The sequence below is a fragment of the Notolepis coatsorum genome, assembly GCF_963971535.1.
Source record: "Notolepis coatsorum genome assembly, chromosome: 19".
NCBI lineage: Eukaryota > Metazoa > Chordata > Actinopteri > Aulopiformes > Paralepididae > Notolepis > Notolepis coatsorum.
In genome coordinates this window covers 64,584,112-64,656,200 of record NC_140183.1, presented here as the reverse complement: position 1 = coordinate 64,656,200, position 72,089 = coordinate 64,584,112, and the positions used below count along the sequence as shown (strand labels likewise).

Genomic DNA, 72,089 nt, shown 5'->3' with positions numbered 1-72,089 from the left:
AATTAAAAATCAATATAAAAAAAAAAAAAAAAAAACTCTAGGCCAGACCCCCCATCCCCTCCCCCAGACTAGGACCTCAACAAATTACGTTTTTTTTTCTTCTTTTTTTTTTTACACATTTTGAGAATTTAGTAAACCCAGTTACACCCGTCTAACAGGTGCCCATACTTCTACACCAAACAAATAAATATCTAACGTTACATCTTTTCTCTTCAAAGAGCAACTAATAACATTTACAGTATCATTCATTGCAATATATACCCATCAGAAAGACAAAAGGGAGCTTCAATAATAGCCTACATCGTCAACCTACTATGTAATCTGTTCTAAGTATTGCCTAAACCCAGCCCAGCATTTATCAAAGAGATGTGGTTTTTTCTTAAGATTGAACATTATTTTCTCTGATGCCATGTACGAAGAGATTTCACTAAGCCACATAGACATGGGGGGGGATTCAGCACTTTTCCACAGCATGGCAATACACTTGTTCCCTGCAATCATGGCCAATTTAATGATCCGCACCTTGCCTCTCTTATCTGGAGAAATGTCAGACATGTCTCCTAATAATGCTAATTTAGGTATACATGGGATCTCAAACCCTGTGACCTCTTCGAGAATCTCCCAAATTGAGCCCCAGTAAGGTCTCAGTTTGTTACATTCCCAGAACATGTGGAGCAGGCTACCTGTTTCCATTGAGCACCTAGGGCAAAGGTCAGAGATAGCATCATTCATCCTGTGAAGTCTTTCCGGCGTAAAATAGGTTCTATGGAGAATGTTAAATTGCATAAGTTTATATCGAGTGTTATATGAAAAAGATAGTGCAGACTCACATAGTGATTCCCATTCATCTTCATCAAAGGTACATTCCAGGTCCCGCTCCCATTTGTTCTTGGCGTTTAGGGGTATAATTTCTGTACTGGTCAGAATTCTATCATATGTTAATGATAGGATGCCTCTAGTGTGAATAACTACTTTTAGAATATCATCTATGAGGAGGTGTTTTGGAAGAGTGGAGTTTCCTCCCTGACCTGTACCTATGAAGTGTCTGACCAGTAGGTATTTGAAGAAATTAGTAGTTGGAAGGTGGAAGGCGGCGCGTAACTGTTCAAAGGACATAAGTATGTTATTATCATATAGGTCCCCAAAAGTTTTAATTCCCTGAGTGTACCACTTCTTGGTAACGTGTGCTTTTATTTTGATATTCCTTAATTCCACGTTGAAATTACGCGATACATTATATCCTAAATACAATGGGGTCGTGGTATAAAAAAGTTTGAGAACCTCTCTCTTTCTACAATATGGGACCTTAACCTGTTAATCTGTAGACCGTTTTCGCCTAAAGGTACATGCCTAAGTAAATGGAAGATTGCTCCACTTCTGCAAGGTCAATTTGCATGTTCTTGGTATCTAGGAACATCTAGGGACCTGGGGGTATGTATTTCCAGTGTCAGAAATATTGTGTATGTTACTAGGCTGAGTAAATTGTAATAAAGAAAAGGAGAATATAAATTATGATTTATGATTTTTGCATCTTTGATCAAAAATGTATACGGGTAGGAGAAAATGCTCACTGAGCTCATTCACCACCTTATTGAGATCATGTGTACAAAAAAGCTAAGCAAATGAATAAAGGGAAGATGATTAAACAGAAGGATTTGTAGATACAGTAATTAATGATAATCGATTTTAATTATAAATTCATATTTGACCTTGAACTTGACCTTGACCTTATTATGGCCAAATCATACATCTATTGATAGGGAAAATCTGAATCTGGATTTAGTCATTTCCTTGCGGTTTTTACGATAATTAGCATTTTCCGATAAATTCGTATTTCCGATAAATCATATAAAACATCGGTAAAATGAAAATATACACTTTGACTACTGTTTTTGATAGGGTTATGGTCTTTACTCTTTGCTACAAAAAAATGTATTTAAAAACATTAACCTCTTAACATCCAAGGGCCCACATGTGGACGATTATTTGCCGACCTCTAGTGGCTCGGGTGTGCATTTATTTTAATACAATATATAGATATAATTAAAGCCCTATTTGTTGCCTGTCGATTGCCCTTTCAGGTGACAAGATCCGTTCAGCGGTTCTCGAGTTACATGCCGATATGTGAGGCGTGCCCCAAAGTATGCAAAAGTACACATTACCACCCCCGACTCCCGGGGCTCTAGTTCCGTCAATCATTTGGTGATCTCGAAGATCTTTGGACAGGGTTGTAGCCAATGAGTGTGGCTTTCCAATGATACCCCATGATATGATAATTGGGGATCTAATACAGTCTCTATTGATCGATTTATGATAAAGAAAAGCAGGGGTCCTATAGGGGGACCTTAAGGCTTATTAAAGACCCTATCAGTATTTATTTATTTTACCTTGTGAATGGGGGAGTGTATTGTATATTATTGAAGAGCTATAGCTTGATAAGCTTTTTTTTTTTAACCCATCCTGAAGCAGGATATAAGTATAATTATGTTACTCCAATGTTTACAAAACCTATAAATGTAAACAAACCTTTCACAGCCTCAAGATACAGCAAATACAATCAAAATCTCATGGCAACCCAACTAGAGAACATCACATCCTTTGGATGAGAGGCTAAACCGAGGTCCTGAATCTCGTCGTTAAAGAACCCAGGAGTAGGGGGTTCCCCGACATTCCTGGCCAAATTCCCAATCAGGTCTCTGACATCAAGGCCACCTAATCATCCCTTCCCCTTAATTGGCTGGTATCAATCCCTGTCTCCTGAGCCGTTCAGCCATTGTGCAGTGTGATGTGTGCCTGGTGCCGTAGCCCTATGTTGGGTGCTACCAGTGAAGGAGGCTATTTCCACCCTACGTTGTAAAGCGCTTTGAGTCTGAGAAAAGCGCTATATAAATGTAATGAATTATTATTATTATAAAAACATGTTCCTGTTGTTACTATTATTTATTTCTTTGGTGTTGCTACTGCCCCTTTGTTTATATTTGGACCTCTGATTGGGGCTTTAATCGCTCCATCCACTTACTGACGTACTTAACTCTTTCGCCAACTTCTTGACACAAGGAGTAGTAGGCGAGTGAAAGGGTCAGGGGCCAATCACATCAACAAACAAGGCATCGAGGTCTCCAATCATGCAGCCGGGAACTAGACGTGAGGGGAACCCAACAAATGACCCGGCGAGTCTTATACTTATGAGAAACGTATATACCTCGACCCCCCTCCCCCCTCCCTCTTGATGGAGCGTAATTGAGCTGACCCATATAGAGCGTGTGTCTGGAGGAGTGTGGACCTACAGGTAGTGGCTCCACATGCTGACTGGCCTGTTTAGCTCCTCGGAACACTGAGGGGGGACCTGCCGTGACTCCTCCATATTTAATTGTAATGTTGAATTATTCTGGCTCACTGCCGTGTTGTGCCACCGTGTATTGGGCCGTGGAGTGTGTGTGTGTGTGTGTGTGTGTGTGTGTGTGTGTGTGTGTGTGTGTGTGTGTGTGTGTGTGTGTGTGTGTGTGTGTGTGTGTGTGTGTGTGTGTGTGTGTGTGTGTGTGTGTGTGTGTGGCAGTGGTGCCTGGGTTTGCCACGAACACTGGAAGCCTGCGGGAAAACGGAGCCGTGGCAACAGGATGAATTAATGAACAGGATCCGAACGCTACGTTAAACACAATGAACAAGCTCCCTCTCTTTCTCTCCCTCCTCTCACTCTCTCTCCCTCTATTTCTCTCTCCTCTCTCTCCCACTCTCCCTCCCTCTCTCTTTCTCTCACTCTCCCTCCCTCTCTCTTTCTCTCCCTCTCTCTTTCTCTCCCTCTCTCTCTATCTCCCCCCCTCTCTCTCTCCCTCTCTCTCACACACACAGTTGTACTGTGCAGGCTGCTGGTTTCATATTCCACGGAGATAACCTGAGGATGCAGGTTGACCAACAACCACTTGTAAAACTACAAAAACATGCAGCCAACAGCAAAACAACTTTAGCTGTTTAGCCAAACCACTGTGTCGGTGTGTATCTGCCTGACTGACAGCACCACGTTCTCTAAGCATATAGTTTGTTTTGAATGCCTTTCAAAAACCTCTCCTGTTTCAGTGAGGCTTTACCTCACACTTAATTTACCACAGATCAATCTTTGCTATAAAACGGATCAGGAAATTATTTCATTTAGCAAAAAGGCCCGAATGGAACATGTGTTCATGCCTGTCTCTCTCTCTCTGCTATGATAACTCTCTCAATCTCCCTGACAGTGACTGGGTGAGTGATATTCAGACAACAGTCTGGAGCGCCACCCTCAGGAGGAGGGGGTCACTGCAGTTAAGGAGAGAAGTCTGGAGGCTGGCAAGGTTCAAATCGAGGGAATGTAGAATTTAGAAAGTCTTACATACAGGAATGAACAACAACCAGTTCTGAATAAACACAGAGCGCTCTCTTTAGATTCCGTTATTGAAGCCACTTGCTCTAAATATCTGAACCACCAACACCACGTGATTCATTATTCATACCATTATGAATTGAAAATGGGGGACCCTGATGTAAACAAGACGAAAGTATTTCTCTGGTCTGCATCCCCTTAACAATTGTGTGTATTGAGCTGTACTGTATTGTACCCATTCTGCAATCTGGTAATAACATTGTTGTGTGTGTCAAGAAAAATTATTATCTGGTGCCAGAGACGACACCTGCAGCATCGTTTGTGCAGTATTGCAGCTCTCGTGCCCTCCAGAAGTATACAGAAACACCGTGGATCGGTCTACTTAATTGAAAGGTATCCGGATAGCACCTGAAAAATTTATTGGCAAGTAATTGAGATACGCAAGGAGGTTATAATATAAATATATATAATAATATATTATATATTATTATATATATTACATGTCGTTCTATAGAAACGGGGGGAGGGGCTTCTCTGAAGCCTGTGCAGGTGAGATTCTGCGGCGCGTGCATTGTGCGAGAACACGGTGCTCTGGACAGGAGTCAACAACAGGAGAGGGAGGACGTGTGTTGTGGCCACAGGGCCGTAGCCAGGGTTTAGAAATTAGGGAGGTCCATTTATTTTTTTGGCCCACTATAATCGGTCGGACACCACCCACCAGTACACCATCCTTGCGGTCCCCTTAAATATGCGTACCACTACCTACTGTACTATTCCCCGCCCCAACCCACTACAAAGCTGGGTAGTAAGTGCCATGGACAAGTGAACCAGTGTACTCACTCGCTCTTGGCTGAATCTTGTTTTGGGTGATGTAAAAACATCTGCATCATAGCAGGCTCAGGATTGGGAAAAGTAGTCTATAGCCTGTTCATCCCTGTCTCTCTCCTCCACAACCTGGCTTGACTAGAGAGAGAGATGATTACAATTAACAGGTACATTCAGGTCCAGAATTGTTGGAATTCCCTGACAAAGATGTGCAAAAAGCTGTACAATTTAAACAATACCATACTGGTAATGAGCAAATAGTTATTTATTCAATGAATGCATGGAGCTGTTCCATCTTATTTCATTTGATACTAACTACTCAGTTCATAAAGATTTCAATTATTCAAATATCAATGATGAATATTGCATAAGGTTTACACAGTTAATAGGTCACCTTCTTGTTTTATATTCATGTTCAGAGAGGTGTAATAGTTAGATATTTTTATGTGATTTATATGGCAATCAATTAAATCAATGGTATGTTTGTTTGGGGAGTTTGACTTAACGTGCCTACCACGTGAAGGTGCATGAATGGACAGCACAAAAACAATTTGTGTAGGTGGAGACTAAAGCTACCACATAGTAATACGTTATAAGAGTAAGTAATCCATACCATATATATCCCAATAGTTACCTTATTACCATACTGAAAATAAACTTTGCTGCCTGTTGTGAATGTGTTTTTCCCTGTAGGCTGCTAATACATAAGTAGGCATACATTTTTGCAGTTGAGCAGAAATTAGCAGTTGAGTATGTGCTGTGTTTTTATGTCTTCCATCGAGGACCACCTTGGAAATAAGTGTTTTAATGAATGCTTTTAGGTGATATCCTCAGGAATACAAATTGGTCAAGATCATTTGTTTTTATGATGTGTTTTTAATTTCCAAATAAATCTAATCAAATCAAAAAAGCAGTTTTTGCAGTTGAGCTACAGGTGTTGTATATTATACAGCCTTTTCCTAATGATTTTTTAAATAATATTATGATGATACGATATGGACCTAGTAGTTGGGTCATCTGTGGCACTTCGTTTCTCAATGGATTTGTCATCTAGGTGGGTTAATAAACTAATTTAGCCGGGGTGTATTTTTTTAAAAGGCGGGGAAAATTTGTGAGAGACCGAAATCCAAAATGGCTGCCGTGGAAATTACCTTTTTAATGGTTTGACCTACAATGATGCACAATACATGGTACCAGCCCCCTCTCAGTCATGTACCAGCCCCCTCTCAGTCATGTACCAGCCAGCCCCCTCTCAGTCATGTACCAGCCCCCTCTCAGTCATGTATACCAGCCCCCTCTCAGTCATCTACCAACCCCCTCTCAGTCATCTACCAACCCCCTCTCAGTCATGTACCAGCCCCCTCTCAGTCATGTACCACAGCCCCCTCTCAGTCATGTACCAGCCCCCTCTCAGTCATGTATACCAGCCTCCTCTCAGTCATGTATACCAGCCCCCTCTCAGTCATGTACCAGCCCCCTCTCAGTCATGTACCACAGCCCCCTCTCAGTCATGTACCAGCCCCCTCTCAGTCATGTATACCAGCCCCCTCTCAGTCATGTACCACAGCCCCCTCTCAGTCATGTACCACAGCCCCCTCTCAGTCATGTACCAGCCCCCTCTCAGTCATGTATACCAGCCCCCTCTCAGTCATGTACCACAGCCCCTCTCAGTCATGTACCAGCCCCCTCTCAGTCATGTGCCAGCCTCCTCTCAGTCATGTATACCAGCCCCCTCTCAGTCATGTATACCAGCCCCCTCTCAGTCATGTACCAGCCCTCTCTCAGTCATGTATACCAGCCCCCTCTCAGTCATCTACCAGCCCCCTCTCAGTCATGTACCAGCCCCCTCTCAGTCATGTACCACAGCCACCTCTCAGTCATGTACCACAGCCCCCTCTCAGTCATGTACCAGCCCCCTCTCAGTCATGTTTACATCAGGTTCCCCATTTAAAATTCATCATAACATTTATGACATGTACGACATACAGATAAACACAGTGTTGCGTTGCTGATATCAAAGCTGGTTGCACGCTGTTTTAATGACACCACGTGCACGCGCTCCCGCGCATAAATGTTCCCTCGCATAAGCACAGACTAAATACAGTGCCTAATAGGGAGGTGTAGTCTGACGTCACTGGTTGTTCCACCCCGTATAGGGATTTATCATTGGGAAAATGGATTATTGGCTATTGTAACAATTCTGCCGCATGAACATTGGCAAGCTTTCCATTTTTGCACAAAATGAGTTCCCTTCTACCACTAACATTATTGTTTAAGCATTTTTGGTTGAAATAAAGGTAGTTATAAGGTTTTAAATATGTCGTAAAAAAAGAACTACATTTACCAGTAGGCAGCCTGTTAGGCTGTCGCCTAATCCCCGTCACGGCCAGCTGATACCAAGCTAGCTAGCTAATGTTAACGTTACCCCGCTAAACGTACTAGACGTTAGCATTATGTCTACTGTCGTGAACCATTTTAAATCGGGGCATATAGAGGAGGTTCGGGAACGAGTAAAATGTGCAGGTCCTCTTCTCAGACCTGTGGGGCAAGCACTGCACACGCATCATGCCGACTAGCAAGCTAGCTAGCTACAACTAACGTTAACGTTACAAGCTCAAAAACCTTATAACTGAAGGGTTTATCGCCGGCCACTAGAGGGCAGCGTCTCACTACTATTTGACCGGATATGCCGTGCTCCTATTCAGCATTGCCGAGCGGCCATTTTAGTTTTAACGTTACGTTTCACTCCGCCTCCAGTCAAGACGTTCGTTCAACTCATTCATGTGAGATTGTTTACATTATTATTAGTTAGTGTGTATTTACTTTATATATATATATATATTTATTATATATCTTTATATATATATGCGTTATGTTAGTGACAACATGCATACAACTTTGTCAGCTTATTTCGCTGTATTGTCTGTTTCAGGCAGTGGCAAATCCTCATGGAAGCCAACGGAAGCCAGGCCTCCCTATGGAAATATGAATTAATATCAAATATGAAATATGAAAAAAAAAAAATATATATATATATATATATTTTTATATAGTTTACAATAATAATAAAAAAAATCATCTGTGTTATAATTAAAAAAAAAAAATTTAATGTCTCCCTCTTCTCCTTCTCACTCTCTCTAACACACTGTGCTCACTGGAGCAGAGGAGACTGGAGAGGAGGCAGGGGGGAGGTGTCCTTCTCCAGCCTCCCATGTAAAACCAATACTAGCCAATCCGATTCGAGCTGACTAAAGCCCTGCCCACACCTTAAAACGGGGCTTTGAGCAGAATAATTAGTCTTGAGTCCACATACTGGGATTACTGGAGTGGCATCTAACGTGAATCACGTGACAACGGCTGAACCATAGGTGACGTCATCCCCTTGCAGGATTGATTGATTGAACATTTTATTAACAGCAGGCACGTTCAGACTAATCCTGTATTCTATTATCAAACATTTAGCACTTTATTAGCCACTTAGTTATCGCCGGCGGGACATTTATTGAGGACCAGCAGCACAGCACACCACTGTGGATAGATCTATCTGTCCAGGAGGAGCAAGGAGGACCAGTTTATTGACCAGGTAAGATGCAGTTTCTACAGTAGCTTGCATGCTAAGCTACTAATGTAACGTTATAGCTTGGATGCTAACTGAGTGATTGATTGATTGATTGATTGATTGATTGATTGATTGATTGAAAAGTTTATTAACAGATTGCAGAATGGGTACAGTACAGTACAGCTCAATACATACAATTGTTAAGGGGATGCAGACCAGAGAAAGACTTTCGTCTTGTTTACATCAGGGTCCCCCATTTTCAATTCATCATAACATATATGACATACATGACATACAGATAGACAATACTGCTACATCTATACATTTATGACATATCAGATTTTGCAAATACAGTACTGTTTGTGATACAAAAGTGTCCAGAAAAAGAGTGTATATACATTTGACGTAGAAACTGTACATTGGAGGAGGTTGGGTGGGTGGGGTGGGGTTGGGTGGGTGGGTGGGAGCTGTACATTGGAGGTGGGGGGGGGGGGGGGTACACTGTACATTGGAATACTGACAAAGCCATGACTGAGTTGTCCTTACAGTAGAGGAGTGAAGTGTCATGTTTATTAGTCACATCCCTGTGAAGGAGGAGTGAAGTGTCATGTTGCATGATGCTAGTAGTACAGTAACTAGTATATTGGTGCGTCCTAGGGTTAAATGCTACAGTATGCTAACTATTTGGAAAAATAACTGTTCAAAACTGTTCTCTTGGCTTTGTTTTGTTCATAGTAGTAACGCTGCCGAGCCATACTGTACATGGTGACTGCTTGGTTTGACTGGCAGTGGCCGCCGAGCCATACTGTACATGGTGACTGCTTGGTTTGACTGGCAGTGGCTGCCGAGCCATACTGTACATGGTGACTGCTTGGCTTAAGTAAAAAAAAAAAATATTAATAACGTTTTTTTTTTTTTAATAACTTTTTTTTTTGGCATCCCCTATTATTTTACCCACGCGACGCCACTGGTTTCAGGGTGTCGTCATCCTTGTCAATTACCGTAAATCCTCAAATATAGGACGGGTCTTCTATTTACCTCAGCTGCAAAGAGCACCAAGCCTTTATTAGAGAGAGGCTTATATAAGAGGCAGGCCTTCATTTCTAAAAATGACACTCATGGACATAATCCCTTCATTTTCAGACTTTTATTGCATTATTATTATTATTATTTTTATTTTTTAATACGTACATTTCTGTCTACATTTATTTAGACTAGCATTGGTATTTAAATATTGAGTGCAGTTGAGTAATTGTGGGATTAACGTAATTCACACACTGTCTGTAACTGTCTATACAAGGTTGTGGGGTCCGGGCACGGTTTAGCGTGTGGTACCTTCTCGACTTCCTCCGTCGAATCGAGTTGTTGACATGCAGTAGCTTTAGCTACTAACGCTGTCATAGCATCATGATCTCTAATGTGTCAACTGGACGACGCCAGCCTCTCCTGCCAACGCCATATAGATAGCAAACGTTAACGTTTGCAAACGAAGTCAACGTCATCCAGCTGACACCACATATCTAGCTATTATGACAACGTTAGCAAGCGGCTAGCGCTATAGCTGACCAGAGGGAAATGTTAATGTACGGTAGTCAGTGTAGCGGGAGGCAGCACTTGATTTCCATTGGCAAGAGTTTATCTCATTCTATATCACGGCACGAAAAATAAAAAAAATACTTTTTTTTGCGACCTTATAGAGACCGGCCTGTGTTTGTCTAAATGCATCAAACCCCCTGGCCATTATGAGAGGCCCCTCCTTTATCGGAGGTCCCTCCTCTATTTGAGGATTTACGGTAAATACTAAAACTGACACTGAGGAGCGTGTTTCTTCAATAACTACTACAACTGTTGTGTCCATAAGTTCCCTGGCAGAATACTTTGTTTGTGAGGACAAAAGTATACAAAGAGGAGAGAACCATTTTAAATCGGGGCATTTTAGAGGCGTTTCGGGAATGCCGGCTAGCAAGCTAGCTAGCTACTAACGTCATGTAAAAAACAATAACGTTATAAACAATATGTACAACGAAACAATGATTTACATTAGTATTTACAGTGATTTAATATGCAGTGAAATAACGTTATATGATTTAAAATATAAATACAAATATGGTAACGTGATTGTTGCTTTTAAAAATGGTGGTTGGCTTTAGAGATGAATGGTTATGATCACCAGAGAGATATTAGCCACAGATTCAGGGTCAGTTATTTTCCCATTGTACGAATTGTTAAGCTTATGGAATGTAAGGGAAATCTGATCAGTCTGTGACTACAGGCAGGAGGCTATACGCTGTGGTGACGTCAGTCAGCAGCGCCAAATAGCAGTGTAGTTTCCCAGCAAATGAAAACATAGGCGTTGTTATTTTGCTACCTTTACCATTAATTGCGAATATTTTCATGTTGTGCTAGATTGTGGATGAATACGCACAGAAAGGTACACAATGCCAACGTTAATGCTTTATTTATCTAAAACTAGCCGATTTAGAAATGGTCAATGGGGAAATACATTAAGTGGAACAGAGGGTGGAACAGGAAAAAATTTAAAATACGTAACCACTACACCTCCCTATTGCCTCTACGAATGGAATGTAACACATTTCATTCACAAGTTTTGTGTGAATGTATCTGAGAACGTATTTGAACACACCTGACGACCGGAGCTATTGTTATGCAAAGTAGTACTTAGCGAGTTGGCGCATCGGTCGAGTGCAGCGCATTCCTGTGTGCACGTGCGTGCACATCCGTGCGCGTGCTTCTGCTCACAGAGCCGGTTGCAACCCTGTCCCATGAGCAACGCACCTCTGGATAAACAGTACTGTTACATCCAGACATTTACAGTATGACATACAAGATATACAAATGAGACAGAGTTTCTAAAAGACAGTATATACATTTGAGGGGGAAGAAACTGTACATTGGAGGGGGTTGGTAGGGAGGCGTTGGGCCAGTTTCGAATTGCAGCCTCCCGTAGGTGCTCTTTGAGAGCGGTTTGAAGGTGGGTAGGGATTCACATTATTTTACGGCTGTGGGTAGGGCGTTCCACATTGATGTGGCATAATTGCGAAACGTGTTTAGTCCCTTCTTTGTTGTGGTCATGGTATTCACTGACCATTGGGAAGTATTTCGACATGTACACGGGTACGCGGTGTAGTGTATCTTGTAGACCAGGCCCATTGCAAGTGGCTCAGGAGGTAGAGCCAGGGCCGTTTCTAGCTTAAACAAAATGCAAAAAGTTGTTTGGGGCCCCTATTTTGTGAAACTATGGTGGGGGGATTCCAAACCCTTTAAGGTGGGCATGCATTCAACATTTAAATGCATCAATCTGGTGCACTTTAACACATTCGGCGCCAGACCCGAGATATCCCGGGTTAACTCACCAGCGGTTGGGCGCCAGACCCGAGATATCTCGGGTTTTGGCCGTTATTTTTTTTATTTGATATTTCCATTCATTACAGGCACACAGACTCGGGGTTAACATGGGGAATCATCCTGAGAATGCCAAAGTGCAATACCGGCCGCATCCACCCAGGTGGCAGTATCGAGCACCCTTTGAAACATTATATCTTGGCCTGTGCGTCGATCAAAAGTCTCCGGTCTGACTTTTCTTTGTCGGGCAAGTGGAGCGGTTGTCCGGATCGGATTGAGAATTATACAATGGCATGCAAATTTCTTGATTCTGATTGGCTGAAACAGTGAAGTTGCCGGTTGTTATTGAGTATAACACACTGCACGTGATCCCAGAACCCGCCCACAACGGAATTACTTTGTTTCCGAATCACTCCGCCGTTCATTCTTTTACTGAATGAAACCAAGATGGCGGACAATAACCTTTATGAATGGATGTATTGATTCAGTCATAACGACTCATTCAAAATAGATCAATTTACCTGGAATATGTTAGTTGTTTACACAATGTTGGATTATGTAATTGGTTTGTCATGACTCATTGTAAAACAAAATATAAATCGTGGGGGGGGGGGGGGGGGGGAGTGGCCACTGGCAGTTGCAGAATCCGACTCCTCTCGGGTGAACGCGCATATACTCTATCAGTCTACCCAGCATGTAATAGAACTCAACTCGTTATTATTGGCGCATAGATTGCAGAAATATGGGAACGTTTTGATTATATTTAAAAGGCTTTGACATTGTAAAACTAAATAAGTGGAGTTTCGAAGCTGTAAGCAGAATACAAGTCATAGGAACACCCACGATATAGTGTTCTTCCCCCCCCTTCCTACTGTATAAGAAAGAATTAAAAACGCATTGCAAGGAGAACAGAGGTTATTTGTTTTGCGTGATTTAAAAAACGCTGTATTAAAAAGAACCAATATAAGGATCCATGCAAGCTTTCTACTGTGGGTACATCTTGGCGTCCCGCAACTAGTCCCCAATCACTTATATCACCGGAAATGCTTAGAAAAGGAAAGCCAGGGCGGCTAAATGGCGCAGTGGGCAAGGCGCTCGCCACTAGTGCAGGAGATGCTGGGTTCGAGCCCAGCTCTCGACATTGCTACCACCTTGGCTGGTCGTTCATACTAACACAATTGGCAGTGTTAGGGGTGGGAAAGCTGGTGGGTGGGTCCTGGTCGTTGTAAACAGCGACTCCTACAGTTCGGTCGGGGCGCCTGCTCAGCGAGGAAAGGATCTAAGGGGGGTAGTGTGATCCTTCCACACGTTACACCCTCTCAGTGAGAGTCTGCGCTGCCAGGTGAAAAGAAGCGGTTGATTGGCTACACATGTGTCGGAGGAAGCATGTGATAGCCTCCACTCTCCCAGACCGACCGTAGGGGGTAGGTGCGCAGCGACCAGGAAGGGGATCAGGAATTGGCATAACGACTAACATTGGGATGGGAGAAAAACGGAGGAAAAAGGAGGGGGGAAAAGATCAAAAAAAAAAAGGAAAGCAGACGGTTGTTATTTCGTATATAATACACTCCACGTGACCCCAGAACCTCAATGTAAATAAACCATAATCACCCTACAAAAACAGTACTGTATTTGTAAATCTGGTATGTCATAAATTTATAGATGTAGCAGTACTGTCTATCTGTATGTCATTTATGTCATATATGTTATGATGCATTGAAAATGGGGGACCCTGATGTAAACAAGACGAAAGTGTTTCTCTGGTCTGCATCCCCTTAACAATTGAGCTGTACTGTATTGTACCCATTCTGCAATCTGGTAATAAGATTTTCAATCAAATCAATCAATCATTCCAATAACAACCGCTAACTTCACTGTTAGATGGCATGCTTTGAAGCAACCTATGTATAGATGTAGCACTGTCTATCTGTCATACAATTTTCAATCAATCAATCAATCATTCCAATAACAACCGCTAACTTCACTTTTAGATGGCATGCTTTGAAGAAACCTATGTATAGATGTAGCACTGTCTATCTGTAATACAATTTTCAATCAATCAATCCAATAACTGCTAACTTCACGGTTAGATGGCATGCTTTGAAACACCGCACCTCCCAGCTGCTTCTAGACACGGAGGCAATTTTTTTTACCTACTTTTTCTGCAGATGGTTTTGTGAATAAATCTCTATTATGCTTCAATTAATGTTTGTTTATTGTATAGCAATAAGTTTGGATGAATTCGGCAATTGTATAAAAGACATTACACCACTTGTAGTCGTGTGTTATAAGAATTAGAGCATGCCTAGGGGGGTCCAACTACCCTCGGCTGTGCCTCGGGCCTAACAACCACCCCTAGGCATGCTCTAATTCTTATAACACACTCCTGCGCATGATGTAATGCTTAAGCGTGAAATGCTCCCGATGCATGATGTGTGGCGGATTATGTTGGCGACACGATCAACACCAATACTGGGACTCGTGATCAGATAATTGGAATATTCTTTTTGGGGTACATCCTAGTGAAGGTAAGGGCTATATGGTATCAATCCTGCTGTGATCCAACCATGACTTCACTTCGATCACAACATGTGTGTAACGTTGCTCCACGTGTGCCGTTGGTGACGATCAAAGAATCAAAAAAGTAGCGTGTACAGGTGAGAAACGGCAACGTTTTGAGTGAAATGCACATATTGCTGCATAGCGTCGTTTTCTGGGATTGGACAGGATTACTCTAAAACTATACTCATATTCACCACGGTCAGGGGTGTAAAGTACTTGAGTAATTGTACTTCGTTACAATACTTAAGTACTGTTTTGGGGGATTTGTACTTTACTCAAGTATTATTAGGTTTGTATACTTTGTACTTTTACTCCATTACATTTCAGAGAAAAAAACATACTTTTTACTCCTTACATTTAAAATGCAGACCTACAAAGTACAAATCTCACAGGTCCAACCATTTTAATTAGTATATTTGAATTGTTTATCTGGCCGAACTAACGTTAACGCTATTAATCCTGCGACCGCAGGTAAACAGCCAATCAAATCCCCATCAATGGAAAATGAACCCGCCCATACCCATGCTGATTGGTCCTTGTGCAACACTAGAAAGTGGGGATTAAACACCTGCTATCAGAAGAATAGACAGTCAGATCCGCATTATGCTGTGGTTAATATTGTGATATTATTCAGGGTACTCCAGTATTCTGTCTTTAATATTGTGATATTATTCAGGGTACTCCAGTATTCTGTCTTTAATATTGTGATATTATTCAGGGTACTCCAGTATTCTGCCTTTAATATTGTGATATTATTCAGGATAATCCAGTATGCTGTGGTTAATATTGTGATATTATTCATGCCGTGATGTGAATGCCGTCCATGTTAGTTTACCTTCAATGGAGAAGTGCATTAAATAATTTTAATGCAAAAAAGTGTCCTCTGTTCTTTCATTTCAGCATTGTCTATCGCAGAACACATTCCATTGTGGGCAGAGTGCATGCTTGGTTTCATTCCAGCCTTGCCTAAACACCAGCTGATGATTTCACTAATTGGCTCACCTCTTCAACTAACTCACCTGGTGCAATGTATAGTTTAAATGAAAACTTGGCCCACGATGGAATGAGTTTGGTCTATCCCTTTCAAAAAGAAAATGTACTTACGTACATTTAAAAGTAGGACTTTTTTACTTTTACTCAAGTGTGTTTTTAGCCAGATACTTTGACTTTTACTTGAGTCAGATTTTGAGACAGTACCCATACTTTCACTTAAGTATAATTTCTGGGTAGTTTTTACACCCCTGACCACTGTATAAAAGGGTAATGTATGGATGAAAAAAAAAAATCTTTTAACACATTGAACGATAGTTGATGTCAAATGGGCCATAGTATTGTATCCATAGCTATAATATAGAATATAGTTATAGCCCTGCAAACACAGCCACTTATTCCCATCTCTTAGAGCTTGGCGTGGTAAGTACAAATGATGCTCAACTGCGTGGCGTCCATTGAGTCAAAAGGAAAAAAATACATCTTTGTTTTGCACAAATTCAAATCAAACATCTCAAGTTGACCCCAGCAATGACAGAAACACTGCATTATAACATCTCCCAAATGCACATAAGACAGATACTGCATTTGACTTTTAAAATGGAACTATTTAAGATAGTTAAAGTTTGAAAATGCAACACAATTTGTGTCAGTAAACTACTTATGTTTAGTTTTTTTTTTATAAAGAAACACCCACTTGCAGTCATAAGCATAAATAATTTAAGCTGATTTGTTACATCCCTACAGGATATATATACACATCCCTACAAGATAGTGTATTGAGTGAATAAATAAAAAAAGTATAATATATATATTTTTGTTTTGGGATTTTAGGGGGCCCCCTGGTGGCTCCGGGGGCCATATGCAACTGCATAGTCCGCATATGGCAAGAAACAGGCCTGGGTAGAGTGGCCGTCTCTAAGGTTCCTGGTTCGATTCCCACTCCTCCCGGGCAGCATGTCAAAGTGTCCTTGAGCAAGACACTTAACCCCTAACTGCTCCCGATGAGTAGGTTGGCACCTTGCATGGTTGCCTCCGCCGTTGGTGTGAGTGAATAGGAGGAACAATTGTAATGCGCTCTGGATAAAAGCGATATATAAATGCAGTTCATTTACCATTTATATAAAACAAGCACATACTCGCATCTTATTTGAAATCTTTTTATTGTACAATATGACAATTAAATTGTGTACAAATGTTAACAAAAAAAAGAAAAAAAAATAATCCACATGTTCTAATCCAGGCGTTAAAGAGATATTAACTGGGGCCTGAAAATGACGATGTCCGTGACTGGTGCACTGAACCAGCACACAGCGGCTGAGGGAGGGACACAGAGACACGATTGCTGCCGTTTGTGGGAAAAGAAGCGATATCCGAGATGGGCCCAGGACGGCTTCTTCCATCCTAACTGATCGTTAAATACACGGGATGGATTTAAAAACACAACACAGTGGATGCATGTCAGTGCAGAGAGAAAGGTACTGACATCGGCGCATACAAACCCAGCTCGTACGTACGAGAGAGAAATGGCGGTGGGATCTGTACTTGTGCGTGTCGTAGTGTCGTGGAGGAGGGCGGGGACTCGGGAGGGAGAAGAGGGTGACGTTTGTTTTGGTCCAAGTCCGATGTGTTAAGAGGCCAAGCGGCTGGGGGGGGGGGGGGGGGGGGGCGTGGTGGTGGGCGGGGGGGTGGTCATAATTTAGGAGCGGGTGTACTTTCCCCAGATGTGAAGCATGAAGACGGAGGCAATGAAGAGTAGACTCATAACCAGCACCGGAACTGGACCGCTGTTAAAACACAAGAGACATGGGACGTGGATTAACACCCAGGTTATGAAATACACTGAACAAGATGTGGATTAACACCCAGGTTAAGGAATACACACTCAACAAGATGTGGATTAACACCCAGGTTATGAAATACACTCAAGAGGTAGCACTGAGATTTGTAAATAGGACATACTACGAAATGGGAAATAGAGCAAGCCACCTGTTAGCATTTCAGATACGTAAAATACAATCCAATAGAGTAGTACACAAGATAAAATGCCCAATCAGAGACCAGATGCTAACCCAACCTAAAGATATCACAGAGGAGTTTGCTAAATACTATGAGAAGCTATATAAAAAGGAAGATGAACCAGACAAGGAAGAGAAGATCGAATGATTTTTTTAGCTCAATCAACCTGCCTAGATTAACAGTAGACGAAGCAGATATGACATTTCCAATTAGAGAAGAAATAAGAGTATACTCAAACTTAAAAATAACAAATCCCCAGGAGTAGACGGCTTCCTAGGAGAGTACTTAAGATATTTGTAAATGAGCTAACCCCAGTGCTATGCAGGGTCTACAACTATGCTCTGGACAAAGGGGACCCACCGAGTGGGATGCAGTGATAAATGTAATCCATAAAGACAACAAAGACCCAACCCAATGTATGTCATATCGTCCAATCAGCCTTCTCTGTGTGGATTTAAAAAAGGTACAGACCTCAATTATAGCAAATAGAATACAAAAACACATTAGTAAACTTATAAAACCAGACCAAACAGGTTTCATTAACAGCAGGCAGGGAACTGATACTTAGAAGAGCCTTGAACCTACAGTCAATCACAGCCAGAGGGGACACCCAGTCAATGCTTCTCAGCTTAGATTAGTGTTGTCAAAAATATCGATTTTTCGATACATATCGATTCTGAATATTTAAACAGTTTCAATACTCATTTCCCACAATATCGATATTTAATTATTCATAAAGAAAATTGTATAAGGAAGGTGCATTGTTTATTTCAATACCTGTAATAGTACAGTAGTCCACACACACATGTGCATTCAGTTAAGTTGTAATACATGACTGTAATACAAACAGCTCAGTTTGTCAGGTACATGCAACACAGATTACAGTGTTTACTTAATTTCTAAGATTATATCATTTACTTATTTTTAAATGTGTGATCTAAAGATAAACAAAGGGTATATTTATCTTCTCTTATAGTACCAGAGAAAAGCTGAGGAGAATCAACCAGCAACAAAAGCAAAATTTATAAAAACATATTTATCTTTATTTTTATTAATTTTTTACATTTGAAGATTGAACCCCTTTTCCCCGTGGTATCGAAAATGGTATTGAATATAGATACTTTTCAAGGTATCGTATCAAAGTTCGAAATTCCAGTATCGTGACAACACTAGCTTAGATGCAGAAAAGGCATTTGATAGGGTCGATTGGACCTTCTTAAATCAGACACTCGGACATATGGGCTTTAATGATCAGTTTTCTGAATGGATCAAAAGTTTTACAAAAACCCCAGATCTAGGGTAAATAGAGTTATTCTCTCTGGGGCGCGGTACTCGCCAGGGCGACGCCCTTTCGCCCTCCTTGTTCGCGCTCAGCATTGAACCACTAGCTGAACTAATAAGGACTAATCCCTTTAATACGAGAAATTCATGATGAAGGAAATTATCAACACAAATTATCACTATTCGCAGACGATATTATTATTTTTGGAAAACCCTGCTACCTCGGTCCCTCACTTCTACATAGCCTAAGTGAATACAGTAAAGTGTCAGGATATACGATTAATATAAACAAATCCGAAGCCATGATGATAGTCGGGGAATGGCCATCCCAATTAGATGATTTGGTCTCTTTAAAAAAAATCCAAACAGGGATTCAGATATCTTAGTGTTGTTCTTACACCCAAGACTACACAACTATTCTCCTCAAACCACGACAAACTAAAGAAATTAAAAAAGATCTAGATAGATGGGATTTACTACCCCTGTCCTTTTTTGGCAGGATAGTCAGTGAGGATGAATATCCTACCAAGACTATTCTTCCTATTTCAATCCATCCCTATACGAGTAACACAATCCACATTTAAGATGTTGGAAAAACTGATATCAAAATGTATCTGGCAAAAAAAGAGGGCAAGAATACAACTAAAAATATTGACGTCAACAAAAGAGAGGTGGCCTGGGCTTACCCAACCTGAGACTGTATTACTGGGCTGCTCAGCTTCGAGCAGTGGTGGCCTGGATGGTAAAGGATATGGAAACCGGTTGGGTCTCCATTGAGCAAAACTCCATTCCAGGAATATCAATATCTACCCTCCCATTTATGAGTAAAAAAAAAAATCATAGGGAAAAATTGTAATAACTAATATATGGATCAAGCATATACTGAAAATCTGGAACGCAGTTAAAAAACACAAAAGGTACCGCAGCTTTGTCAAGGGCTATGCCCATAGTAGGAAACAGAGTTTCTCCCATCCATGTGGGACAACACATACAAAAGGTGGGCCGATAAGGGATTAATTACAATTGACAGACTATTTGATGGGAATACATTTAAATCTTTCTCACAACTACAAAACAGATTTTATCTACCATCAAGTGACTTATACAGATATTTACAAATTAGAAACTATGTCACTAAACACACAGACTGGGATACTATTAAGAAAGAACCAACCAATATAGAATTCCATTTTATACGACTGTGTGAACGCCCGATATTGACAAGAAAACAAATATCCCTTATGTACCTAAATCTAAGGCTAGACATGTCTGATGACACTAGGGCTGACCTTCAAATTCTTTTTTGGAATTCGAAGCTTCAGGGCAGAGATTCGATTTTAATTCAAAGCTTTTTTTTTTATTAATATTATTTTTAAATTATTATTATTTTTTTTTAAATGTTGTGGGACTTGTACAGCACTTCGTTCAACTTTGTCAGTGCTGTAAAGTTCAAACCTTTTTAAATCTTAGACAAACGAAACACTGCTTTCATGAAATATTGTAAGCAGTCATTTGAGGCTTTATAAAAGCAGCACAATGAACACAAATCTGTCAGTGCAGAGTCCGACCTCATCTTAAATAACAAACAGCATTGCTTGTTGTAATTAACAAAGAGACGCATACCGGTAGTTGATTTTACAAAAATAAAATAAATTTTTTTTATATTCAAATTTTATTTTCATATTCGAACCCCATGCCCATCGAACGAAGCGTCGAAGTATTTAAGACAGCCCTAGATGACACTCTACATATTAAAGAAAAATGGAAACTAGAAATGAATACAATAGTGGAGGATGAGGATTGGGAGGCCATGTGTTCTAACTGTCACAGGGGGATTGGAAGCCAGTTATGGAAAGAATTTGATTGGAAGGTCAAAATGAGATTCTTCAGAACTCCATTGACAGCATGCGTCTTAAAAAATGACTCTACCAACAAATGCTGGAGGGAATGTGGTATGGTTGGGGATCATACGCACATATTCTGGGACTGCCCAAAAATAGACGTTTTGGAAGGATATAAAAGAAGAAATAGAGAAAATATTGGAAACAGATCCCCATGGACCCAATGTTGTTTCTGTTAGAAATACAGAGTGAACGAGTGTTGGACACGGATCAGTACTATATACTACACATCTTATTGATGATTGGAAAAAAAATTATTACTATTAACTGGATGAAATCTGAGCCCCCTACGACTGCTCAATGGAAACAGAAAGTTAAACATGTACATGGGCTCAAGACTTAACGTCCCGTCGTCCCGGGAATATCAAATATTTATTTGTGACAAACACAAATCATCTCCGGGACGCAGTGGGGACGAAGAGGATTTATTTGGAAAATGTCAACTGCGCCAACTGTCAGTGCGCATATCACTGCACTCGCAAACAGATAACGTTAAACACAGCAGAAGATGGAACACAGACAGGCCGACCAACGGGGAATTGCATCCAACCCTAGTACCAGGGTTTCCGTTAGAAAATATTGGTGCCGGTCTCCGTGTCCTGCAAGATTTCAATCTGCCGGTCAAATGGGAGAAATTCCAGTCAGTTTATTGAGCTTAAAAACAATTGATAGGCAGGCTATATAAAGAATTTATATAAGATTTATAATATTTTAACTTAAAACTAGGCTACTTTTGCGTATAGTCATTATATTCCAAATAAAATAAGTCCAGAGACTCAGTGCTGCTGCTGACTTTAAGGCGAGACACCCCAGGTGAATAGTCAAATATACTTTGTTGATTTTGAGATCGTTATATTTTGCTTCCTAAACATGTCTTCTATGAAACTAGTGACAATAAAACATCAATAACACACATTTAGTTGTTTATTTTACTTCATTTTGCCTTATTGCATCCATAAATGTGCACATATTTAATGGGGAAGTGCCTCATTTGCATATATAAACATAAATTTCAGAAAACTTGCAATATATTTGTTCTTAGTTTATATGTACATAACAAATTGGGAAAGTTTCATAGTGATATCTATTCAAATATTTTTTGCCTATTAGGGGGTACTACACTGTACTACACTGTTTGTAGCCTGTGTGTAGTTCTGTTCAGTTAAATAACATCATTATTATTATTATTATTCAGTTATCAGGCATGTGTTTAGGTTGTCTATTACTAATGGTTTGATTAGGTATTGTGTTTGTAAATATCGGTTTAAAAAAAAAAGTATGGCATTTTACAATACAGAACTTTGAAGGCGTTTTCCCAAAAATGAGTTTTAAGAGTTTTTCCTCATACTCTGAGCCAGAAATCTCCACTTCAGTAGCACTCACATACACCAAACCTTCCAGTTCTATTCATATCTATGTTCTGAAGGTATTTACAGAAGGGTTTGTTGATATCGCATTCATACCCTGATTTATATCACATTTTATTCCTAAAAACATGGAGTATTTTCTGATTTATGGAGTGATAAAAAGAGATATCCAAAATCCCCTCTGTAATAACCTTTGGCTCTAATATGTCAACAAAATGAAACTATAATTTTGAAAATGGCTTTATCCAATGTTCAGATTTATGTCCTGGAATTATATGCAAATTAGTGCATATTTAAGTAGATCATGCCTCATTTGCATATTTAAACATACAATTTCAGAAAATTGTAAGTCTTGTCTTAATATAAGTAATCAACTGGGGAAGTGTCATTGTGATATCTATTAGTTAATTTTTTTACCCTATTCACCTGCAGTGTCTCCCCTTAAATCAAATGGGTGTCTGTGGGCAGTCGGCCCGACATTAATAAACAGCAGTGTGTTATAATCACATTTTTATGTGCTAACGAATTCCGTTATATTGGACATTTGTATTAATTATATCAAGCGAATAACAGAAATTTGGCAGAGAGAGACGGCAACATTATCGTGAAATATAAACAAGTTGCGTGATGACTATTATATCTCCGCCTCCCAGTCCCAACGAAGCACATACCAATAGTATGCAACTGCAGAGCCGCAGAGCCAGCGGCGCTCTCAGTTCCGGTCTGGGGACCGCTCAGCAGCGCCACCCACCCAACAGCTGAATTGCCAATGGCTGAATTGGAGTATTGCACTGTGCGCGCACAACTGTCAGCTCTGCGGTTCTGCAGTTGCATGCGTCTCGCAAATCTAGCTCCCGCTGCCAAACCAAATGAATCTCGACATCGCTTCACCAATAGTCGTTATCAGAACACTACACACATATCATAATAGAACACACATCGTTGTCATTATTAGACCTGCTTGGTGAAGCAACAATGAAACAAATGTAACTATTTTAATACAATTCAAATTGTGCTTAGAGGGAATTATTTTCACCGGACATTATGACGGAGAGATTTAAATATGTCGGACTTCAACAGATTTTGCCGGTCATAAACCGGTAATTACGGGACAACGGAAACCCTGCCTAGTACAACCCTCGAGTCTAAGGTAAGGACACATTTAAATCACAGAGGAGTATGTTAGTCTATTGGAACTGTATACAGTAGTTAGCGTTTTAGCCATATAGCTGCTTGCTAGCTAACGTTAGCCCTGTGTGCGTGTGCTCAAAGCTAGCGTTTTAGCCATATAGCTGCTTGCTAGCTAACGTTAGCCCTGTGTGTGTGTGCTCAAAGCTAGGGTTTTAGCCATATAGCAGCTTGCTAGCTAACGTTAGCCCCGTGTGTGTGTGTGTGCTTAAAGCTAGCATTTTAGCCATATAGCTGCTTGCTAGCTAACGTTAGCCCTGTGTGTGTGCTCAAAGCAGCCCGCCCCATATAGGTGTATCTGTTATATTGACAAGGCTTGACAACCGAGGTTCAAAGTTAACTTCACATTTATTGGCTGTTGGTTTACATGTCGGACTCTAGCTCATATCTATGCTCTAGCTTACAACCGTGTGTCTTGACTTCCTGCCTGGTGTGACATCATCACACAACTATGGAATCCACTAGGCTCAAATTCTATGATGCCACCGAAAATGTTTAGTTTGGAATAAATATGGCTGAATGAACACACTTGTATTCCTTACAGTATCCATGACATTGGACACTTTGACTCCCTTAGATATGTCAGATGATTTCTGTACTTTTCACTACGGTACATGATTTATTACTTCTTAAACTATCCCATCAGTCCTTAAAATAATAGAGTTGCAAATATCCATAATAATCTACAAGACATTATTAACTTAACACTAACAATATATACCGGTATACAGTATATATATTTTTTATCATAATGATTCTTGTGAAATAAGTTGCCTTTTGACTAAATAAATTTATTTTCTCTCTCTACAGAAACGTTACCTGTTGATATAATGTGCCTATTGTTCAAATAAATAATTATTTCAAATAAATCTTTTTATTTCCTAATCATTTGAATGGTGTCTTTATGGCAATAATAACTATAGACGGAAAAACCAAAGTAAAGATACGACATTTAGATTTTTGGGACGGTTTACATTCACTTTGGGACGGTAACAATTGTATTTTGGGACGGTGGTGAAAAAAAGTTAGGGGCATTTCTCACTCGCCTTTTCGGGGTCGAATCAGCGCCCCCGGGGACGGGAGAGTGTTCTCACTCAGACGGACACACCCCTTTTGGGTGCGAAGAGGCGCTGATTCGTACTACCCCCCGCTGAACCTGGGACGCTTGAAATAGGTGGTTCTGGGTGCACGCCAGTGACACACACAACGTCGTTACTTGCTTGAATTGTGGGCAGATAAAAACACACAGCAACAACTGGACAATACCCACTAAAATTATATTCATATCTTCTATATATCTTCAAAATATATCAGATATAAAGCCCCTGGCTTGCACATAGCAGTCACGGAAGGGGGTAAAGACTTCCCTGGCTCGCATTAAGCCTGGTAACCTTTTTTGCCATAGCTATACGTCTACTATACTTTCTTGTTCGAATGCATTTCTTTCTATTAGACCAGTGGTGCCCAACCAGTCGGCCGTGGTCGACCAGTAGATCAATGACATGCAATATAATTGCCACGAGCGATCGGATGTTAGCTGCTGAACAGGCTAAGCTAACTAGCGTTAGCCATTAGCTTAGCGTTTAGCTGCTAGCCACAATGCTATACTGTTATACTGGCATATTCCATTCACGTTAGCATGTAAGCTAACAAACTCGCCGCAGATGAGACTAAACTCCGCTTTTGGTGTTCAATTGTGTTGATGTTAGTTTTGTTTCATCAACAAATGAGGCAGAACACAGTGAATGTATCCGTTTTGTTTATTGCACGTTCTTTGCTGAAAAATAAGTGCTACAGTGGCTATACTAGACTCCGCCGCCGCGTTAACACTCTTCCTGTTTACATTTTCGAGCGTGACATCATCGCCTACGGCAAGCGTACACGCTCAAAACGCAAACCGTAAACAGAACCCGGAGCGAACAAAGACTGAAGTGTGTACACAAACTAGAGGGGGGCGAGGGAGGGGGGGAAGTTCACACCCGACCCGGAATGAGGACGGTACGGACCCGGTGAGAAAGGCCCCTTAGTCTGGAGCCCGTCGATGGAACACATGACAGCCCAGCTACAGCTGAAGATGACTCTCTTTGAGAGGAGATGGAGGTCAATTACTAGCCATCTTGGGTAGGCTTGGGACACACTGCTTTGAGACAGGATGGAGGGAAATGTACATGTGTGTATTATGGGTATGTATATATAGAGAGGGAAATGTGTAGGTATATTTGTGTAGGCGGGAATGTTTTGGAGGAGGGACCCAATCTCAAGGTTAGTTATTTGTAAATGTTTACTTTATTTTATCTGTACCATCATTTGTACTGTACAGTCATTGCATTGCTGTTCGGCAATAAAGTCAAAAAGGTGGATTAACACCCAGGTTATGAAATACACACTGAACAAGGTGTTTTTAAGTGTTTTTTTCCCCTCTCATTGTGCTGACTCTACTTGCCGTCACGTGCACTTGTTTCATGTTGGATCGTGTGCGTGTGCTTTTTTTCATGTTAGTAAAACATGTTTAGTTTTTAGCTGTCCACACCACTGCCATTATTGTATTATTGTATTTTACTGCCATTATTTATTATTCATACTTACTATGCATCACTGCTGCTAAAAGTGTTGCACTAAGTTCTCGTTTACCTCTATTTACATTCACTCATGCATTCTTTTTTTAGCTACCGTCTACATTGTTTATAGTCCTGTATACTGTCCATATGTTTATAGTGTACTATGTTACTTTATGTTTATATTAGATCTTGTTTGTATATACACTGACTGTGGGAAGGGGGAAATGCAATTTAATTTCTCTGTATATCTTGCACATTACGAGGTGACAATAAAGCTGACTTTGACTTTTGACAACAAAAGTAACTCACCAAAACAACACACAAGACCAGGGATTCACACTGGCACTGCAGTGATGAGAGCAGGAACAGTAATGGCACAATAATAAAGTACAGAATACAATTATCTTCCACCTGCACTGATTTGTGCGGGGGGGGGGGTGTGTGGTTGCCGGTTACATGAACGGCTACTCGCATCTTATTTATTGTTATCATTAGTTTTCAATCTAAACCCTTTGGGATTGCGTTCCCATTTTCAAACTTTGATCAAGCGCTATTCTCTCGTGCTGAGCAGCGGAGATACTGTAACAGCAGCGAGTGGAACTGATCTGATCCGTAGCGCGTGCGTATCCCTTGCCTGGGTTCGTTGCGCCAGGCTTGTGGAACGGATCCTCCGCGCGCAACAGCGTTGAGACTTGTTGTCATGTCGCCTGGATGCCCATGATGCGGTGTCACTCGCGGTCAGATACTAGTAACGTTACGCGACGCATAGAGGTTCTTCACACAATCCTTTTTGTAGCCCAAACTTTGTAACCCAAATATATATATATTTATATATATAAGTGAGTACTAAATGAAAATGTGGTAACTGCCTCAAAAAAGCTAATTTATTTTGTCCAAAACTCAAGAATCGGTCCTCGCAAATATAGTAATCCAAGTGTAACTAAACACACATGCACATCACCCCATCAATGTCTAAACCCCAGCTGGTGCTACAGTACAAGTCTGGGTGGGAGAGGTTGATTTTATTGATGAGCTTTGGATACAAGGAGGGGCTCTCATCGCTGAAGGAGGGGCGGAGTGGGGTGTGCATCGCAAAGCAGCAACATTGCCATGCCAACCATCTCCTCTGTTGCCCCCCCCCCTCCTTCCCCCTGTCAGAAGGCTATAATTGAGTTGACCTTTCAGAGCGGATCCTTTAATGAAGCTTTTTGAGACCGGCGTCTATAACGCGCAGGAACAAACACGCACTCAATATACAGCGCTGCACCGAACCACTGCTCTGCCTCCCTCAACTGCAGGAGGAACACACAACTCAATAACCACTACAGCATCATCGATCAGCCATGACCATGCGTCGCTCACAACACAAGAGCGTTTCTCCACTACTGGAGGTCGTTTTTGTAGCGGAATGAAAGTTATATATATATATATATATATATATATATATATTAGAGCTGGGCATAGATTACATTTTTTAATCTAGATTAATCTACCTGCAATCCTGGAATTGATCTAGATTAATCTAGATTAAAATGGCTAAAAAAAAACTAAAAATCTGCCAAAGGCATTCAAAATATGTGTGTTCTACCCAAATAATGACCAGAGGAGGAGATTTATCCTCTCTTCATCTGAGGAGTCACTAGCTGTTCATCTCCTTGTTCAACAGCATGAACATGTCTCTTCTTTTTGTAATTTCCAGTGTTTCTTTTAAAACCGGATTTATCGTAATTTTCTGTGCCCTTCCTTTGATGCCATTAACATTGTTACACTGATATTGACAGCTCTCTCTCCAGTGTCAAATCACTCTGTCAGTAGTTTCTTCTGTGCACCTTCATTTCTTAATCCACACACAAACCCGGTCTCTCAATGTGTCTTTTAGTGAATCTCTAAATTCACAATGCTGCTCACTGGTTGCTCACACACAGACTGCTGCAGAAGCAGGTTCCTCAACAAATTCAGTGCAAGCTCAGTGTAACAGTTCCACGAATGAAGAGAACACTGAACAGTTACTACAGTCTCAGGTCCACATCCAAGAGGACACTGAACAGCTACTACAGTCTCAGGTCCACCTCCAAGAGAACACTGAACAGCTACTACAGTCTCAGGTCCACATCCAAGAGAACACTGAACAGCTACTACAGTCTCAAGTCCACATCCAAGAGAACACTGAGCAGCTACTACAGTCTCAGGTCCACATCCAAGAGAACACTGAACAGCTACTGCACACAATTGTTAAGGGGATGCATATCAGAGAAAGACGTTTGTCTTGTTTACATCAGGGTCTCCCATTTTCATTTCATATTGCTCCACATTGTCATCAAATGGTCCAATATTTCCAATAACCCAAGCCATTTCTGTTGTAAACACTCACGATAGTCCAGTCGATCCTTCCTTTAGTGTGTAAAGTGGATTTCCTCCTCATCTTTTTTTATTTTTTTTATTTCTGTATTGCAGGAATTTTTTTTGAACATTTACAGTTATCAATATAGTACATTTTCCATATTTCTTTCTTTTTTTCCTCTCATTTCCCCTTCCCCTCCCTCATTCCCACCCCATCCCCCCCACACCGAGGTTATTGAAAAACACATCTGCAAAATACTCAAACACACAGCATAGATGCTGCTGGGAAAGAAAAACAAAAATAATATCAATCAGACCCATCTGTATTATGCACAAACATTTAGATAAGAAGAAGTAAAGAAGGAACTAAAAACACAGAAAGAAAACTCTAGCACGGCTGTGGCTGTGGAAGAAAGTCATCAATGAGATTATTTCACTCTTTCCCTCACCCCCGTCTATAGTATTATAGTAATTCTTGGGTAGTTTGACCTTCTGCAGGTGCGTCTCCCGTTCCCCTTTCCCTCCCCCAGTTACCCACCCAGCCCCCGGGGGTCTGATTCACACCCATACATACCAGGACAGGGAAGGGGGGGGATTAGAAAATAGGAATAAAAAATAAGGAAGTGCAGTTAGAGGTGTAAAGCTCTATCCTTTTCTAAGTCTCTTCATTGATAGTCAGGGTATCGATGTGTTGCAGAAATGGTTGCCAGGTCACATGGAATGTTTCAAGGGAGCCCTTTAGGGAGAATCTGATTCGCTCAAGCTTAACGCAATGTAGTATCTCATGTATCCATCTGTTGTGAGTAGGTGGGGAAGGGTGTATCCATTTAAAGAGAATAAGTCTCCTAGCGAGGAGGGTAGTGAACGCCACAACTCGTTTTGCAGCCCTAGATGCGATCGTAGGGGTATTCGGGATACCGAAAAAGGCAGTGAGTGGATCAGGGTCTAACGTCACGCCCAAGACCCTACTTAGTGTATCAAATATTGCAGTCCAAAACTCTGAGTTTGGGGCACGTCCAAAACATGTGCATATAATCGGCTGGAGATTGTTTACATCTATTACACGCATCCGTTCTATCCGGGTATATCTTTGCTAACCTCGCATTGGTGTAGTGAACCCTATGCAGGATCCTACACTGCAGCAAACTGTGTCTTGCACATATAGGTCTAATATATGATCCCATTGTTCATCTGTAATGATAATTCCCAGATCTTCGTCCCATTTGGCTTTTAGGGAGTCTAAGCAAGTTGGGTTCATCCAAAATATTTTATCATATAAAATTGAGACGAGCCCTTTCCGCCCGGTACCGAGCGATAGGAGAGGGTCAGTCCTAGAGTCTGGAGGACAGCCAGGGAATTGGTTCTGAACAAAATGCCTGATCTGAAAAAAACGGAAAAAGGTGAGAATTTGGGAGACCAATTTTTTTTGATAGTTCTGCAAACGACGAGAACACACCTCCGGATTAGAGGTCATTAATGGTTAGCAAACCTTTGTTCGCCCAGCTTCTGAATACAGGATCAGAACAGGACGGTAAGAATAGGTGATTACGAGAGATTGGAGCTAGCCCCGACGGAGCGTGTAGGCCAAATTGTTTCCTAAACTGATTCCAGATTTTCAAAGTATCCGTCACAATTTGGTTCCGAGCCACCCGTTTAATAGGGATCGAAATGGGTAGTTGGGATGTTGCCACAGACCAGAGTGAGTACTTTGAAGAGGAGACTTCCATCCGAGCCCATTGGGGTTAGTCTTCTTCCTCCCTCCTGGTCCTCCAGTAAAGGAGTTTGTTTATATTGCATGCCCAATAGTAATAGCGAAGATTGGGCAAAACCCCCTTCCGATTTGGGAAGTTGCATGATCGTCCTCTTAATACGTGCTCTTTTGTTACCCCACAGGAATGAACCTATAAGTTGATCAATTGAAGTGAAAAAGGCTTTATTAATAAATATTGGTATATGCTGAAAAGCGTATAGAAATCGGGGTAAGACCACCATCTTTATCAGGTTAACCCTTCCCAGAAGCGAGAGGGGGAGAGAGGACCATCTCGTCAGATCTAGCTTAAAGCGATCCAGCAGAGGACGAACATTTTTTGCGAAGAGCTCTGTCGGTGATTTGGTCATAAAAATCCCTAGATATGTGAATCCTTCCGTGGCCCTTTTAAAGGGGAAAGCGATTGAGGAAGCCGTTCCGCAGATGCATTAACAGGTAAATATTCACTTTTCTGGAGATTAAGTTTGTATCCAGAGAGCTGCCTATGTTGTTCTAAAATATCCAGGATAACAGGGATGGACGATGGCGGATTGGAGACATAAAGTAGGAGATCGTCAGCATACAATGAGAGTTTATGAACCAGGCCGGGATTTCCTCCTCTTGTAGATGTTTCCAAGAGCAACGTGAGCTAACATGCTAACTCGCTAAGCTAACGTTAATAATGTAAACAAAGCTCTCAACGGACTTCTTTCTTGCATTGCGCAGATTCAGACATCCTCATCGCCGAATTGTGTTATATCCTGAGGACTTCTTAACCTCACCTGTATAACAATGATTACCGGACCACTAAAGTTACTTTAGTTTAACACATTATTCTGACTACAGCTCCGGTACATACGTGCAATCACTTCCGAGCACCACAGCTGTGAACTACGGCAAGTATTTAAGGACAATACAGACCCAACGTTGAGAAAAAGATTAACGGCGTCAATTATATTATCGCGCGATACTAGTCTCGCGTTAACGCAGCACGTTAACGCCGTTAACGGCCCAGCTCTAATATATATATATTAAACTAAATAAGACTCGTGCACATCTAGTTGGACCCCGACTGGAGGTGCAGGTCAGCGCAAGAGAGATATATAAAACTAAAAGAAGAATACCTTCAGCAGAAGCAAAACGCGTTGTGCAATAAAAAAAGCAAAACCCAGTCCTGAGGAGTGTGCGGTCCCTTCTTTCTTTTGAAGGTATTCTTCTTTTAGTTTTATATATATATATATATATATTAGGGCTGGGCGATATATCGAGTATACTGACAGCAGAGGTCCAAAGATAACTTTACTTTTATTGGCAATTCGTTTCTTTACATCGCTTCCAGGTTCCAACTGTGTTGACAAAATGCAATCCTGGTGTGGTTAGCTACGGCACATTAGAACGCTCAAACACGCTCTCTCTCTATCTCTCTCTTCTTGTATATTTCCGGCGGACTACGCGTCTAGGCGTGTTGCCGCCCTCCACAGGACAGTGGGAGCACTATAGATTTCCAGCCCGCCCTATATTCTTGTTATACAGCCCCGCGGCTAGCAGGAACCTCTCTCTCTCTCTCTCTACGTTCAATGATTTAAAGTGGCCACAAGTTACAATATAAATACTAACTGGATAGTTGATGATAAACATTTAATTTCATTATCTGAAATATTATAAAATCATTAAGTCTGCTATAAGCCATTATCCCTTTGTGTGATTATTATTGTCTCACAGTAGTGTATAAAGTGTGTGTTTTTAGCTAAAGTGGATAGAAAACACAGTACTGTGCCAAAGTCTTAGGTACCCAAGAGTTTATATAAATAGTCTTACATTAGATTATTTCATTTTTAATAAAAAATAAATAAAAAGTATTAGTGTGTCAGTAACTACTCTTAGTAATTTTTTTTGAAACTTTTAATTTAATTATTTTTTAAAGCATCTTCATGGTTTAATGCAAACATATGTTGCAGGGACTATTATAATAATCATATTGGCATGACTGTATGCATCAAAGGGTTAAATCAAGAATTTTTAAGTGCTTTAGAGGAAATATCGCAATATATATCGTGTATCGTGATATAGCAAAAGAATATCGCGATATCCTTTAGAGGCCATATCACCCAGCCCCAATATATATATATAAGTAGAGTTGTTCCGATACCGATACCAGTATCGGAAATGCCGCCGATACCGCCTAAAATGCTGGTATCGGTATCGGCGAGTACCCTCTAATGTTGCGCTCCGATACCATATGACGTAATTTGTGACAAGACTCATCATTGGCACCAAAACCACCCTCACCAGATCCGGACCCATCACACTCACCATCAACGACTCCACCATCACCCCCTCCCCCCTAGTCTGCAACCTTGGTGTCCTCCTTGACCCCACCCTCTCATTTGACCCCCACGTCCGCTCCATCGTAAAAATATCCTACTTTCACCTCCGCAACATCGCAAAAATCCGTCACTGCCTCCCCCCCCCCCCCGCTGCTGAATCCCTCATTCACGCCTTCATCTCCTCCCGCCTGGACTACTGCAACTCCCTCCTCACTGGTATCACCTCCCGCTCCCTCCATAAACTACAAATGGTCCAAAATTCAGCCGCCCGCCTCCTCACTAACACCCGGTCCCGCGAACACATCACTCCTGTCCTCCACGTCCTCCACTCCCTCCACTGGCTCCCGATCAAACACTGCATTAACTTTAAAACACTCCTCCTCACTTTCAAAGCCCTCCACAGCCTGGCCCCCCCTACCTGACTGATCTCCTTCTCCCCTACCGCCCCACCCGTTCCCTCCGGTCCTCCTCCACTGCCTCCCTCACTGTCCCGACATCCAAGCTTAAAAACTTCGGAGATCGGGCCTTCTCTCGTACTGCACCCCGACTCTGGAACTCCCTCCCCCAGTCCATCAGAGACTCCCCTACACTCTCCACCTTCAAAGCTCGCCTCAAAACCCACCTGTTCTCCCTTGCCTTCAACCCCCCCCCCCACCCCTCCAACCTGATTGATGTCTGTCTCCAGTCTTTTTTGTGCTATCAGGCTGTCTCCCCTGTTCCCCCCTATGGTCTCATGTTCCTTTTGTTTTTGTTTCTTTGTTGTTTTTGTTTTTGTTTCTTTGCTTTCGTTTCTTTGTTTGTACTCCTGCTCCCGACTACTGTCAGCGACTTCGGGTTATTGAGAAGCGCTATATAAATTAAATTAATTATTATTATTATTATAATTTATCAACAACACTGCGGACGTTGGGCTCTGTAGATATACCCTACTCGCTGAGTGAGCATTATAAAACAAACGTGTGCTTAATCGACCGTGAATTAAAGTGTCAATTGCCATTTGTCATTTTAACAGCAGAGCAGATACTTTCTTAAAATGCCATCGTCCCGGCAGAGCGCTGTTGACGGGGAGCTCTGATGTTATTAGCATTAGCTGAACAGCTAACCGAAAGCTAGCATTAACTAACGTTAAAGGTTTAGCCATAACGTTACCTTGGCTAAAGTTGGGGCTATTCATAATCCAGCAATAATGTCTGCAGACCTGCAAGCAAAGTACAGCAAGTTGGCAAAGGAGTATTCCAAGTTAAATCACAATGTCACCACACCAGTAACGTTACAGTCTTTCCATATACCGGTAGCTCATGCTAGCTAGCCTAGCTCACGGTAACGTCGTCATTGCACAATTGCACGTCGCGTACACAATTAATGACATGTTGCGGACAGCCATATCGGCGACAATGTTTAGCTTTTAGTGCCAAATGATAAGAGTCTGAGGCGGAGTCTCAAAAGAGAATGTTGAATATTTATTGTGCAAAAATCACAACAACAGAGCCTCTGCTACTAAACGGAGCCTTCTTGTGGAAGCAAGTGCAGCAACGAATAATGTCTGTGTGGAACTAATGTGCCAACAACCTTTCCGTGGGTGAACTCATTGAGATATTTTTCAATTACTAATACTAATCTATACAATCACCTGTTGTTGAATAAATACCATTACTTTATAGTTATTACTAAAAAACAGTATATATAATACAGTAGCTGTATTAAAAAAATATATATATAATTTATATAATGTTTTTTAAATTTTTTTAATGTATGCACTGGTATCGGATAAGTATCGGTATCGGCCGATACCCAAAGCTTAGGTATCGGAATCGGATCGGAAAGGAAAAAATGGTATCGGAACATCTCTATATATAAGCGGTTAAAGAGTTGGGAGGAACACACTCAAACTCATCACTCGCATGCAGACAGACGCACACACCGAGAGACGCACACCAATACACACAGGGATGACAAACAGGTTAGTGTGTTCTACCACAGAGGCCTCTACGCCCAATTTCCTGCCATTAAACATTCATACAATTCATCCACCTTGTGAACATGAGCACCGTCAACGACAGAGCCTGAGAAGTGAGCTTGTGTGTGTGCGTGTGTACGTCGTGCACGCAGGAGGGTGCCTATGCAAGAACCAGTTGAGATGGTTCATAAAATAATAATTAGTGCTGTCAATAGATTAAAAAAAATTTAACTAATTAATCTCAATTTTCTGTAATTAATCTAGATTAATAATAGCATTTGTAACAGATATTTACTTGAGTAAAATCATGGAATTAATGTAAAAAACACAAAATATATTTAGATTCAAAGACTATTTTAATAGCTTTCTTTGAATAGTTTCTCCCTGTGAAATACAAATGAACAAAACCATCAACATTGACTCAGCTAGACTCCTTTCTTATATCCGCGTAGCTAAGATTGAGGATTTTTCACTCCAGAGATGAATCTAGATTAATTTATTTTAATGCTTTAAATCATTTAAATTAATCTCCAAAGTTAAAGCTTTAATTTTGACAGCCCTAATAATAATAAATAAAAAGTATACAGCACTTTTCTAGACCTCCATCATGCATGTGGACCACTTACACTTTGAGTCCCGGTGAATCCTCCGTGTAGAAGCGCCACATGCCTCCTGTCCCTGCCGACGCTGTGGTCCTGCCAGCGCTGCGGGTGCCGCTGCTCGTCGCTTTCCTGTGGAACACAATATAACTCCAGTCAAGTCTGTCCATACGTCAATTTATACATACAATATAACTGCCCGTCAAGTCTGTCCATACGTCAATAATACATATATACAATATAACTGCCGTCAAGTCTGTCCATACATCAATTTATACAAACAATATAACTCCTGTCAAGTCTGTCCATACGTCAGCACATCCTCCATTGTAACAGGGCAATAGGAGAGAACTCTCATAATCCATGGTCATTGACTTATTGTGGCGATGCCTTTGATTATTCTCAGTGTTATAAAGCCTTCTTTTAGAGACACCATGTCCACCGTTTTGCTGATAATGAAATAATAATAATGCAAAGGACAAGAAGATCCGTTCTCTAACAAAGTGACACCAAGTAACTCAGAAAGGCTTGATGGGGGGGGGGGGGTTAGTGGTGGCCGAGATATCCAATTTAAAAACATTGTCATAACTAATTCTTACAGAGTCTACAACAGCAGTCTAGACTACAGCGGCTAGTGACGAGGAGGCTCAGGTGATTCATGGCTGGTTTACTCAAGCTGATGAGATTAAAATGGAGGTTAATGAGGTAATGAAGAGCTTGGTGGTAATGGGTGATAATGAGAGGGGTGACAGTTCGGTCCCTGATTAAACTATGATTAAGCCAAAAGCACCAACATCTATCTGCTGTTCTAATCTTCTCAGGGCAGTCGGACAACAACTCACTCCTTCATTACAGCGTCACACTGCATCATAAGGTTTTTTTGGGGACGATTCTTTTGACAATAATTAAATGACAATAATGTAATCCTTTAGACGAAGAACCAAAACAGGCAGTTTTAGGATTTGAGATAATATCGATATGGTTTATTGTCTGCGTTGTCGTGTTTTGTACATTGTGAATCATGGACATGACAAAATTATAAAAGCTAATTTAAAAACCAAACACTCCCAACATGATATCAATTTAATCTCTGTGCAACAGTTTGAGTTGTTGGAGGTCGTATTTCTCCATGTTTGATGAGAGCTAGGCTAGCTGCTCCCTACCGCTTCCAGTCCGTGTGCTAAGCTACTGTAGGCTAGCATGCAGCTGGACCTCTCTCTGGGGGTATGGACGCATGTGAAATAGTCTCGTCTCTGGGGAAGATGGCAAATTTCCCAAAATGTTGGGAATGTTCCTTTAAGTGCGATTCTCACTAAATGATATTGTGAAGTGAAATAATTGAAAATGTTTCAGTTTGATACCGAATCACATATCCCATGTCCATGCAGTCCAATTGACCTCTCAAACCCCACCCTCTTTTCTTGATCTCCAATCACAGCTGTTGCTTCAATATGATGATCGATTAGATTATCCAACATGTGACATTGCATGCAGATGATACATATATAGAGCCATAGAAAAAATTATATGCAAGTAAATGTATTCATTTATCTTTATTTATTATTATGAATCAAGTTGTGGAGTGTCAAGTGCATTCATTAGTTGAAAACAGGACCTTCTAGTGATGAAATTACATCCAAACTCCAAATGGAATGTCGTCTACTATACAACTGCTGTACAAGTCTATGAACAGACCAAGGTTCTTCAAAGGCTTTCATTAAGAATCACAGTGCAAAATACACACTGGAATGGTAGAGTTCCTCGTTTTGTATACGTCACCCCCATTTTGATGTCTCTCTACCTCTGGGCATTCATTATTATCACCACAGTGTGGGAATGTGATTTATCCCCCTTTGGGTAGTTTATAATAGACCATCATTCATTCTTGCATTGAACCGCTGGCTACTACTGTGAGCTGTGTTGTTGCACGTGCAGCCTGTTGCTCTGGCCTCTGTGCCACGGCTGAAGAGGCAGCCTGTTGCCCTGGCCTCTGTGCCACGGCTGAAGAGGCAGCCTGTTGCTCTGGCCTCTGTGCCACTCTCCATGGTGCTGAACGCCGTGTCTGGGATTGACCAGATCCACGTTTTTAGTGAGAGGTAAGCGCCCAGGAACAACTATGAAGACATAACGGAACGTAGACCAATCGCAGCCACTCTTATTGTCTGGGACCAAATACGGCCACGCCCCATTCCCAGTAAGAAGTGGGAATCTCTAGAATGGATTTCGGGCGACGCTGTATACGGAAGTGGCTCTCAAGGTGACGATTAAACAACACTTTCTGACTTTCTGTTGTCAGTAGATGGCAGCATTGGTTTAAAATTAAAAGGTGAAAATGTTGAAAACTACATGAATACATTTCCCATGAGCGTTAGCACAGGTCACTGGGATGAGTCTATTCTTTGACGCGATCTGAACAGCGTTTAACTATTAACGGGACCTCAGTACAGTGACCGCGAATGGTAAACTAATTATCTTAACAAAAGTGCATCATTAGCATTACGTTTGTTGTCTAAAGGGAAACATAATGGTACAATTTAAGATTTGAATGTTATCCGCATATAAAGGACAAATAAAACATCGTTAATTTGTAAGAAACCCCAATGAAAATGGCGCAGGGTACGTAATATTCGCTAATGTTATGAAAATGTGATAGAATCCTATAAAAATGTGGACGCACTTGGTCACCGTGACGTTAATTTCTATGTTCTGTTCTGCAGTGTTTCTGGTGCTTAGCCATTGGCCTATTTTACCTACTTAAAGTTGGTGAAATTAGTGAATTAATCTAAATGCTTATATTCAGATCAAATGTTTTATACATTATGTAAACCTTATTCTTACATATTGTATTCAGTATTACTTTACTGTGCCGCAAAATAGACACAGACCGCAGCAAACCATTGCCTTACATTTTTGGAAAGCATCCGTTTGAAAGTAAAACACTCTCATACAAGTCACATACTCGGGGGCGAAATTAACTTTTTGACTCACCGGCCAGTGGCGGGTAGATGGGAAGAATCTACCCGCCAAGCATATTTCTTACCTGCCAACTTTTTTTTGATTAAAAAAATAATTATTATTTTATATAAAAAAAAAATGTTAATAGAATATATATATTATATAATCATACTTGTAGTTGTATTATCTGCGAGACATCGCCACCGCGCTGTCTGCAAACAGCTCCACTGTCTGTGTATACTCGAGTGGCCTCCAGCTCCAGCAAGGATTCTCCGGCGCTGCAGCTGGTCCCTAAACTCTACATTCAGCATGAAAGGATTCTCCTGCGCTCCAGCTGGACCCTATTCAGCAGCCCTCATGCGATGTAAGCCAGGGGCTCGAATACGCATGTTGTAGGACATTGATGTCAGGAGCTATGTAGCTACTGCTGGATGGCGTTGGGACAACGCCTCTGAACTATTTAGTTTACTGGGACATTTCGTAGTGACTAGTGAGCTAACGTGGGCTAACATGAGCTACCTAGCCAACGGAGGTATTATGCACTGGACACTTGCTGGAGCAGTTGTTGATGTCGGGAGCCATCAGTAGCTAGCCGGCTGGATAACGTTACACAATGCCTCATGTATTAAACTAAAAGTGAATAGTTGACTGGGTCATTTTGTAACAGTAGCTAACATTAGCTCACGGAGGTCCCTCTGACTAGACTAACGTCACGGTGACTGTCCTCTGTTTACATGCAGCATACAGAAACAGGTACGGGAGGGGCAGGCGCAGCAGTGCGCGGTGCGCTGCATGTCTGTGCTGAGACAGCGAGTGAGAACTCCGCTCAGAATTGGATCATGATTTTCGGTTTTCACATGACTATTATTGCCCGCCACACGGCGGGCAGACCTCTCAGTGGGAGGCGCCAAACGTAAAAACTGATCGCCAATGGCGCTCGGCGGGCTCTAGTTTCGCCCCCTGCACATACTGTATACAAGACAAGGAACTCAACCATTCTGGTGTGTATTTTGCACGGTGATGTTCTTAATTAAAGCCTGTTCATTTAATCTCTTTGCAAGTGTTTGAGGGCAAATCCCTCCATTTAGAAAAATGGAAACCAACTAAACGACTTGACCGAAAATACATTGTTTAATACTTTTTTCCCCGCTCCCACAAACCGTATACACCATGTATTTATGCTTGAGTGTGTAGTATGCATCAACAGCTCCTTTTCCACTACAGTTCCAGGTGGCTCCTACCAGGACTGGGGCCACTGGATGCACCATTTATATTTATTAGAAACTAACCCAGCTGGTAAGTTCTCTCTAGGTAATACGATGGAAGATTAACGCACTAAAATGTTTTGAGAGAGACTGACTGAGACAACTAATAAGCTCTGAACAGCCATGTGTAAAAAGCAAGCAGTAAAGCGGAAACACTTGGATCGGTTGGTCACTGTAAGACACTGAATATAGGAGAAGGCAGATTATGTAACTCTAGATGGAAGCCCCAGGATAGGGCTGGGCAATATAACGATAAATATCGCGATATATTTTAATAATCGATATCGAATATCAATTAAAAAGAAAAATCGAAAAATCATTTTTTTTTATTTATTTTTTTTGTGACCTGCAACAGGGCAGTTTTAAAACCAGAGACAGTGGACAGACTTGTCTTTCTTGCCTGCAACTTAAAGTAATGGCTTTGCTTGTCCAAATGACAATACTGACCAAATTGAGATTTATTTCTCTCTTGTCCATTTATTTTGTTTGCTTTTCTAATTTAAAATGCAGTTTGATACCGTCTGTACACAGTAGGCTATGTGTGCTAGCAGAACTAGACTCCAGTCACGAGTCACGGTGCACATGTGTGGTGGTTTGTCCACCAAAAAAGCGCCAAAAGATCGAAAATAAACTAGCAGAGCCAGAACTGTTCAACTCCCCTGGAGCCACAGCCAGCAGAGAAGCCGGTTTACTTTCGCTTTTAAACCAGCTGCAGCCTGAGAACTGGAGTGTGAGGGGATGTAACACTAAAGATGGCGGCAATGACAAAGAATTGCTGCAAAATAAACATACATCTGTTGTTAAAATTTTTTTTTTTTAAATATGTTTTCGATAATAATTCGATATTGAGAAATATGATAACATTATCATATCGTTATCGCGATATGATTTTTTTCCATATCGCCCAGCCCTACCCCAGGATACTAGGTTTCTGTGTGTGTGTTTGTTTGTTTGTTTGTTTATGTAGAGGTGGGGTCAGTGTGTTCTGTGTAGGGCTGTCCCCACATCAGGGTTAGAAATTAATGGGGGCTTGAGGCTAAATGCCCTCAAAAATGGACCAAATGCCTTCGAAAAGCAGTTAAGGGGGGCAAAAAATCCCAGACAGTTTACCAATTATATATATACAGGGAACAAAATAAGCACCTGCAAAGCGCCAATGGCGGGCAGATTTGAACAAAATAGTCATGTAAAATAAAGGACAGTCGCCTTTTTTGCAGCCCTCAATCTCTCCTTGTTTACACTGCTTGCACTGTAACGTTACGCCCGATTAGCTAACGTTAGCTTAATAACATTAATGGGTTATAAATATGTGAAACCATATGGAAGGAGAAAGAAAACCCACTGCGGCTTTCTCAGACGAAAAAGGATGAGTGGGACCACCTGACAAAAGAAAGTTTCCAGAGCAGTGGAAGTTTGAAGATAGTATCAAGAGACTGGCTAGGCTACAGTATGATGCGGGGGCTGTAGACAGTGGTGAGTTGTTAACTTGTTCCGTGTGCCGCAAGTATGTCAAAAAGAAAAACAGAAACATCACGTTCATTGTCGTGTTACTTCACAGTACAAATACGTGAGTCCTCTGCTGTGGTTGAGAGTATCCTTTATTAGCTTAACTCCGTAGCAACATCACAGGTGTATCTCTCTCGCCCCTCCCGTAATTTGCTTAAAATTTTACTCTGGCCTCTTATTTAAGTGTGTATTCTGTATCTACTCTTATCTACCTGAAATGTACTGACATTTTTTATATATATGAGACACAAATTCAACCACCAGGACAGACGCAGCCACAAAATGAGGTCATTAACCCTTTATTCGCCAAGGACGAGTTTCCACGTCATTCTCCGCCATGCGTAATCTGCCAACGACACCGTAAGGCATCTTTGTGATTAATATTTCAAAAATTTGTAATCTGTGATGGCAATCATATTTTACCCACGGAGTCTTGAGATCTCCTGTTGATCTCCTCTCAACTCTCCAACGGTTCAAGAGCGCCATCTGGTGGCCGATCGGCGGATCGCCCAAACAGGAAGTGACGCGCCAGAAGTGGTGCTCGCCCATATTTCGTCCGGGCACTCGCTATCGTTAGCAGGACTCCCATCTTGATACACTGGACATCGATCGGTTGCAAATAACTCGATAAACAACATGATTTGGACGTATATATTATTATACAACCTGGAATCGCATATATCAACATCCCATAATCGAGAACTTTCTGCTCCACGCGGACCACCCAACGGTCAGAGGAAGCTGCGGTAAGTTTTAGCGTGTTTGAATAATATGATCCATATAAACTGCTGTGATCTATGTATCGCCCATACTACATAAATGATTTAACGTCGGCCACAGACTTATAAACCCCCCCCCCCCTCCGGTCACCAGCAGATGATGAGGCATGAAGCTTAGGACCTTGCACAATTGAAAGTTTTAATATGACGTCAATCGGTATCAAACTACATTTGATATAATATATGTATTTAGGGCTATAAATCACGTTCTGCAGAATGCTACAGAAAACGATAAAAACATATTTATACTTTAGACCGTATTTTAGTATGAATATGTGAATAAAAAAGTAGAACGTTGCTACATCCTAAATGATAAGATACTTGAGGTTGAATGGGCCATAGTAATGTCAATTTAGCAATACAATTTAAAAAGTTATAGCCCTGCAAAGAAGGGGAACATCTCCATAGACAAATAGAGCTGGCAGAGGACGGTATAAGGATGGATATAAGCGTGGCAGAGAAAGGGTTAATTGAGTTGTATTTTTTAAATGATAAGGATGTTTAATAACCTTTTATCATAAAAGTTCAGTGCCCCCGAAATACAAAAAAGCCCCTGAAAATCAATTAAGGGGGGCAAAAAAAAGCCCTGGGGAAAAAAAGTTTAACCCTGCCCCACATAGTGAATTAGTCCATTAATCTGTCATTGTGGTCTGTTGACTTCAATTGACCCATCTCAAGCCCTGCCCTCTTTTCTTGATCCTCTCATCATAACTGTTGCTTCCCTCTGACAAACTTTGTGGAGTTTGAGTTTTTTTTCTTCTTCAATGATTTTTAAGTGAGTTGTCTGGCATTACAAACGTTTGAATAATTATGCTTGTGTATTTAACGGTAAGACCCAGAAGGGTTGCACCAGATTTAAAGATGTTCTTATGCATGACCGCATACGTGAGGAGGCTCAGGACAATGATTAACAAAATCATGAGACTAGTAGTAGTCAATTCAAAGTGTATTTAGTCGAGGATAGGCTAGTTCTGTGTACCTCTGTCTGACTGTGGAGCCGGCTGCCCGGGGGGCCACGGTCTTGCTGGGGGACCGGCTGGAAGCCCCGACATTAGTTGCACTTGCTGCTGGTCCAGGCTGAGAGAAAGACACACCACCGTTATACAGAGAATAAAGAGGGATCTCTGACAGGTCTCTCAAACACACACTTGAAATTGTGCAGATTTATAAACGAGGTACTGGTACACACACCTCGCAGGTTCAAAGAAGGCTTAAAATTAAAGACAATTTAACTAGATCTGGCCAGTTATGTCTGTCTCAGGAACTGATGGCTACCTGGGCCTGGCTTTGCTTCGTTGTAAAATAGATTATGATTAGAAGAAAATATGGCTGGATTCTATTTGAAGTAAGATCTTATAAACACTGGACTGTCTCGGGATTACTGATGATTAACCAACCAATGTTAATAAAAAGCTGAAAAATAGCCACGTCTACAACAACAGGAAAGAGTTATCTTACTGTTAGCAAGTCGGCTAACGTTAGCAACTGACAGCGTTCTCGTTTGAATGAAAGAGCAGGTTATCTGACACGTTATGCTGAAAAAGCCAGTGCTTTTATAATTGCAATCTGATTCAATATGCTTACCATTTTGATTCAATGTTCCGACGTCAGCTGAATGTGACTAACTGAGCTGCTCTTCAGCCTAATGTCCACGTCAAGTGAAGAGTGGGCAGCCTGGGCAGAACCGTGATGACGCGTGTCTAAAAAGGACACGACTGCAAAACAGAAGACCAACGAAGAGCTCCGAATAGAAGCCTGACTGAATTATTACTTTATCCACATGAAAAATAAATCGACCGTTTTATCTCGTGTATTTCTTGCTATATTTATAATAGCTAATGCGTTTATTTGTTTTATTTAATTTGTTAAATTTCATAATTAATCTCGCCCTGTGCTTTAATTGTAAGGCTTTTATCGTGTGGGGTTTACGGTGAGAGGTGACGTGTCTCGCAGGAGTCGTATTGTTGCTTATTGAGGAATTATACGCCATTGTGGTTCATGCACGGAGAGTGAATGGGTTGATTACAATGGAGAACTAGAGCCACCATGGCGTGATAAAGCCAGAGTTTCAGTGTAATCCATGACAGCGTTTCTACTTCGGAGTCTGATGATAATCACAGGTTTCCTAATTTAAACTAAACTAGGATCTACAGGTAACGAACGTAATGACATTGAGCATTTAACACGCGTGACAATTTCTTTTAAAGAAACGTTTAACTAAATGAACGTACACGTGATTTTAGAGGCTACATTCTTATTTCTGTAAAACTTGCTAATGCCAGACACTACTTCACGTAGCAAGGCACCTGAGTCAGTGCCATAGACGTATCAAACATGCGAGTATTAATTATAATTCCATGCAACCTCGTGTTTTTCAGATTTTTTACCAAAATAACACCCAGCCCTTTTGAGCAGTTCTGATTCTTGCTGGTCGGTTCTGTTGAACTTGGATCATACATCGCTGTGTTTATATCTATAGGCTATATAAGTGCTGACATGTTATTAAGTGACTGCTGATGCTGTGTGTATTCCAGGATGGCCCGGGTGGTGTTCCTCCATCCTGATCTGGGTATAGGTGGAGCAGAGCGCCTGGTGGTGGATGCTGCCATGGCTCTGAAGTCTCGGGGGTGTGACGTGCAGATATGGACGGCCCATTATGATCCAGCACACTGCTTCTCTGAAACCCTGGACCCAGACCTGCCTGTGGTGAGTACTGTCAGAATATTGCAGTTTTTTTTGTGCTAATATAAGACTATTCATAAAAGTATCTACAGTATCTTTAATCTACCATATCTATTCAATTATACCATATCTATCTATCCGTCTATAATTCCATATGTAAATTACAAGTGCGTACAATCAACTGTTATTTACTGTGTTGGCCCTGTATTCTGATGTCTGTTCATGCAGGGAATGTCATACCTTCTTGTGGACCTATACAACAGAGACAAGAGTCTGTGTTGAGCTCAGCTGTAATCCAACCCTAACCAGCTGCGATACCTATATCTCTATTTGGTTTTGTGTCAGTCATGTTTCTCTGATCCTATTTCTGAAGAAGCATTCTCATTGGTTTATGGACGAGATATAAGTCACTTGTTACTTTCTGCTCTGACCACATTTCAACGTATTGTATACCTGTCTGTAACTTATGCTTGATCACTTTGAATAAAACCATTGAAAGATGTTCTACCGTTCATTATTGGATATGAATGATAACCATGACAACTTGGATATTGAATATAGTCAGATATACAAGTCAATTTGGGTGAAGGCCGACTGGATTATTTTTTTTTTTTTATATTTTTTTTTATTATTGCAAAACAAAAATTATTAAAAGTCAGTACTCAACACACAATGCATAATGAAACTTTCAGTCAAGGTGGTTAAAATACATGCAAGTACAGAAAGAAACAAGATAAAACAAAAATAGTCTATAATAACATTTTAACCGTATACAGTGTATATCCCGCGAAATTACTATTATATAAATGTTAGTATAGAATATACCCCTAATACCTATTTTCTAAAACCCTACACACATATGCTCCAGCTCGAACCCCCCCCTCCCGGACCCCCTCTTGGATAGTACCTCCATTATCCGACTGGATTATTTGACCATTTATACCTGAGCAATATTTCACAATTTGGATAAAATATTTCGCAACACACACACACACACACACACATTTACACATTTACACAACAAGCATGGTCATAACAAAGAAGCTTGCCCCCAAAATGGAATTAGGCCTAATACCACATATAATCTACAGTCTTCTATCATCTATCATCATGTGTATAACCGGCCGTCGTGGAGGGGGGGGGGGGGGGGCATCCGCAGGGGGGGAGGCACTCTCTCATTGACGGAACACAGTGTGAGAAGAGCATTTATGAGGGTGAACACCAGAAAAACAGCTGGCCCAGATGGGATAACAGGACATATACTTAAGTCCTGTGCTAACCAGCTAGCCCCAGTGTTCACCATCATATTCAATCTATCCCTGGCTGAGTCCGTGGTACCCGCCTGCTTCAAAGTGTCTACTATAATTCCTGTACCAAAAAAATCCTCTCCAGCAGGCCTTAATGACTACAGACCGGTGGCACTCACCTCTGTGGTCATGAAATGTTTTGAGAGGCTGGTTAAGGATTACATTTGTGCCTCCCTCCTCAGTGATATGGACCCTTTGCAATTTGCATACAGGTCAAACAGGTCCACTGGCGATGCAGTCTCTCAGGTACTACACAACACCCTCTCTCACCTAGACAGCCAGAAGGGGGGCTATGTGAGACTGTTGTTCATTGACTATAGCTCAGCGTTCAACACCATAGTCCCCACCAGACTGGTGGACAAGCTGATTGAGCTGGGTCTGAGCGCCTGGCTACTGGACTTTCTGAGTGAAAGGCCTCAGGTGGTCAGGGTGGGGGGTCAGACCTCCAACACCATCACCCTGAGTATCGGGTCCCCCCAGGGCTGTGTTCTGAGCCCCCTGCTGTATTCACTCTACACACATGACTGTGTGGCCAGGTTCAGCTCCAACTCCATAGTGAAGTTTGCGGACGACACAGTGGTGGTGGGGCTGATCTCTGACAACGACGAGAAGGCCTACCGGGAGGAGGTTGATGTACTGGCACGCTGGTGTCAGGACAACAGCCTGCTCCTGAACATTGGTAAAACCAAGGAGCTGATCATGGATTTTAGGAGAACACAGCAGGGGACACACACACCACTGTGGATAAACAGGGCTACCGTGGACAGGGTGAGCAGCTTCAAGTACCTGGGGGTCCACATCTCAGAGGACCTGACATGGACAACACACATAGACTCAGTCGTAAAACTTTATGTACCTGTTATGTCTTATTCTTATTACTTGTATTATTGCACAATCGCTGCGGGCATGACCCGCATTTCACTGTATGCCTTGTATGCCGTGACAAATAAAACTCTTGACTTGACTATAACTTTGTATTTCTTCTTCTCCTATAGGTGTGTGTGGGTGATTGGCTGCCCACCAGTGTGTGTGGCTACCTACATGCCCTGTGTGCCTACACAAGGATGATCTACGTGGCCCTCTACCTGGTCTTCTTCAGTGGGGTGGAATATGATGTCATCTTCTGCGATCAGGTGAGGCATCCCACCTGTCTGTGTCCAGCCGTAGTGTGATGATTCCATGGCTTCCTTTAGTTAGTAGTGATGATTTCATTGCTTCCTTTAGTTAGTAGTGTCTAGTGTGATGATTTCATTCTTTAGTTAGTAGTGTGATGATTCCATGGCTTCCTTTAGTTAGTACGTAGTGATGATTTCATTGCTTCCTTTAGTTAGTAGTGTTTAGTGTGATGATTTCATTGCTTCCTCTAGTTAGTAGTGTGATGATTCCATGGCTTCCTTTAGTTAGTAGTGATGATTTCATTGCTTCCTTTAGTTAGTAGTGTGACGATTTCATGGCTTCCTTTAGTTAGTAGTGTGATTATTTAATTTCTTCCTTTAGTTAGTAGTGTGATGATTTCATTGCTTCGTTTAGTTAGTTGTGTGATTATTTCATTGCTTCCTTTAGTTAGTAGTGATGATTCCATGGCTTCCTTTAGTTATTAGTGTGATGATTTCATTGCTTCCTCTAGTTAGTAGTGTGATGATTCCATGGCTTCCTTTAGTTAATAGTGTGATGATTTAATTGCTTCATTTAGTTAGTCTATTTGGTGTCCTATGACTACAAAGACAACTTTCTTTCTTCCTTGTACTCTGTGTTTACACATGTATTACAGCATGTTGCTCTGCCACCCAGGTGTCTGTGTGTATCCCGGCGCTGCGGCTGGCCCGGCACAGGAAGAAGGTTCTGTTCTACTGTCATTTCCCGGACCAGCTGCTGACCCACAGGACGTCGGCTCTGAAGAAGCTGTACCGCGCTCCAATTGACTGGCTGGAGGAACGCACCACTGGAATGGCTGACATGGTATGAAGAAGTTTATTAGTTAGATTATTTAAATATTTCTATGTGACTGTCACAAATAATTAGCTAGATGAATAGGATTATTTGATTATTAAAGGGACACAGAAGCACAACGCCTCCCATCAGTGATGCATGCAACCCAGTGGAATTGCCCATACAATTCCATATACATATATTTATTCTTACATAATATATCCACATCTGTCTGTACATACCATACCTGCATATAATCCTTTTTACATATCTGTACATATCCCTTACCTACTTTTACTAGTTACACTGCTGGCCAGTATGACTTACTACGATACGGTCTTTACATCTGTATCACTGTACATTAATACTACTACTCTGTTAGGGATGGGTACCGAATTCGGTACTTTTAAGGTACCGAACCGAAACACGTCGGTACTACCGAGTATCGATTCAAGTGAGATACATTTTTTTTTCTTTTTTCTTTACCTTTTTTCTTTTCATGTCAACGTTCACACGCACAATATATGCTTACCTAGGATTTGACTTGATTAAACAACAAAGCAGTCGGAGCAATGGCAAGCCGAAAACGGTCGAAATTGTAGTTATTTGAAGTTTGGATTTTTTTTTACGACTGAGGTAGGTAAATACATTTTTTTGAGACTAAAGTACAGAAAAAAGGTACCGTTGGGTACCGGTATCAATTCACAGGTACCGGTACCGTATCGGTTCAAATGTGAAAGGTACCCATCCCTATACTCTGTACATACATCTGATTAGCACTATTACTCAGTAGTACCAATTTATTTATTTTATACCCAGTTTAATCACCTGTACATTGTATATTACTATTGCACTTTACTGTTACATGTGTACTTGGATGCCAAACCTCTTTTCGTTGTACTGTACCTGTGCTGTATAATGACAATACATTTTAATCTAATCTTCTGGTTGGGCAGTCTTCTCTGCAAACAGGAAATACACAATTTACCTATTAGGGCTATGTAAAAGTCAAATTTCTAGACCATAAATGTGAATTGAATGACACAAATGAGAAACTGCACAGTGCAAATAATCATATTTAATCATCTTAAAGGGACACTTCACTGAAAAACAATGGCAATTTATTTTGCACATAATCTCACGCATATCCCAAGGCTCTAAACTGTTTCGCACACATCCATTTAATTTGAATTTGAATATCTCCTCCTGCGATGTCATCAGAGGACACTGAATCCTTGTGTTGTGTTAATTACAGCTCAATTAAATAATGTAGATGAAAAATGAAGACAAGGATTGCAATAGGGATCACTATATTTTCATCTACATCATTTCATCAAGCTGTAATTAACACAACACATGTTCAGTGTCCTCTGATGACATCACAGGAGTGGATATTCAAACTCATTAACTCTCAATAATAACACTAAATGAATGTGTGCAAAACCGTTTAGAGCCTTGGGATATGTGTGAGATGTGCAAAATAAAGCATTGCTCTTTGGTGAAGTGCCCCTTTAAGATAATTAAATACGATTATTTGCACTGTGCACTGTTTCTCATTTGTGTCATTCATATTTATGCTCTAGAAATCTGACGTTTGCTCTAATAAGTAAATCGCATATTTCCTGTTTGCAGGTAGGATTTCATGCCACTGGTGGTGCCCGACCAGAGGGGCTTGTATGGGCGATTCCACTGGGTTTCTTGTAGGGGTGGGAATCGCCAGAGACCTCACGATACGATACTATCGCGATACTTGAGCCGCGATACGATAGCATCGCGATACTCGATATATCGCGAATATTGCGATATATATATATATATATTTTTAATCAATTTTTATTTTTATTTTTTTAACTGCAAAGTAAAACTGTCAACATGTTTTATCTAATAAAATAAAGTTCAGTCTGTTCATCTCACTTCAATCATTTTTATTGCAGAACATGGTATTTTCTCAAGCAGACAGATGTAAACACTGTAATCTGTGTTGCATGTACCTGACAAACTGAACTGTTTGTATTACAGTCATATTCCAACTTAACTGAATGCACATGTGTGTGTGTGTGTGTGTGGACTACTGTACTATTACAGATATTGAAATTAACAATGCAACTTCCTTATACAAAAAAAAATTTGATTTTTATATTAATAATTAAATATCCATACTTGGCGTGCCTGTATCGATACAGTATCGCCACGCAAAGTATCACAATACTACTACGTATCGATTTTTTCCCCCACCCCTAGTTTCTTGCGTCACTGATGGGAGGATTTTCTCTTATTCGGCCCAATGCTGTGACTTCGATTAGACTAGTGAAGCAGTATTTTCCCATCAGAAAGTGAAATTGTGCAGGTTTAAAAACACATTATTCACACAGAAAAAAAACATGTATGATTAAAAACATCAAGGGATGTCATTTGACTTGTTTCCATTGCGGTCCTTGTAGAATGATGATACAAGGTTCCAACAAAAGGTTTTGAGATTCACCACACACACACACACACACACACACACTGTTGTCATTTAGTTTCATTCGTTTTTTAATCATTTGAAGTTAATTGGGCTCAAAGTTCCAAGGAAGGCAGATTCACACAATAGGTTCATTTAACGGGTCATTTAAAAGGCTTCTAATATTTGCATAAAAAGAGAAACATGCGGATTATAAAGAAAAGGGATTGTTATCAAGCATTTTACAACTAATAAAACAGCAGTTGGCATTTAAAATTATTATTAGAATTATAAAGTATGGTAAAGCGAGAAAAGATGAAATTACATAATAACATTTTGATAAAAGCAGCCATCAACACTGAGGAAGGAACATAATTGTTCCGAAACATGTTTGTTTCAGGCTGCCATTAAATATACCAAAATCTGTGAGTGCTGGTCCAAGCGTATTGCTTTCTTTTTCTATTATACTCGACGGGATTTCAGCACCCAGTGTTATAATTTGTGAGCGCAGTCTATCTTGACTTTATGTTTAAGTGATGTAAAATAAAATACAGATTTTAGCAGTCTGACCTCCATAGGCAGGTTGTTCCAGACCCTAAAGGTCCAGATGGGAAAGGACTTTTTGGGGGCAACCAGAATTTCCGGCTGTGCTATGGATGATAGAGGTTACCAGTGGAAAAGAGAGTGGCTCAGATTAAGTTGGGGCTGACCTTTAAAATAAGGAATGCATATCTGGTCAGTTACTTTAGTTGGGTGAGTGAGACTCACAAATACTCCACGAGAGGCAGCCAGACGGATATAATTCCACACAGGTTCAGGAGTTCTATGGGGCAAAATAAATTTTTGTATATGGCAGGAGTTCTATGGAACCAATTACCTACCTCTTGCAAAGCACTAGCTACGGAAAGAAGCTTTGAAAAAGTGGTTAGCGTCTGCCTCTATTTGATTCTCATGATAGAAGCTAGGAAGGATAGGATGAGTTGTTAAAACTGATTGATTTTATTATTAATTAGACAGACTAAAGGGAATGCTGTAGATTAATTGAATTTGATTGTGTATTTGGCTTTGACTTGTTTAATGTAGTGAAATTGTTTGGTTTGTTTTGTATTTTTGTATTTGGCTTCAGAGTAGCTATACTGTTTCTGCCAGCCAACTGCCCACCATACCCCACCCCACCCCCTACCCCCCGAGGTCCACAATGGAAATAAGCCTTTTGGCTTTATTGTGTTTCTAACCTCGATGATTTTTTAAATGTATGTATTCCTGCTGAGCAGTTTTATATGTATCTTTTATGAATTATCAAATAAATTCAATCAATTAACATTTGTGTGTAATGTATGTGCATATGGTACAAATCAATTAAAGATCCCAATAAACTACTGTCATCTTCCTGTATTTCCTTTCCTAGGTTCTGGTAAACAGCCAGTTCACTGCAGGAGTCTTCAGGGACACCTTCCACAGTCTGGCAGGGATCCAGACCGATGTCCTCTACCCCTCCCTCAACACGCGTACCTTTGACCAGCCCTCCTCTGAGGAGCAGAGCCTGGGAGGTCTTCTTCCCCGGGGCACCTCCTGCCTGTTCCTCTCTCTCAACCGCTACGAGCGCAAGAAGAACCTGGGCCTGGCCCTGGAGGCCATGGCCGCCCTCCGGGATGCCCTGCCCTCGGACCAGATGACGGGGGTCCACCTGGTGGTGGCCGGGGGCTACGACGACCGCGTGGCCGAGAACCTCCAGCACTACGTGGAACTGAAGGAGCTGGCGGCGCGGCTCGGCCTGGAGGACTCCGTCACCTTCCTGCGCTCCCCCTCAGACGCCCTGAAGGTGGCGCTGCTGCAGGGGAGCGTGGCGGTGCTGTACACCCCCAGCAGGGAGCACTTTGGGATCGTCCCCGTGGAGGCCATGTACTGCCGCTGCCCCGTCATCGCGGTGAACTCCGGGGGTCCGCTGGAGAGCGTCGGGGACGGGGAGACGGGGTTCCTGTGCGAGCCCACTGCGGAGGCCTTCTCCCAGGCCATGGAGAGGCTGGTCAGGGAGCCCCAGCTCCGCAGGGACATGGGACAGGCCGGGAGGACCAGGGTGCTGGAGAAGTTCTCCCTGCAGGCCTTCTCAGACCAGCTGCACGGGTACATCGTCAGGCTGACCCAGTGACACTGACGCCTGGTGCTACCGCAGAGACGGGACCGGGGTCGAGGGGTAATGAGGAACTCATGAATACATTGCACTGCTTTTGCGCTTTGATCGTTTTCTCGGAGTGACATTATCTTGACACTGAACCGTGAGGTTGAGGGAGGATGAGTGGGGCACGGGGGGCGCATGTTGAGTGGGTTTATGTTCACTGAGGGTGTGTGTGTTTGTGTGTGTGTGTGTGTGTGAGGGAAGGGAAGGGGAGGAGGTCTGGAGGGGGTTATTGTGAAGACTCTAAGGACAATTAATCAGCATTCCCCTGGAGGGGTTGCTGAGAGAAGAAAGGGATGGAATCTCAGCACCAATTAAGAAAAGAGTAACGAGTTTACCTATTCTGCCCCTGGAAGAATACCACCCTGTGTGTGTGTGTGTGTACAGTATGTGTGTATGTGTGCGCAACAGCACGGCAAACAAGGGCCAACAAATGAGTGTACTGAAAGGATTGATTAGTAGACCAAGATGTTTTGCACTGTGTATGTGTCCCCCCTACAGTAAGTGTGTGTGTGTGTGTGTGTGTGTGTGTGTGTGTGTAAGGGAAGAAGAATGTAATGGCCGCCACCGCGCGCCATCTCGCGGAGTCCATACCTCCCAGATCAATAAACAGGATGTTTGCCCCCCTCCACTTCCTGTCCTCTTTTGGGGCTTTTGTTCAGTCCTCACAATGAGAAAATGTTGGACCAGTCCACGGTGCACCAACAAACAGGCTGTGGCTGCAGGTTATTAGCAGCTGATGGAGAGAGCGGAGCCCAGCTGATGGACAGCGTCTACGTCTGGGTCATTATCAGCGGGGGAGAATAGGAGACGGTCATTGTGTCTCCACTCGTCTGGCCTCTCCAGCCCCCCCCCACCCCCCCCCCCCCGCTGCAGACATGTTGTTATTGACATCCCCCCCAAGTCTTAATAAACAACATCGTTTCCTGACTGCTTCCTTTGCGTTGTTGTGAAGTTTTATGTTTTTATCTTTTACTTTTTGGCCTTTTAGTACTGTTTGCTAAGGACAGTGGGTGAAAGGAGAGACATGGAGACATTGTCAATGCCCTGCCATCTCTTGCTCTTGTGTAGTTGAACAGACTGGTATCATGTGTGTGTGTGTGTGTCAAGAGTAACATTTTTACAAAACATTCTCAGACAATGTGGCAGTGAAGGCAGAGTGTTTATTTTCAAAGTCACGCTCATTTACAAAGTCGTCATGGTGGGGGACGTGCATAACAGAATACGATAGAGATTCCCCGTCTTACAGGTAAGTGTCTGTCTTCGTCGAATGTTGCATTATTCTTTCAAATGCTTGAGTTGCATCCATGCGTCCCTGACTCTTGAAGGGAATCTGGAAAAACAAAAGTTATGAGAATTAGGGGTGGGGTGGGGGGGGCAATATCTTTACCCTGGCTTCCCCCCTGCTTGCACACACACACACACTCGAGCTGCTACTAATGAACCTCTTATAACATACGGTACTTTATACTTATAGCACTTATGGTCTCTTTTGAAAGATTACATTCTGCAGTTTCTGATTCCAGAAATAAAATTCACTTTTAGTGCTAACGTAGTAGAGTAACATAGGTCTGAACTTGAGTTGTAGAAAAACTTGTTACTCAAGTTGTTCTGTAGTAGTTAGTAGTCCAGAGGTAGTATTTCCCCAGAGGGTGGAAAACTCAGTTTTCTCAGACTTCAATTCATTTGGCTTCCTGTTAAAGAATTTAGTTGTTTACCTAGATCCCTGATTCACACATCCCCACATGGGGTATCATTGGAAGCCACACTCATTGGCTACACTGATCCACAATTTCGAGATCGGATCTAGATTGACGGAACTACTGCAGCCTGAGTCGGGAGTGGTATTTTGCGCAATACCGTGTACTTTGCACAAGCCTCAAATACCGGCATGTAACTTAACCACTGAACGGATTTTGTCGCTATCGACAGGCAACAAATAAGCCTTCAATTCGATATATATATATTGTATTACAAAATATTCACACCCGAGCCACTAGGGTTCACCAAAGTGCCGGTTGCAAAAAGTCCGATATGGGCCGTTGCATGCTAAGGTAATCGATTGATCCAACATGTTATTTTATCAATCAATCTGCATCTAAATGATTCATTTTCATCCATAAAAAGCCAGATAATTGAACATTTACATTGCATTTTATTTTTCCCACAAAGGCGCACTTAAATCGAGCTGAAGCGTGCACTTTAACCCTGACACTACCACACTACAAAGGGTTAATGCTTTCACTACCACCTTGCAAAGGGTTAACCCTTTCACTACCACACTACAAGTGTAGTGTGGTAGTGAAAGCACTAACCGTCTGTAGTGGTAGTGAAAGCATTAACCTTCTGTAGTAGTGAAAGCATTAACCTGTAGTGAAAGCATTAACCTTCTGTAGTGGTAGTGAAAGCATTAACCATCTGTAGTGTGGTAGTGAAAGCATTAACCTTCTGTAGTGTGGTAGTGAAAGCATTAACCTTATGTAGTGTAGTAGGGAAAGGTTAACCTGTAGTGGTAGTGAAAGCATTAACTGTCTGTAGTGTGGTAGTGAAAGCATTAACCTTCTGTAGTGTGGTAGTGAAAGCATTAACCTTCTGTAGTATTGAAAGTCTGTAGTGTGATAGTGAAAGGGTTAGCCTTCTATAGTGATGAAGTGAAAGGGTTAATAATAATATGGTATTTTTTCTTAACAATCTGTGCTTCTGAATGAAATGGTAATACATTTCCTGTCAGACCGCTTTTAGAACATTTAACCGCCACCAATGACATTCTTCAAAGCGTCGATGCAGATCGATTATCTTTTTGTAACATGATTTATTCGATTGGTTTATTAACCGTGACACCCCTAACGCACACACAAACACATGTCCGTAGCATCCAGACCCACCTGGTTGCACACCGCCCGGCCGTAGCGAACAAACGTGGCGAAATGTTCACAGTTGAGGTTCAACAAGTCGTACGTGAACTCCTCGCCGAGGAGAGCGTCACACCGGCTCCTCGGCTCCTCTCCTGGCGACGGCCAGAGGCCATGCTTACTGTTGCTGACTTTGATACGAACTCCGGGGGGCAGTTTCATTACCGTGATGCGCTGTCTGCGGATCCTGGCCTTCCTGAGAAGACTGCCGCCGGCGTTTTGGAGCATTTGCTGAAGGAAGCTGCAACAAAGTTTCTGCATCACGTTCTCATCTGGGAATGGAAGTGGAACAATTATCAATATAAATAGAAACAGTTTAGTAGTTTTGTTTTTACGTGTTTTTATTTAACCCTTTTCCATATTTCTCGCTTTATCTTTGCCATGTGATGCGGTCGACAGTGTCACAGTTTCCCCCCAGACAATAAATGTCTTAACCCTTTCACTACCACACTACAAAGGGGTAACGCTTTCACTACCACACTACAAAGGGTTAATGCTTTCACTACCACACTACAAAGGGTTAATGTTTTCACTACCACACTACAGATGGTTAACCCTTTCACTACCACACTACAGAAGGTTAACCTTTCACTACCACACTATACAGATTGTTAACCCTTTCACTACCACACTACATAAGGTTAACCCTTTCACTACCACACTACAGACGATACAGGGTTAGCTATTTGATTCCAAATTTGTTCTGTATTTCCTGAAAAAAAATATATTGATTGGCATTTATAGTAGCCAATAGTGCTGAATGTGCATTACGGTCGACCCATTAGCTAGCAAGCTAATGTTAGGGGGCGACACACACTCTCTCATTGAACACAGCGTGAGATTAATGTTCATGGGTATAAATACTAGGAAAGCAGCTGGCCCAGATGGGATAACAGGACGAATACTTAAGTCATGTGCAAACCAGCTGGCCCCAGTATTTACATCCATATTCAATCTATCCCTGGCTGAGTCCGTGGTCCCTGCCTGCTTCAAAATGTCCACTATAATCCCTGTGCCAAAAAACTCCTCTCCAACAGGCCTTAACACTTTCAATGCCAACAACGAGATATCCTGTTTGTTCATGCCGACCGTTCATTGCCAACGACGATAGATCTCGTTTGTTTTTTTATTAGCGATTTGAATTCATATTTCATCAATCTAGTCTCACGTTAGTGCTGCAAACTCTCTCTGAGCTCCATTGGGAAAATACCGCCCGGGGGGGGAATCCAGCTTCCTCATTTTTACTTCTCAGACAAGTCACCCGAGAGGATCCAAGTCATTGCCGAGCCCCAAAACAGCGTGAAATACATATTTCCAGTACCCAGCATTGGATCAATAAACGCGATCGATATTTGGAATGGCGATCAGGAATTGGAATAATCTTTTTGGAGAACATCTGATCTGAGGTAAGGAATCTATTTGACCAGTCTTAAGATAATCAGAGCTTTTTTCACAGAGATATCAGCGTGTGCCCTATGTGTGTGTGTGTGTGTGTGTGTGTGTGTGTGTGTGTGTGTGTGTGTGTGTGTGTGTGTGTGTGTGTGTGTGTGTGTGTGTGTGTGTGTGTGTGTGTGTGTGTGTGTGTGTGTGTGTGTGTGTGTGTGTGTGTGTGTGTGTGTGTGTGTGTGTGTGTGTGTGTGTGTGTGCGTGTGTGTGTGTGTGTACGTGCGTGTGTGTGTGTGTGTGTGTGCGATCAGGAAATAAGAGATAAAAATGTTCAGCTCGCTTCTCTAGCGTGCATAAGTACACATTTACTATCGATAATCTAGCGTTTATTTGAAAACGATTCATAAATAGGCTGAAAAATTACCGTTTTTTGTGTATTCCAGAATATTCCAGTAAAGGGCAATTATCACAGAATCTTTATATTTTCCTGAAACTTTCAAAAAACGAGAGTTTTTCAAAATGGTATAAAACGGAAATGAACCGATTAAAAAACAATCCGTTTCGACAATGTTGACTGCAAACAAGTCATTGATAAGCGACGGCCAGATTAGACACATAGCCATAATTTAAGACATAGTTTATGCGTTTGCAAATATGAGAGCTCTATCATTGAAGTGGGTTGTGCCAAGGAAGCACTAAATCGTGCACCGAGCTCCGGCATTGAAAGTGTTAATGACTACAGACCGGTGGCACTCACCTCTGTGGTCATGAAATGCTTTGAGAGGCTGGTCAAGGATTACATCTGTGCCTCCCTCCCCAGTAACATGGACCCACTGCAGTTTGCATACAGGACAAACTGAGGTCCACTGACGATGCTGTCTCCCAAGTACTGCACAACACACTATCTCACCTTGACAGTCAGAAGGGGGGCTATGTGAGATTGCTGTTCATTGACTATAGTTCAGCTTTCAACACCATAGTGAAGTTTGCGGACGACACGGTGGTGGTGGGGCTGATCTCTAACAATGACTTCTGACTGGAAACATCACTGCCTGGTTTGGAAACAGCACGGCACAGGACAGGAAGGCACTACAGAGAGTGGTGCGCTCAGCTGAGCGTACTATGGGTATTGCACTACCACCCCTGCAGGACTTATATAACAGGAGGTGCAAATCCAGAGCCTGCAGAATCATGAAAGACCCTCACCACCCCAACAACAGCCTGTCTAAGCTGCTGCGGTCAGGCAAGCGCCTGCGGTCACACGCTGCAAGAACAGAGAGACTCCGACTCAGCTTCTTCCCCCAGGCCATCAGAACACTGAACACTGAACTCTCCACTCACAAATACACACACACGCGCACGCACACACACACACACACACACACACACACACACACACACACACACACACACACACACACACACACACACACACACACACACACACACACACACACACACACACACACACACACACACACACACACACACACACCACTCATGCGGCAACCGCTAAAACAATCACAACAAATTGTCACTTTAAAAAATTGAATCTTTAGAAACACTTTAAATGAAGGAGGTACTGTATAGTTTAGATACATTAAGAATTAACATTGTAAATTGTATATTGCATAGTAGTGTAATAATAATAATAATAATAGATTTCGTTTGTAATGCGCTTTACAGTTGCGGGGCAACTCTCAGAGCGCTACAGTTAAAAGGGACTTAAAAGCTAGCGAGAATAAAGGAAAGAAAGAATATAAAAATAGGCAAGACTAAAACATAAAATAGCAGAGAAACATAGAATAATAAAACTGATCAAATAAATTGGTAAAAGAACATAAAATGTGTGGAGCAAAAAATTTGATAAAAGGTCAACAGAAGGCTCTACTAAAAAGGTGGGTTTTGAGGCCTTTCTTAAAAACATCCACAGTCTGTGGTGCTCTCAGGTAGTCAGGGAGAGCATTCCACAGACTGGGAGCGGAGGAGCAAAAAGCCCGATCTCCCATAGTGCATAGATTTGTCCTTGGGCGCTGGAGGAGGTTTGCCTGGCCAGAGCGGAGATGTCGAGAGGAGGAGTGAGGGGTGATGAGTTCTTTGAGGTATAGGGGGGGCGTTTCCGTAGAGGCATTTGTGGGTGAGCAGGGAGACTTTGAACTCAATCCTGAGTGAGACAGGGAGCCAGTGAAGGGACTTGAGGATGGGGGTGATGTGGTGGTATTTCCGCACTCTCATCAGGATCCTAGCAGCGCTGTTTTGGATACATTGTAGCCTTTGGATGTTCTTGCTAGGAATCCCGATGAGGAGTGCGTTGCAGTAATCCAGCCTGGAGGAAACAAAGGCGTGGATGAGCTTTTCGGCATCTGACAGAGTGAGTGAGGGGCGTAGTTTGGCGATGTTTCTAACGTGGTAGAAAGAATTTTTGTATAGTTGATTTATGTGTGCCTCAAAGGTCAGGTGAGGGTCCATTTTTACCCCTAGGTTGGTTATTGTTGGTGACAGGGTGATGTTTTGGCCGGAAAAGGTGATGGTGGTGATGGTGGATGAACGAACCTGGTGTGGGGTGCCAATGATAATGGCTTCAGTTTTGGAACTGTTTAGCTGTAAAAAGTTGTGCTTCATCCATGCCTTGGTCTCCTCCAGGCATGTGGTCAGCGTGGAAGATGGCAGAACTGTGGATGGGGTGGGGTTTATTTTTAGGTATAGTTGGGTGTCATCAGCGTAGCAGTGGAATGATATTCCATGCCGGCTGATGACAGAGCCAAGGGGGAGCATGTAGAGGGTGAATAGGGTGGGGCCGAGGACTGATCCTTGTGGGACACCACAGGTGACATGATGGGTGTCAGACCCTGCCTCTCCCAAGGAGACATACTCCTTGTATATAGGGCTGTCCCCGACTAAGGATTTGGATGGTCGACTAGGATTGGCCAAAATTTGCCGTTAGTCGACTTAAAAAAAAATAAAATAAAAAGTATAATATTTTTAAACCTTTTTATTTTTTTTATTTTTTTTTATTTTGTATCATTCCATTTGGGCTGTGGGGGGTGCTTAGTGTCTGAAGGAGTCGACTGAAGGCTTCTTGTCCTCTGCAAAAGCATCCAATTGGTCCACTGATGAATACATCTTGATATGTCTAGTCTAGTGTGTTCATTAGATGGGTGAAATCCTCTTTCAGTGCCTCTGTGCCTGTTTTCGTAGGCAGTTAGCCTCTGGTATGCGTGCCATTAGCGTTAGCCACGCTTCTAGGCCTCTTTTCTTTTGGAAAGAATGATACAGAAAAAAGTATAATTATTATTATTTTTTTTTAAATTATATTCGACTAAGAGGTTGGCCAGTCGACTATGGCTCCTTTCGACCGATTAGTCGACTAATCAATTAATAGGGCTCAGCCATAGTAGTGTATATAAGAACCACTTTCTCAGGAACATAGCATGTCTTTTTTTACCATGCATATCTTGTGTCTTATCTATTTGATTTGTTCTATGCCTATTTTATTCTATTTTATTATTGTATTTTGCACAATCAATGCGGGCATGAGTCCACCCGCATTTCACTGTAGGCTATGCCCTGATGTATGTGACAAAAAAACCTCTTGATTCTTGATTCTTGATTCTATCTACATAGGTTAGCAACATTACTCAATATTAGTAACATTAAGTAGCAAGCTAATGTTAGCAACAGAGGATAGCAACATTAGTAATGTTAGCTAGCAAGCTAATGTTAGCAACATAGGTAACAACATTAGTAAAGTTTTTTGTTCAATTTAGTTAAAGAGGCAGAGTGCTGGTCAGTTACAATGTGTTGTAAATGTCATTATAGAAAGCATTTAATTGGATGCAAAATGAGCAGGCACGTGCACACATAGAGGCCAAGGGGTGCCTGAGCACCTGCCTTTTTGAGCCTCATCAAAAAAGTGCCCTTTTTGAAAAAAAATAATTTTTTTTTTTTTTACTGTTACGCCATATAGACTGCCCTTCCAACTGAAAAATGTCAGGATAGAATAAAAATATTAGGTAAAGAGAGAGATGCCCCATATTCCATTGCAGTTTGCACGGCCTCCTCAGCATGCCTCTCCGCGGACCTATATATTTTATGCATAGCGTGGGTGGTGATGATGATCATGATAGAAACCGCTGTTGAATGCTGGTATTACACTCATTGAGGGACACAAAGAAGTCAAGTCCGATGGGATTTGGGAATCTCAAATACAAATCGGGATTGGAATAAAAAATGCATTTATATTAAACAATACAGAATATACAGCACTTCTTGGGGTCTGTAGGGTAAGCACTTATTCCCTCCCCCCTGAACATTTATGGAGATGTATGGGCCTTTTAAGTCAGTGATAAAAGTGTCTTTCAAGGATAAGTGAGCTCCTGCACTGATTATTATAGTTCAATATTCAATATTTGATCACCAAAACCCCCCAAAAAGCATAAAAAGGGGGCCCCCCGCCCGAAAAGGGCCCTTAAAAATCGTGCTCGCGCGCTACGCGCGCTCGCTTAATAAATACACACAAGTGTTGTGCCCTTTTCAGCCTTTGAGCACCTGCCCCTCTAAAGTCCTGTGCACGTCCCTGAAAATGAGTATACTGTGTGCTGGATGACCCTTCAACATTTTCTTTTGTTTTTCAGGAAATTACAAACATTTAACATTTGGAATCATTTCTCAATTGTTTGTCCGACTCCTCACCATAAAAAAGTACTGCACTTTCCGTTAATGTATGTTAGCTGAGAAAAAAATATTAGCCTTTTAGCATTCCTACATGTATACTGAAAAACATTGTGATTTTCAGTTTCTTACCTGCCACCCCAAAATGGACAACATGCCCGTCTCCATCATATATTCCCCAAAGGGAAAATCCTGCATTTGGGTATGAAAATTCAACCAAATCACCAATCTGGGCTGTGGACACATTTCTATCCATCTAGAGAATACAGTCAAAGAACACAGGTAACTGTAGTCCAGTATTCAAATAATAATAATAAAACATTTAATAAAAAAGGTATTATTATTTATTATTATTCAATAATTAATTAAAATTGAATAAGTATTCGAACTAGCATGCTGTCAATCAATCAATCAATCAATCAATCAATCAATCAATCAATCAATCAATCAATCAATCTCTTAGGAAGGGAGCTGCCATTTTGTTGCGAGGGAGTGGCCAGCTTATATCCAACTAACTCAACTAAACCCTGCTCCGGAGCAGGTTAAAACTTTTCGATCTGTTGCCATAGCGACTTAGAAAATCCGACGTCGGGGAACAGAAATGTCTGGCTTAAGTCAAGCTATGCTGAAAATTATCCGGCTAACTCAGTTAGCCAGGTACGGGGAATAGGGCCGTCACGAATAAGAATAACAAAACAAATCAAATTGCCTAGGATAAGAATAGAATCAAATGGAATAAAATATACAGTAAATAAATACAGTAAAAATATATTGAAGTCTACAGTAGGTGTAATAATGCACAGTGCTGTTTCAAAAGTAAGAGTCCAGGAAGATGGTAACTGTCACTCTGTGCTCAGTGATGCAGTGAGGCACAGTGATGCATTGTATAGTCTGATGGCTGTTGGAATGAAGGACTTCCTGTGCCGTTCAGTGCTGCATTTAGGTTTAAAACATGGTAGTGAAATAAGCTCCTCCAGATCCATGTTTTTTTTAAGCTCATTCCAGGCCCTAGGGAAGGGTTCGTCAGCAGTACCTTGTCTTGTGAGCGTAACTGGTAAGTGCTGTTTTCCTGCAGAGTGATGAAAGAACACAGGTAAGATGGGAGCTGTCAGAGTATGACCTTATTAACTAAGTCAACATGACAGGATGTGTCTATAACAGGGACAATGTAACAACATTAACTAAGTCAACATGACAGGATGTGTCTATAACAGGGACAATGTAACAACATTAACTAAGTCAACATGACAGGATGTGTCTATAACAGGGACAATGTAACAACATTAACTAAGTCAACATGACAGGATGTGTCTATAACAGGGACAATGTAACAACATTAACTAAGTCAACATGACAGGATGTGTCTATAACAGGGACAATGTAACAACATTAACTAAGTCAACATGACAGGATGTGTCTATAACAAGCTACAGTACATGAACATGTCAGACACGATGCTTAAAGCTGTTGTTGTGGAAATTATTTGTTTCCTATTAATGTTTGACAAAGATAATAATATATTATATGGACATCTCATGCCAACAAAAGAGTTGATGAGCACACTTTGTTTGTTTTGGCAATATTGTAGATCCTAGATAAAACTCCTCCGACAATATTATAGAGGCCTACTATGTATAGTCATGTAAAAGCAAGACCCCATCTGTAGAGATGCAGGGGGAAAAGGCGGAGTATATGAGAAAGACCTATGGCTCTGACAGAACTAAACATCTAAAATACTGCTGTGGAGTATATGAGAAAGACCTATGGCTCTGACAGAACTAAACATCTAAAATACTCGGTTGATAAATGGGCATCGTTTTCACATGTTAAATTTCATGATTTTATGTCTATTTTATGTCCATCAGCCGTCTGGCAGTGACAGGGGATGTTGTCGCCACATCTGACTGTAGCGCAGAAGATATTGAATCCAGTAAGCACCAAATATATTTTGCGGTTTATATAGAAGCATCAGTGTGTGTGTGTGTGTGTGTGTGTGTGTGTGTGTGTGTGTGTGTGTGTGTGTGTGTGTGTGTGTGTGTGTGTGTGTGTGTGTGTGTGTGTGTGTGTGTGTGTGTGTGTGTGTGTGTGTGTGTGTGTGTGTGTGTGTATAGTTAGTGTTGCAGCAGGTAGAGGAATTAAGAGATGATGAGGAGGGCTGTTATTGGGATGATTTAGGGCCCCTGCTAGGCCACATGATAAAGAGGCCCTGTGGAGCCTCTAGGGGAGGGGAGGGGAGGCACACACACACACACACACACACACACACACACACACACACACACACACACACACACACACACACACACACACACACACACACACACACACACACACACACACACACACACACACACACACACACACACACACACACACACACACATACAGAGTAAAAACTCCACTCGCAGGGGTCCGTTCTATTCTGTATTTTCTTCTCAGTGCAGTTAGGTCTGTGTGTGTGTGCGCGTGCCCGTGTGTGTGTGCGTGCATGTGTGTGCGTGTGTGTGTGTGTATGTGTGTGAGAAGCTTAGGTGTCTAGGTCAGGCTTACTTGAGTAAGAGTGAAGTTATTGCAAGAAGAACATTGCACCTTATACGATTACACTTTCAGTTGGTGTTCCTCCCCCCCCCCTCGCTCTCTCTCCCCCCCTCTCTCTCTCCCCCCCCCCCTCTCCCCCCCCCTCTCTCTCTACACTCTGCCTCTTTTCTGAACCCATCTTTCCCTCACAGTCATACAGCCAGGGTCTTGCCTGGAAAAGACACACCTAACCCCCCCCCCCTTCCCACCCCTCTGTGTGTGTACCCTGTGGTGTGGTGGTTATTGAGATCACGGTGTGTCTGAGCGGTGCTGATAACCGGTGGTGCCCAGGTGCCAATGGTGTTTAATTAATTAATGAGACCGCAGGGTTGGTTTTCTAATTCCACCTAGCCAGTACCGGGGAGTGGGGGAGATAGGGGGGGGGGGGAGTGGGTTTTAGGTGTGTCTTTTCCAGGCGAGCGGGGAAGGGGGAGAGATGTATGATGCGAGCGCGTGGGTGTGTTATGGGTGTATATCTATTTTGTTGGCAGTTTGGGAGCTGGTCCCCTCGTTAGCGGAATATTAAATATGAATGGCGTATTTTTACCCTTGTGCCCTGATTTTTAATCACACATGATTGGCTGTTAATCATGGGCTAAATGGAGCTGATGAGGAGGGAATCGGAGTTAGTGTGAATACATCACCACTGTACACTAACCAGGTCACGGACTATTTGCCCTGAAATTATGGGATAATAACACGCACATGATGCAACGGCTGGATGGGAAAGTGCAACGTATTCCGTATCTCTGTATTTTAGGTGGGATTAAGACCAAAATGCATGAAAAGCTTTTTATGCCAAGGCTGCAGAACTGACAGTAGCTTTCTTTTGGCACATACCAAAATGTATTTACTTTAATTAAAGGACCATACTGGTGTAGGTACCCGATCTACTTGGTCTTGGCAGATCGACTTGGTGGTCCGTTTTTCAGTTGAGTTTATCACGCTGTACCAAAGATCATTGGCTGTATGTGGCGTCACGGCGATAGCTTCATATCTCTCGTTGAGTGACAGCTGACATGATTCTAGTGGATTGGTGTGATCACTTGAGTTTGTGTTAGCACAACTAGCACAATGTTAAGTTCACAGGCTCAAAGAAACTCCTAGATTTTGAGATAATGGCCCCCCACCGCTTTGCTTTTATGCTAGCTTGCTAACGTTAGCTAGCGTGCTAACGTGATGAATTAATCGGCTGGCTTGCCCATAACAGCAAGCTAACATGTTTTGTACTTATGTTAGAGAGTCAACCCATCAACCCACTCTTCTGCTAGCTTACTAGCGTGCTAACTAACGTTAGAGCAGGTATGGTGGTGTTCAGGGTTCGAGTTATCACCTGAGAGCTATGGGGGCCCCCTGAAAAACATTTTAAACTATTTTTTTCCTGACATTTTGGCCGTTTTCGAAGTCATATTTAGAGGAATATCTCATTAGGATCAGAGTCTAATACTAATGAAAACTAATGAAACTGGCCCCTGTAAATGTCCAAACCCCCCCTCCTAATGTACATTTTCTGTTAGGATCTCTGTTTAACAGTACTGTATATTTGTATATATTGTATGTCACAAATGTAACAGTAGGCCTACTGTATATCTGTATGTCATCATGTATGTCATTAATGTCATGATATATATCTGTATATCTGTATGTTGTGCATGTCATAAATGTCATTATGAATTGAAAATGGGGGACCCTGATGTAAACAAGACGAAAGTCTTTCTCTGGTCTGCATCCCCTTAACAATTGTGTGTATTGAGCCGTACTGTATTGTACCCATTCTGCAATACGTTACAGTTTTCAATCAATCAATCACATCACACAACAGTCTAATCATTAGACTATTGTGTGATGTCATTATTCAGTCTCATTCTTAACACTTTGATTACCAGCCATGCGGTGCGCCTTACCCCTGTTGAATGATGCGGTGCGCCTTACCCCTGTTGAATGATGCGGTGCGCCTTACCCCTGTTGAATGATGCGGTGCGCCTTACCCCTGTTGAATGATGCGGTGCGCCTTACCCCTGTTGAATGATGCGGTGCGCCTTACCCCTGTTGAATGATGCGGTGCGCCTTACCCCTGTTGAATGATGCGGTGCGCCTTACCCCTGTTGAATGATGCGGTGCGCCTTACCCCTGTTGAATGATGCGGTGCACCTTACCCCTGCTGAATGATGCGGTGCGCCTTACCCCTGTTGAATGATGCGGTGCGCCTTACCCCTGTTGAATGATGCGGTGCGCCTTACCCCTGCTGAATGCCACCACCCACTTCAATGATAGCGTTGTGAACGCATAATCTATGTCTTAAATTATGTGTCTAATCTGGCCGTCGCTTATCAATGACTTGTTTGCAGTCAACATTGTTGAAACGGATTGTTTTTTAATCTGTTCATTTCCGTTGTTTTATACCATTTTGAAAAACCCTTGTTTTCTTGAAAGTTTCAGGAAAATATAAAGATTCTGTGATAAACGGCATTTACTGGAATATTCTGGAATACACAAAAAAGTTGTCATTTTTCCGCCTATTTATGAATCGTTTTCAAATAAACGCTAGATTATCGATATGTGTACTTATGCAAGCTAGAGAAGCGAGCTGAAAAATCTATTCTCTCATTGCCTGATCAGCGCACACGCACACACACACACACACACACACACACACACACACACACACACACACACACACACACACACACACACACACACACACACACACACACACACACACACACACACACACACACACACACACATACACACACACACACACATATGGCACACACTGATATCTCTGTGAAAACAGATCCGATTATCCTAAGACTGGTCAAATAGATTCCTTACCTCAGATCAGATGTTCTCCAAAAAGATTATTCCAATTCCTGATCGCCATTCCAAATATCGATCGCGTTTATTGATTCAGTGCTGGGTACTGGAAATACCGATTCCACGCTGTTCTGAGGGTCGGCGAAGACTTGGAGACTCGGCTGCGCCTCGGGCCTAACAACCACCCCTAGGCAGGCACTAATTCTCATAACACACTCCTGCACGTGATGTAATGCTTAAATACATTTTCTATCCTCCCTTATTTGGGCAGAAGATTACGACACACTAGAGAGGTCTGTCTGAATGCAACTTTTGAAATCACACACAAGCCATTCCATTTAATTCCACAACCTTGTATTAATTTGGGATGGTCAGTTTTTTAAATCTATTCTATTACAGATTACTTTAGCTATACGATTGTAACTGCTAACATAATTGACCTATCTCAAGCCCCGCCCTCTTTCATTGATCCTCGAGGGAAACAACAGTTGTGATTGGAGGAAGAAAAGAGAACAGGGTTTGAGATCGGTTAATTGATTAGTTTCAAGTTTCAAGTTCAAGTTTCTTTAATAGTTGTCATACAGAAGTACAGAATACTTTTATACAAAATGCTTCTTACTGTTACGCTCCAGAGACTGTGCAAGACAAGATAAGATAAGTATGAAATAAAATAACATAGTATAGCATGTAAATTAGAAGTAAAAAAAATGAGGTCACAGTGTTCAGTATAGACATATGTACAATGTTCGATGCAGAATAGACGTAACTGAGTTACCATATAATATACAATACTATGCAGTGTACTAATATACAATACTATATAGTGCAAGGCAGAAATGGGATGAAGTGCAATTTAGGTACAATTTACAGTAGGTGTACGAGTTGTAGTGCAAATCCTTTATCAATAAATATAAAGTGTGTTTGTGTGATCTAAAGTGTGGAGAGTGGGTGCTGCAGTGTGTTGTTTGTTTAAGTGAGTGTGTGCGTGTGGGTGTGTGTGCTGTGTGCATTTGATGGTTGTTGCATAGTGTTTATTGTTCGTTTAGCAGCCTGATGGCCTGGGGATAGAAGCTTCTTCTGAGTCTTTCTGTGCTCGCCTTAAGACTCCGGTATCGCTTTCCTGACCGCAGCAGTTCAAAGAGGCAGTTGTTCGGGTGGCTCGAGTCCTTAATAATTCTCTTAGCCTTCCCCCTGCACCGCTTGTTGTAAATGTTCTGGAGGGTGGGAAGCCCCCCTCCAATTGTGCGTTCGGCTGAACGTGTCACTCTTTGTAGTCTGCTACGATCTTGTGCAGTGCTATTCCCAAACCAGGAGGTGATGTTGCCAGTCAGGATGCTCTCTATTGTACATGAGTAAAAGTTCCTAAGGATCCTCTGACTGACTTGGAACTTCCTTAGGCGCCTGAGGAAGTAGAGGCGTTGTCGTGCCTTCTTCACAACACTGTCAATGTGTGTGGTCCATGTCAAATCCTCGGATATGTGGGCTCAGAGGTACTTGAAACTGTTCACTCTTTCAACCGGTGCCCCGTCGATGCTGAGGGGGCTGTAGTCCTTGACCCCCGACCTCCTGAAGTCCACAATCATCTCTTTTGTTTTGCTGACGTTCAGGGAGAGGCAGTTCTCCTGACACCACTGTGACAGATTCTCTACCTCTTCCAGGTAGGCCCTCTCGTCGTTGGCAGAGATCAGGCCCACCACTACTGTGTCATCAGCAAATTTGATGATTGTGTTGTTGTTCCGCTGTGCTACGCAGTCATGTGTGTACAGGGAGTAGAGGAGGGGGCTCAGAACACAGCCCTGGGGGGCCCCTATGTTGAGCATGATGGATGAGGAGGTGCAGTTGCCTGCTCTTACCACCTGGGGTCTGCCCGTCAGGAAGTCCAAGACCCACTGGCAGAGGTCATAGTTCAAGCCCAGGTCCCTGAGCTTGGCTATGAGTTTGGAGGGAACTATGGTATTGAATGCTGAGCTGTAGTCGATGAACAGCATTCTCACATAGTTCCCCTGCCTCTTGTCCAGGTGTGATGCTGCTGTGTGCAGCACATGGGCTATGGCGTCCTCCGTGGACCTGTTGGGGCGATATGCAAATTGCAGGGGGTCCAGGTTGATGGGGAGGGAGGAACAGATGTAGCCCTTCACTAGCTTCTCAAAGCACTTCATGGCTATGGAGGTGAGGGCTACAGGGCGGTAGTCGTTGAGGCAAGCAGGCGTAGATTTTTTGGGTACAGGGATGATGGTGGACTTCTTCAGACAGGTGGGGATGACAGCCTGTTCCAAGGACAGGTTGAAGATGTCAGTGAATACCGGGGCCAGTTGGTCGGCACAGACTTTTAGGACGCGGCCGGGGATGCCGTCCGGTCCTGCTGCCTTCCTGATATTCACTTTTTTAAAGATCCGTCTCACCTCATGCTCTGTTACCCTGAACACTGAGTCTCCATCAGCAGACCCCCCCCCCCCCCCCCATTGCCGTGGTTTGTAGGCTGGTGTTGTTATTCACAGCCTCAAACCTTGCATAGAAGGAATTGAGATCATTTGCTAAGGAGATGTCACTGTTCAGTTTGAGGGAGGTGCCTTTGTAATCTGTCATTGTTCTGAGGCCCTGCCACATGCCTCTAGAGTCAGCCTGTTCAAACTGAAGTTCAACTTTATCCCTGTAACGCCGTTTTGCGTTGTATCTTGCCGTCTTGTGTTCTTCCATGTTGCCTGTCACCAGCCCGGTGTTGTATGCTGATGTGCGCACTTTCAGAGCCTCACGGACGGATTTATCTACCCAGGGCTTTTGATTTGGGTAGATTCTAATTGTGGTAGAGGGGATTGTTTCTTCTACCAGAGTACAGACAAAGTCAAGCACCGTTTCAGTGTATTCGTTAATATTGGCTGTGTTATCACGGAATACACTCCAGTCTGTGCATTCAAGTGCAGCTTGGAGTGTCTCCTCTGACGTCACGGTCCAACGCTTAACCTCTCGTGAGACCACCGGCGTTCGCTTGAGACTTTGTTTATACTTTGGCAAAAGAAAGATGGTGGCGTGATCGGACTTACCGAATGGACTAAGAGCCTGTGACTTGTACCCATTCTTAAATTGCGAGTATACATGGTCTAATATGTTCTCGCCTCTGGTGGGACAGGTCACATGCTGATAGAAATTCGGCAACACCTTTTTAAGACGCGCGCTGTTGAAATCGCCCAGAACCACAATGGCAGCGTCAACGTTAGCTATCTGTTGTTTGTTTACCTCGTCGTGAAGTTTTGAAAGTGCGGTCCCAGTGTTCGCGTGTGGTGGGATGTACACTCCGATGAGGATGATGGACGTTAGCTCTCTCGGAAGAAAGAAGGGTCGACATTTGATCGCGATAAACTCCAGGTCTGGAGAGCAGTGGTTAGACAATTCCTTTGCGTTGCCTATATCGCACCACTCCTTGTTTATCATGAAGGCAATGCCGCCTCCCTTCGTCCTTAGTGACTCCGCCGTCCGGTCCTTGCGGAGGACAAAGAAGTGGTCTGCCGGTTCTATTGCATGATTCGGGGCATCTGGAGACAGCCAAGTTTCTGTGAAACAGAGGACATTACAGTCCCGAATGTCCCTCTGGAATTGGATCCGTGCTCTGATGTCGTCCAGTTTATTTCCTATCGATTGCACATTGGCCAACAATATGCTGGGCAATGTGTTTCTGTGTCGTTTGGACCTTAGTCTGTTCCGGACCCCGGCTGCTCTTCCACGTCGTCTCGGCTTCTCCTGGCTTTGGCCACGGCCACAACAAAGGATCTCAGCGGGCCATTGCTGCTGTTCAGCAATCCGATCCAGAGAGCAATCCAATCGGTAAATTTTCCTTAATCCAATGTCAATGATTGACTGACGGTCATACACATATAATGCACCAACAGTAGGTGCAAATAAAACTCTTAATACTATAAAAATTAACAAAAGAAAGCACAGTCTTGACGGAGCGATCAGAAAGGCAGCCGTTCGGTGCAGCGCCATTTAGTTAGTAACATAATCTGATTACATTTGATTAGTTTAGGATTACTTTGCCTCTTAAATGTACAGAATTGTAGGGTAAAATGGACAATTTATTCCAATGTACAGACATTTGAATAATGTTATTATCATCATCATCATCATCATCATCATCATCATCATCATCATCATCTGTAATCATGATTTTATTGATTGATCATGATAACTATTATTTCAAGTAGTGTATAATGAAGATCGTGTCTTTTTCCCTTTCAAACATGCTTTTTAGTAATCCAAGTATAATCTGTAATATGATTACTGTGCTTTTCTCTTGAATCAGATGACTGTAATCCAGTTTCACTATAATCACTGTAATCCAGTTTCACACGTAATCTGTTACTACCCAACCATGTGAAGAGTAAGAAAAGTAATAGAATGCATATTTGTAAGGCATTTTACATTTACATCTAGTCATTTAGCTAACACTTTTATCCAAAACGACTTACAAGTTCTGTACGACAAGTCAGCAGGAAGGGTACAAATCTTTCAACAGTGTTAAAACTTGGGTGCTGCAGTGTTGAGTGCATAGTTGTAGAGACATAATTCATATAATAGATAGTAATATAGGTAAGGACGATTATATAGTGGAAGAGTGCATGATAGTAGAAGACAGTAAGAAGGTTATTTATTTATTTAATTTTTTCATTTCATATATTGATTGAATAAGTGTGTCTTTAGTTGACGGCGAAAGATTGGTCGGGTTTCAGCTGTCTAACTGTGGTGGTTCGTGGTTCGAGGACCGAGAATAGACGGCTTCTCTTTGATGACCCTCCCTGAGCTCGGATAGGTGTGGGTCTGAGGCGGCCATAAGATGCAGAGCGGAGGGGTCTTGAGGGTGTGTAGCTAGAAGATGTAGAGCGGAGGGGTCTTGAGGGTGTGTAGCTAGAAGATGTAGAGCGGAGGGGTCTTGAGGGTGTGTAGCTAGAAGATGTAGAGCGGAGGGGTCTTGAGGGTGTGTAGCTAGAAGATGTAGAGCGGAGGGGTCTTGAGGGTGTGTAGCTAGAAGATGTAGAGCGGAGGGGTCTTGAGGGTGTGTAGTCTAGAAGATGTAGACCGGAGGGGTCTTGAGGGTGTGTAGCTAGAAGATGTAGAGCGGAGGGGTCTTGAGGGTGTGTAGCTAGAAGATGTAGAGCGGAGGGGTCTTGAGGGTGTGTAGCTAGAAGATGTAGACCGGAGGGGTCTTGAGGGTGTGTAGCTAGAAGATGTAGACCGGAGGGGTCTTGAGGGTGTGTAGCTAGAAGATGTAGACCGGAGGGGTCTTGAGGGTGTGTAGCTAGAAGATGTAGACTGGAGGGGTCTTGAGGGTGTGTAGCTAGAAGATGTAGACTGGAGGGGTCTTGAGGGTGTGTAGCTAGAAGATGTAGACCGGAGGGGTCTTGAGGGTGTGTAGCTAGAAGATGTAGACCGGAGGGGTCTTGAGGGTGTGTAGCTAGAAGATGTAGACCGGAGGGGTCTTGAGGGTGTGTAGCTAGAGACCATTGAAAGGCATGTATTTGTTCCCTAATGACTTGCTCTAGCATTATGCTAACAGATCCTAAGAGGACGCTGCTGCCAATTTCTCAAAAAAATAAATCACATACTGTAAAGTAAAAAAAAGACGTTGATGTTCTGAAAGGATTTCGGCTTGTAATCAATAGGCTTCTGAACCCAACTCTTTATGTAAATAATCATTTTTTTCAAATATTTCTGACACAAAGATGAGGTGAGCTGATATATAAACAATACACGTC

At 42.1% G+C, this 72,089-nt stretch overlaps 2 protein-coding genes across 2 annotated transcripts; one reads left to right on the top strand and one right to left on the bottom strand.

Annotated features, from left to right (window-relative positions):
• Nucleotides 1-16,799: 16,799 nt before the first annotated feature.
• sec61b (SEC61 translocon subunit beta) lies at nucleotides 16,800-43,139 on the bottom strand. Its single transcript, XM_084336125.1, has 4 exons — nucleotides 43,027-43,139; nucleotides 42,422-42,519; nucleotides 34,965-35,069; nucleotides 16,800-17,440 (listed from the first exon to the last, which is right to left on the bottom strand). Exons 1-4 carry the CDS (start codon nucleotides 43,027-43,029, stop codon nucleotides 17,353-17,355), a joined length of 294 nt encoding a protein of 97 aa, XP_084192251.1. The 5' UTR covers nucleotides 43,030-43,139; the 3' UTR covers nucleotides 16,800-17,352.
• Nucleotides 43,140-43,449: 310 nt separating this feature from the next.
• alg2 (ALG2 alpha-1,3/1,6-mannosyltransferase) lies at nucleotides 43,450-52,135 on the top strand. Its single transcript, XM_084336289.1, has 5 exons — nucleotides 43,450-43,595; nucleotides 43,977-44,148; nucleotides 46,427-46,564; nucleotides 47,223-47,390; nucleotides 51,212-52,135. Exons 2-5 carry the CDS (start codon nucleotides 43,978-43,980, stop codon nucleotides 51,950-51,952), a joined length of 1,218 nt encoding a protein of 405 aa, XP_084192415.1. The 5' UTR covers nucleotides 43,450-43,595; nucleotide 43,977; the 3' UTR covers nucleotides 51,953-52,135.
• Nucleotides 52,136-72,089: the final 19,954 nt, after the last annotated feature.

What these genes read in the sequence shown, in the direction of transcription:
- sec61b (XM_084336125.1), bottom strand. An exon ending in GGCTCCACAGTCAGACAGAG is followed by an intron (nt 35,070 to 42,421) that starts GTACACAGAACT and finishes TGTGTTCCACAG; the next exon opens with GAAAGCGACGAGCAGCGGCA. An exon ending in GATTCACCGGGACTCAAAGT is followed by an intron (nt 17,441 to 34,964) that starts GTAAGTGGTCCA and finishes GTGTTTTAACAG; the next exon opens with CGGTCCAGTTCCGGTGCTGG.
- alg2 (XM_084336289.1), top strand. Translation starts at nt 43,978, where the DNA reads ATGGCCCGGGTGGTGTTCCTCCATCCTGATCTGGGTATAGGTGGAGCA. An exon ending in ATGTCATCTTCTGCGATCAG is followed by an intron (nt 46,565 to 47,222) that starts GTGAGGCATCCC and finishes TCTGCCACCCAG; the next exon opens with GTGTCTGTGTGTATCCCGGC. An exon ending in CCACTGGAATGGCTGACATG is followed by an intron (nt 47,391 to 51,211) that starts GTATGAAGAAGT and finishes TTCCTTTCCTAG; the next exon opens with GTTCTGGTAAACAGCCAGTT.